This window comes from Dermacentor andersoni, chromosome 8 (assembly GCF_023375885.2).
Source record: "Dermacentor andersoni chromosome 8, qqDerAnde1_hic_scaffold, whole genome shotgun sequence".
NCBI classification, from domain to species: domain Eukaryota; kingdom Metazoa; phylum Arthropoda; class Arachnida; order Ixodida; family Ixodidae; genus Dermacentor; species Dermacentor andersoni.
The window spans coordinates 94,406,974-94,479,062 of NC_092821.1; the positions used below are offsets into that span (position 1 = coordinate 94,406,974).

A 72,089-nucleotide genomic window follows, 5' to 3' on the forward strand; every position below is an offset into this window, starting at 1 on the left:
GGGAAACACTTAACTAGTCTGGACTGCTCACGCATACTCCCGCAACAAAATTATCATTAGGTTTGAGGTAAGATGTCGTTCACTAAAGGAGGAAATGAGCGTAAAATTTTAATTTATTGAATAACGCTCCAGAAGCCCAGCGCTGGTACGTCAGTGGTACGTCACGTTTTCAATCTTTTTTTTTATATTTGGGGCATTGCGGCTGAGTAAAACTTCTGAAAACATGATATTTGCAGTATTCGGCTGCTTTGGAATCCAATGAAGTCGCTCTTCTCAGACAAAAAACAAAAATTCTAGGCTCAAGCAGACGCTGTAAGAATTCACGAAGTCATTGTAAACTGATCCGTGAACTTCATTGCGACCTGGAGACGCGCTTTTTGATGCTGCGTCTTTTCTGCCGTTTCACGCCTGCTCTCACAGTAACTGTTGCTTTAAAGATATTGAATACGCGTAATATGCTAATACCGCTGAAATTATTCTTCACTGCCCTTTTAACGATAGTGTGGGCAGTGGAATACTTATACATCTGTTGTGGGAAAAGTGTAGTGCACTTGATCAGGGAAGGGTAGGGGGAGGGAAGGTGGAGGAGGGAAGCGCGGGGCGCATACTAACAACGAAACGTGTGGAGGAGGCGCCTGCCCGGTGTGCCACACCCTGGCTGCGTCACATGGTGCGAGCGGCTACCGCGGCAATTGCAGGGATTAGTCATGTCGAGACACCTCGACAATTATTTGGAGAGACAGCAGTGCACAGTTAAATCGAAGACAAACTGATTTTGTGGAAGTAGAAACGCGTAAAAATGCAAATTATTACAGGGGGCATAGTGCACTGAAAATGAAGCTGTATAATGTGCCATTGGTGCATCTGTCGCACTGTCAGGTAGAGAATCCAATTTTCTCTGTCAGTGGCTGTGTACCTACGCACATGCAGCATTCTACATTAAGCAAACAAGGAATGCGGCAGGCCAGAGGACACGTTTGAAATACCCCTTTATTAGGGTCTAAGTAGGGAATGTATAATAAATACAATATGTTCCGAAGGCCTACAGCATTTTTTGTGTCAAGGTAGGATCTGAACTTTCTTTAAACAGACATGGTCGAAGACACGTGTTTGTCCTGCCTCGTTTACTTCTTTAATTACCTTCTGAAATATACCCGAGCACTGCTCAGACACACAATCGCCTTTCAGGTATGTTCTTATTACTTTTCTGGTATGCTACGCGTGTGAAAATACATTTTTTAAATACCTCATTTAGTCTGAAAACAGCATCTACCACGTACACCGACAACGTAAGCTCGTGTCATAATAAAAACCACTTTAATTTGCCGAAAACCCTGGGCTGAAGCTGGAACATTGTGTATTTTCATGTTCCTCGAAGTACTCAAAACTCACTTCGCGTGATTTCGTCGCGCGTGATAACATACGTTTCTAGGCTCAACCAGGCCAAATATGTTTAAGTGTCAACTGCAAGAATGTGATTAGGACACTCATGCACACTTCTTCGTACATCTAACATCACAACCGCCTTATGTATATTACGCAATCGTTTCGTTATGTATTTACTAAACGCACAAATTCGATGAACTTGATTGCGCACGAGGCACCTCGGAAAGGTGAAATCACTGGACATGTTTCGTGAGGCTTACCATCCTTTCGGTCCAGTAGGAAAGAAAAATGATGACCATCAGGAAGCAAGCGATGAGGACGAAGGATGCAAGCACAGCGTACCATTGTGACCGAGTCCGGGCTCGAATCTTACGCCGCACTTGTCGGTAACCCTGGGGGTCGATTGAACTGCTGAAAGTGAGATGAAGTAGTCACGTCACGTGGCAGAGGTAGGCTTTGCCATATCATGCTGATTTTCGATCGGTACCCAGAAAAGCCTCCTTATTTAAGAGGAAGCGAAGGGAGCCAGTAGACGGCTCCTAAATGTCATTTCAGCCCTTAGAACAAACCCACCGCCGAAACCCGGAGGCGGGGGTTCACGGACAGCGTGATCCCACTAGAAAGTACGTGAAGGATGGTCAGGCTGGCCAGCATGCTTTGTCTAGCTAGCAAGGTTACACGACTTTGCTTTCATAAGAGGAGAGAGGGAGAGATAGAGAGAGAAACATTTATTTCATTGCGGCCCCTCTCCGGAGTTACTGCACGACATCTGAGACATGGAGTCTTAATGGAATGACTTTCCTTCTGTCATATGGCACGAGAAGAGCACGTGTATCTAATCACTTTTCACATTTGCTCTTACAGCGACTGGAATGTTGCAAACATCTAAAACAAACTTTTTGTTTGTTTCCACAGTTCCACAGTTGTATGCCAAAAGCAGCATCTGCATGTCCGTGGACAAAGTAAGCGTCTGCTGATAATTGTTAACGTAAAAACAGTATTTCTTTGCCTAGATACAGAGCTGAACTTCTATAAATGTGTGGTTGGATGCAATGCTGATGCTTAATTTTGGATCAAAATGTCATATCACGGTATTCCAAATGCACTTCACGACTGCATTTTATTGTCTGTGATGGCAGAGTGGTCTAGAGCAAATAAGTGTGTGTCTTGCTGACAGTTCACGGCACGAATTAGATCAGCTCACTTTCATACAGTTCTAAATGCATAAGAATTTGTACCTGGGGTGTATATATTACGTATTTGTTTGACAGTCTTTTAGAGGAAAGGTAGAAGGCAATATGTGATATAATGTACTAGGAGTCTCAAGCGGATATACCCTGGAACCATCCTTGAGGTCCAACTTGTTTCACATCGCAAATCACAACAAATGAGTGATAGACTTTCCTACCAAAATTACCAAAGTAAACTGTGGTGCTGTTATTATTGACCAGTCACGATAATGATGCGTACTGCATGAACATGTAATATGTTGGAGTTAGTGGCTTCTTTCGCTCTTACTGCTTTATTTAGAAGTCTTTACTGTCATTTCATATTTAACCTCAAGGCCCTCATGAACATTACATAGAGCCGAGGAGGGTGCAGGTACAGATCAAGTAAAAAAAACAATTAAGTAGAAAAATACTAATAGTTACAAGGTAGGTAAACGATTTAGATACCCGTATTAGAAGGGCACAAATTAAGGAGATAAAATCAAAGTAGATACATTAAATTGAGTAGTGTGTACATAGTGTGAATTAACGGGCAGTGTGAGGCACATCATCGTGAAAGTACACTAAATATTCACCACTAGTCTTTTGTACATATTTGTCGGTCACCTAATTATTTTCGCATAATTTAGGTCTCCAGTAACGTTTTCATTGTTAGGAACGCAGATATTTCTGCATTGAAATCTACTGCAGTCGTGAATCGCCATACGCTAAAAAAAAAGAAGACTCTCAGGACGTCCCTGCCTGAATAGTCTTTTAAGTGGGGAATCGTTTGCTTAAGAGTGACGCACGCCTTGGGAATTTTTTTTTAATTTTGTTTTAAACAAGGAAATAGTTTTTTTTTACAAATCTTTGGTACTCCACAACTACTTGCAGTTATTTGACAGTGGTCTTACGCTTGTTTTCATTTAGAAGCTTGTTTTTGTGTGCAAGGCTTTGAAACACGGTGCCGCCGCGCTGGGCAACATCGCAGTCTATTCTTTGACTTCCTTTGAAACGAAACCGAAATTCTTGTTGCTCCATTTTTGCGCCGTTCTTCGGAATTCGCAGGTGTAGTGACTCGCTCTGCAGAAGTTGCTCTCGTCTTCACTCTCCCCGCTTAAGCTGTCGGTGTCACTGCGGAGCTCCAACTCACAGTCATTGTCAGAGTCGTCACTCGCCTCTATACAAGCAACGCCAGTATACAGACTGTCAATCTCGTTCGCCTTTTCGAGAAATTCACGCTCGGAAGTACGGCGCAATTTTCGTCAAAATAAGATGTTCCCGCGCCCTGAAATGGCGCATGTCTGGAGGTGCGCTCCCCACTACGTGCTCCCCATTTTTCTCTCTACAAATGCAAGGGGACACCATCTCCAAAGCAAGCATGTCACCACCACTCGCGACAGTACATATTTTGCTTGATGAGGCCACACGTTTCCTCTTAATCGGGTTTTTCTACACGGCCAGGGACTCGTGGCATCTATGGTTAACTCTATCGTTAACTGCATCCAAGTGGCGCTATCTACAAAACAAGCTTGTCATCACGGTAAATAATTTTCAGCACTCAATAAAGCACAGGAAGTCACGTACAGGCAGCTTCAGACGGGAACCTACCCATGCCCGGCCTTCTTGCACAAAATCTTTTCGGACGCGCAACCTCACAATGCGTGTCGCTACTGTCAGGATATAGGTAGCCTTGCTAGATGGATGGATGGATGGACGTTATGAGCGTCCCCTTTGGAACGGGGTGGTGGGTTGCGCCACCAAGCTCTTGCTATTATACTGCCTAATGTCCTGCCTAGGTTAAACAATAAAAAAACACTATGAACTCCCACAGCCAAATTTTCTGATACCCTATTACGAACTGTGCTTTTGCACGTCTCCGTTTTTTGTCGCTGTCCTACTTTTCTTCTACCAATCCTCCATTAGCCTCATACTGATCACTATTGCGGACATGTTTACTTTTCCACTGCTCTCGCTGAACCCAAGGGCTTCAAGGAGGCCAGTGATGCCCAAATCGACAGCTGGGTAGACGTCTTCACATTTTAATAAAACATGCTCCATAGTTTCCTTAGTTTACCGCAGCAAGCACATGCTTCTTCTTCCTTCTTATACCTCGCTTTATAGGTGCGTGTTCTAAGGCATACCGATCTCGCTTCAAAAAGCGATGAGCTTCCCTTTGAGCTATCATAAATTGTTTCTTTCCTGATTTCGTTTTTTCTTCTTAAGTAGTTGCTCATGGCAGGTTTCTTTTCCATTGCCGCCACCCATGAGATTATCTCAGCCTCTCTGACTTTCCACTTGACTTTCTTTGTAGCTGTGTTGCCCACTCTACAGGCCGCATACTTGCTGGTAAGCTTCCTATAGTTCTTTTCCTCCGCGGTGAATCAATGTTTTTCCTGTATAGATAACTCAACACTCTCACAGCCCATTTACCTTCCATATTCCTCAGTCGTTCTTCATGCTCGATTTTACTGTGAGCTTCCCTCACTTCAAAACTAGTCCAGCCCATATCACCCTGCACAGCTTCCTTCATTTGTAGTCTTCCCGTGAGCGCCCACTGCGAGGCGACCCACTGACCTTTGGTTCCCCTCGAGTCCTGATTGTACCCCTGATTTAAAGCAAACAACCGCATTTCCAAAAGTAAGTCCTGGAACCATTACACATTTCCACCTACCTCGGAGCACCTGGTACCTATTGTATCCCCATAGCGCTCTGTGCTTCATTATGGCTGCATTTCTCTTCCCTTTCACTGTTATTGTTTTTTCCTGTGTCTCCATATATCTATTCCCTTCGTTTATCCATAAACCAAGGTATTTATATTCTGTTGCCCGAGGTATTTCCTGGCCCTGTATCGCCACTGTCTGTTCACTGTTTTCATTGAGTACAATAATATCTGATTTTCTAACACTGAATTCTAAACCTAAATTGTTGCCTTCCTGTCCACAAATATTAGGCAGACGTTGCAAATCAATTTGCTTGTTAGCTAGCAACACAATGCCGTCCGCATAAAATAAACCTGGAAGCTGCTGCTCTACTACTGTACCCGCCTGTTTTATGAGAGATTAAAGCCGATATTACTTCCTTCTAGCCCCCTTTCCATCTTAACCATGTACATCACAAACAGCCGTGGTGATAAAGGGCACCCCTGCCTCAGTCCCTTGTTGATATGAACTTTCTCCTCGTTCCTCATTTCTAGGTAACATTTTCTAGGTAAATCTCTCTCAAAAGCTGTAGACAATCATCACCCAAGCCTGCCCCTTCCAGAATATACCACAAAATGTTGCGGTCTACGTTGTCATAGGCTCCTGTAATGTCTAAAAAGGCCACATATAACGGTCCGCTTTCTACTTTTGATATTTCAATACACTGAGAAACAACAAATAAGCCATCAGCTAAACACCTACCTATTCTGAAGTCATCCTGAAGTTCACCCAAAATGCCATTATTCACTGCCCATGCTTGAAGCTTTAATTTGATTGCCTGCATTGCTAGCCTGTATATTACCGATGTAATGATCAACGGTCTATATGAGTGAATTCTGTCTTTCTTCCCCTTACCTTTATCAATTAAATTCATTCTACTGTTCACATGCTCTGGGGTTGCCCCCCTGGCGTCGGCAGCCAGGACCCTCAAGGAAGAGTGGGACCGAGCTCTACGCAGCTCGGACCTTGAGGCACAGCTCTGGGCTGTCCATCGGGCCCGCGATGCATGGGAGGGGCATGGCCTCTCTGTCCCGATGTGGGAGCGGCCCGCTGCGCACTAATCGCGTACCCCGACGGACCTCAAGAAAGTTATTCATCGATCCATCCATCCATCCATCCCGAGAGATGCTAGCACATATCCTCCTTCAATAAAAAAAATGCTACCGAAATTCTGAGAATTGTCTACTAACGCGTAAGAATTCTTTGGCTCGGTTGCTATGTACCTAATAACAGGTCGTCTATAGGGTGTAGCTAAGAATTCTGTGTCCAATAACGCTAAACTGGAAGGATCAAAAACCGATAATCCGCTGCTATCTTCTGATGTTCGTATCTGTACCTGCAGTTTGTTTCGAAGCTTCCATGTCGTGCAGCTCCTGGACTGCCCAACCCCACCAAAATATTTGATAATACTTTCGCTAGTCATAAGTGGCCAGAATTGCCACACCGATCCTTTACTTGCAATTTGCTTTTATATCAGAGTAGTATAGCAGTCTGGCATGATTAATATGGCTATATAAAACAAGGATAGCCCTGCAACATACTAAATGTTCTCACATACAAACAAATAATGTAATATGACGGTTGTTTATGCCGCCCAGATTGTAACACCTTACAGAACACAGAACATCTCATGGCTATTCTTTTGCGGTGATTTCGCGTAGGAAGTTGGCTCCTTATACGAAAATATTTGGTATCAAGGGTTTCCTTCGAGACTTGGCACTCATGTGGATGTTCGAAGTAAGACCGCTAAATGAATCTCAAAATAGACGCTGCGTTCGCACATTAAGCGAACTAACAACTGGCTACTACATGCCGTCCCGCAAAGGAGGTTAGCTTACTGATTGACTTATCAATGGGGCCGTAACAACAGGCGACCGGAAAATAGTGTCCCAACGCAAGCTGTGAAGGGCGTTTCTCTTCTAAGTCTGTGTATAGGCACTAGGGGCCATGTTATGAGTCGATAATTTACGGGAATATCACTTTTACAAGACGCTAATTGGTTACGTCAGCAGGCAGAAGAAGAATCACTCGAATGAGGCGTCGCACGCGACACTGTTTCACGCAAAACCAAACGCGTTCTCCAAATTTATCGATGGGGAACGCGACGACCAGTTGCACAAGGAAGGGCGTTTAAAAGAACTGTGAATCATGTTGCATGGCGGAAACAAGATCACTCAAGACTTACCTAATAGAAATCAAAGATGCCGAACGATAGGGGCCACTGCAAATGAATGAAATGAAATTCTTTAGGCCGTCAGTAATGCCAATAAAGGCTATTTATGATACTAGTTGAGGAGTGGCATGGCACTTTCTGATGTAGAAGTCTGACTACTCTACAAGATCGATATTTTAATTGCTCATGTTGAGCGGTATCGTCGCCCTCTCTAGAAAAATATGGTGCAGAAATTTGAGTGCTTCAGAAGTTTAACATTTGAATCATTCATGAGTGTCTCGTTTAATGGTACATGTTGCCCAAACAAAAAAGAAACCTTCTGTTTTTATCAACAATGATATTATCATGAAATTTACACTGCAATAAGAAGACACAAAAAAGGCTGTTTAGCCGGAGACGGGCGTTTGCTGGCCGTGGCTGCATGTTTTCATTATCAATATAATTTTACGTATGTGTTCAGGCTAAATGTCTATAATAGAAAGCAAGGTGTTAACTTGACCTGGTTATTGCAATAATGATGTTTTCATTATCAATATACTTTTTAGGTATGTGTTCAGGCTAAATGTCTATGATGGAAAGCAAGGTGTTAACTTGACCTGGTTATTGCAATAATGCTGAGAAAACAGCGAAGGAAATACGAAAATCATGCACCTGCCTGTGTTTTCCACAGATTCCTTATTCGTGTTCATTTATCTTGCGCTTTTTCCTTGCCAGCTTTTTATAGCAGGCTCCTCATGGTATCGCTTATTGATGAGAAAAATGGTTTGCAAGGAATGTTTATGGGGACTATGTATGTGTTTCATGATGCGAGAAGTGTAATGTATACAACACAGTAGACATGATGCTTACCGGATGTTCATTTTATTAAGAGGGGAATGAAATCTCCTGTGAAAAGAAAAAGATAGGAAGAACAATTGTAAAAACAAAACGCGCAAGTGAGCAGGTCTAACGAAATCAAATTCCTCGTGCAACTGTTTTATATACCACAAAAGCAATGGCGCCAAACACCAGGAAAATTCACCCTCGTAACAGTACATGTAGTGCATGATCCCATGGCAGTATACTTATTGTACTGTGTAGCAAAAGGGAGAAGCGAAGAAATATATGCGTTCTTTAGTACCAAGTATTGAAGAGTGTATCAGCTAATGAGAAACGACCTGACGCTTTCATTTTACAACAAAAAAAAACTCCGTTCCTTCTCCGGAGCGATACATTTATATGTCTGATAAACATGTCAGAGACTTCAACAGTGTGAGGTAGCAACGTGAGAACTTTGTAAATGTAGCAAATCTACGTCCTTGCAGGATGACTGTATGCTCATATTAAATATTCGAAAAAGTTTTACGGATGTTCGAAAAAGTTTAAGTAATTTTATGGAATATGGCACTTGAATGCAATAGATCACAAAGAGCGTTTTGTATATCATTCCCCAGATAATCATGTTAACCGAGTACTGGCATCAGCATATTAGAGTGCAGACCGCTGTTTCGTCAGGTAATAACTTCTGTCCCGTAATTTTAACTTTCAAACCAGGTTTCCTTAGTGTCCATGCTTGGATACAGGAGGACCACTTGTAAGGCTGTAGTTTGCTGCGCACTCTAGTGCATATTGACTGCTTTGGTTGGCATAAAATTATACAGGCACGACATTGGATTTCCTGGCGTATATGGTATCCCTACAACCGCGATCACTTTCTCGAGGCAACGAAATAGGTCCGGACCGGGGTCCCAGTTCCTTTGGGACTAATACATTTGTTTCTTCCTGCTTTCCCTGTCAGCCTTGCCTCAAGCACCACGCAGTACCCTTTTTCCAGCAAGCGAAGTTACATTAACACGATATGGTGAGAACAACGACACACAGAAATAGCACTCTTAGGTAAACGCTATAATCGTTGCAACACCGCTAACACTTTAGAAAAACTGCGCACCGACGCTCGAAAGGCGAACTTATAGAAAGAAATTGGCGTCAACGGCTCTGATCCTATTATTGCGAAGTGTACCAACAAAAAATACCTGTTCGTTGAACCTTCAAAGGACGCACGGTGGGAGAAATAAAGTCGGTGCGTCGATGCTAATATGTTATTATTCAGCATTATCTGTAAACCAATAACGTGAAAAAATAGACTCGTAAGAAACTGCAAAGAGTTTGGTGAACTTATTGGTGAACTTAGTGGAATGACAGCCCACCGGTGTCTCGCCGATTTGATCGTCGAACCTGCGAGGAGCCGTAATTTTCGATGTTCTGTTTTATTATTTGTGCTCATCGCCCATCGCCACTGGCTCAGACATGAGTCGTGATCGCTAGGATCGGGAACTTCGTGCGTCAAGAGACGAAAACCGAAAAATAGGACCATCAAACGAATATGACAAAAGATAGGTCTCGAAGCGCTCGCGAAGACCAGGCACAAAGCTGAACTTGTCGCTCAAGTCTGTGATTACGTTTAGAGGCACCAGAGAGGGGCGGGAGGGTCGTAATCGAGGGTCGTATTCGAAACCATTGACATGAACTCGCATCTGGCGGGTCGATATGCTGGCGACAGCCTGCGTCGAGGGCGGAGACAGGTCTGGTTAATTGCCGCTGGCTACAAACTACCGGTCCGAGCCGCCTATTATATGAGCGCCTTATATGGGTCAGGTTGGCTAAATGTACCGGGTACAGCCGAGCTGGCTCAGCCGGTAGCGTTTAAATGAGCGCGACAGGCAACTCTCAGCCCGACAAGTAGACTAGAGGTATTTTTGTGTACGCTGTACATGTGCATGCCTAGAAACTCGTACGATGGACGCATCTTGCTGGAAAGAATGACAACGTTCAAGGTTATTCCGTTACCCAATACTACGAGCTCGTTCTCGCGTGACAACACATACGTGATTACGAAGCCGTGCCGTTAAAGCGAACGACCGAAACTGTAGATGATGTTCGCGCAGGAACATAAATACAGACAATGCATGTCAAATATTTCAAGGCCTTGGAGCACATCCACTTGTGTGACTATCTTCGCATAACCTAAATAAAAAAATAAAGAGGCAAATCGTATTGACTGCATGGCAGATTTTTCTGGAGCCTCAAGAAGCCTAAAACATTTCCCCATTGCCTATAATTATGGATCGAGACTGTAGGCTCACCTTATTGATAAGATGAATGGCGACCTGTAACGACTTACCCACGCAGGACAGATACTGGATGAAAGAGGCTGCGAGCTGAAGATGCCAAAATGGTGACAAGCAAAGCTGTTGTAGGCTGCCGAGGCCTTTGGTGTGTTACTAGAGTTAATTGTTTCCAGTTGTATTGGCACAACCCACTACAAGCGAATAGGCAAAAAATCGGACGGTAGTAGGGGGCACAGATAAAACTTCATTTTTATAAGGATAAAAAAATTATCGTATTATTAAATTGATCGATAAATAAACACGAGGTAGGAACCTGGATAGTCAGACTTTTGCATTGTGAATACTAAAAAAATGTAAGGTAAATGATAAGAATTGTTTGCACCACTCCTAGAGGAGAGTGCCAAAAAGTTAACGTTGAAGTATTTTTTATCTCACAAAAACATTAAGTATGATGCACATATGGAGTAAAAGAAAGAAGGCGAAAAATCACATACATGAAAATAAAGCTCGAGAACAGTGCTCTACTTCTAACAGTTTTATTTACATTTCAGTTGGAGAAGGAGCACTATAAAATTATGACAATCGGTGTGTATGCTTATAAATGCAAACTTTTTCGAAATAAGATGGCTGGATTAAAAACGCTTTGGCGTCAGCCCCGGCTCTGTGTCCACAATGCTTATTTTTTCCCGTTTTCACAATGCGGTACTAGCAACGCCGAGCATACGTTCTCATGCATGTACGTTCCGAGGTTGTAACGAAATGTCGATGTGAAAATCATCGCCCAGGTGTCCTGGTTGTGATCTTTCGTATCATGGCTGGCACATTTCATTGAAACTTGCCCGAGAATCAGGTGGATGACGATAATGATGAAGATTATGAAGATGAAGAAGATTATTCGAACAATTCCGTAAACTCGCAACAATAACTCACTCCTGAAGATAGGCCAACGAACGGTTGGTAATATGCGGATACAAGGACAAACATATGCTCCAACATACGTAGGAAACCATTCATAACTGAAATCGTGGCTCGTTGTGTTGGCTAGAAGTAGCTCAGACTTATCGGCCGTAGTATTTAGGTAGCGGTAACAACTAGGTTGATATATGGTCGAATTATTGGGATGATATCTTGACAGAATCTTGATCGGAATTCAATAACCTAATCAAGCAGTAATCCAAGAGCGGCCTAACTCGCCGACTAGTACATGGTGTGGCAAAAAGTAAACGCCACTCCAAGGCAGCAAAACGGCAATGTTTAGCACCTGATGTTTCGCCTTGTTAGTGTTATCAATAATCTGTAGAAGTACCTGATTAGCCGAAGCAGGCTAGGTGACTATTGTGATAGCCGTGTTCCACAGGTGATGGTAATATGTCGTCATCACTTGGTGATCACGCTGTGTAGCGCTTCTCTCGCTCTCTCTGTATATATACATGACGCTTCGGCCAAGGAGCCAACCTTCGTCAGGGTGGTCCGGTGAAGGCTGGTTTCGCGGAGACAACGTCAAAAAAGTTCCATTGTCTTTTTGTCTTTCTCCAATGTGCTTCTGAACTTTTCTCGCTCTTTGTTCTCTCTCTCTTCTTGTTATATGACTAATAAAAATTGGGCCCCTTAGTTTCTTTTATTACTCGGTAATTACATAGCGAGATTCTCGAATCTAGCAAGCTTTGGTGCGTTCTGATCGCATGTGTAAGTTTATTAACCAGTTGCCTTTAACCAAAACGTTCGCGTAGATATGACACCTGCGGCAGAAAGGAAGTTCCATATACGCCGCTAAGGCCGCCAGTGTTGGCGCTGGCTGACACTCCCAGGGCTAGTTCTAGCAGATAAACATAAATACTTTATCACTTCTTCAATTCAATGAGCAAGTACAAGCGATTTCTCTTATGCTATGCTATGCTTGCAGTCGCACTCTTGAAGAAGGGTGAACCCCGGCCGAAACGTCAGCACAGTCCTGTTACTTTTTCTACATGCTTTAATTCCTTGAACCATTTCTGTGCCGGATCCTGTAATTCTATGCTTCGCTGATTAACACACACACACACATATATATAATGTTAATGAGTAAGTGCTTGCGTTCGAAGTTGCCATACAGGAAAACAAATAATAGGTAGGCGGAAAAAGCAGACTTTAGCGCAGACTTGCCATTCGCGAATTTAATGTACTGTTAGCAGATTCATCAGAGAAAAAGCAGACAAAATTTACTCTTCATCCGGCCATTCCGGCCATTCACATTTGTTGACATGTATACACGTCCAATTCTAATGATTTTTTATTCGTAATGAAACATTTTCATCACAATTTCTATATGTAGCACGCTTCACAATTTCAAAGGATACACTTTTCACTTACATACAATAACCTATCAAGTAACAGAAATCACATATAGATAACAAGTATCGGTGGACACTAGCTCCATGTTCTGACCACGTTCAGGTTTCCTTGAAACACACTTGAGAAACACAGAAGAGAGCAAGTCTGTTCACAGGAAGTTCACTGGATTGGAAAACAACTCGGCGAGGCTATTTTAGGATCCCCCTATGGGATTCCGTCAAGCTCGCGGGCCTGTCGTCGCCATGGCAACCACCAAGGACGAAGTGCTGTGCAGACCCTCTTTGGCCTCACATTCCCCGCTGATGTCGTCTAGCTGCGAATCGAACAAGGCCACGGCAGTGTCTCCCATAGCGTCGTCGAAAGCCCGCTGCATGCGCAGCTGCATTTGGCGGGGCGAGGTGTACGTCGCCAACTGCGCAGCCGTCCGAATTACATTGCGTTTTATGCACTCGTCACCTCTGCGCACATTCTATACGAGCTTGAACAGTTCCACATGTTTTCCGCACAATGTTTATAGAAATCTTGCGGAATTAATATAGAATCGCTATCGATTCTCTTAAACTTATACACAGATAATACAAAATTGTTACGAAATCACATTTCGTTGAGGAGTGATGCAGAACCTTGCACGTATTGTGAGCGTCACGCTAGGGAACCTGCATCGTGACTTTTCTGTGGGGGCTTTCTTAAACAACTTGTCCCTAGAACCGTTCTTTATTGTGAACTACAATAAGTGAAGCTGAGCAGAAGTGCAGCACACATTTCATATTATCAATACGTGTTGTGTCTTTCTATCGTATGACCTATAAAGTAGCGTTTGGCATCGTTTTTCGTCACGTTATAAAGATAGCTATAGAAACTTACTCTCCGATCCTCCATCTATATCATCATCTTTCGACCACCGCCATAAAGGGTGCTTATATGAACGTAAGTTTTTGTAATACCTAATAATAAATAAAACACAACAAAGCTATAAAATGAGCCTTCCTACTTGCAGAAATCAGTGTTGTGATGAGCACGGCGAATAGCAAGCTTATGCAGTAAAATTGCAACTCAACCGACAATCGTTATTCGACATTGTGCGATAGTGTTTCACAGCAGAGGCCTATAGAAAAGCCGTTAGAACACAAGATAATAAGTGTAGTACATTCATAATTGAAATTACTTATCGCAGCGCTAGTTCTAGCATATGTGTAGGCATGTATAGAGCCTTGAGCACATTCATCATTACACCGTTAAATCCTTCCGTGCTACCCCATCATTCATAGATAACTGAAAATAAAATCACTGCTGCAAGCAATCAATTGAGAATTTTCGCAAGGATTTCGTTAGCCATTGAACTTTTGAAAATATTTTGCCTTTCTTCAGTAATTCAAACGTGAGTGGTTAAATGTTTAAGAAAATCCCTAAGAAATGTAATGTTGTTTCTTCTTATCAGTTCAAGTTCAGAGAGGAATACTCAACTGACATAGCCCTAGTTTCTTTAACTGAGTATGTTGAGAAAATGAGGGTAATTTTAGCGGCTGAGTATTTCTCGATCTTTCTAAAGTATTTGACCCAATTGATCATTTCATATTCTCTAAAAAGCTTGAATAGTTCGGAATTTCTGGTCCTCCTTTCCTAATTTTAAAGTGTTACTTAAGTAACTCAATTGAAATTGTAAGCACTGTCAGCAACTTGTCAAAGCTACTGATTTAGGTGCACCTCATGGGCCTACTGATGGCCCTCTTTAATTTATAAAAAAATTATGGGGTTTTACGTGCCAAAACCACTTTCTGATTATGTGGCACGCCGTAGTGGAGGACTCCGGAAATTTCGACCACCTGGGGTTCTTTAACGTGCACCTAAATCTAAGTACATGGGTGTTTTCGCATTTCGCCTCCATCGAAATGCGGCCGCCGCGGCCGGGATTCCCTAATTTCTATAAATAATATACGTGACTGTCTTAAATGCTCTCAATCTTCGCTATATACCGATAACTCGATGGTACTAAAGTTATCTATTTGCATTTCAGCACTGGTAATATAAATGAACTATGATATTGCAAGGGTTCATGAGTGACGCAATAAGATTAAACTGCAAATGTTACTCATAAAATCAAAATCTGTGATTTTCAGCTTTGGCCAACGTCTCACAAATAGTACATCTCCTGTGTAAATTGAGCAGCATCAAATTACCGCGAGTGGCTATGCTTACTTAAAAGTTAAATTAGACCGCAATCCTCAATCTCCATCATCATGTTGCATGAGGTAAAAACAAAATAGCTTACTGCAGGTGAGGCCTCATCAGTGCACATTCACATTTCAACCCTTACACATTACTGTCGCCATATTAGGCAACTATTTATTACCATATAAAGTTTGCTGTAGCGTTATGGTGAAACACATATAATACCCATATCAGCTCATGCCAAGTCAACAAAAATCAAGCCATCATGGAACTAACTTAGAACTCTTTCAGTTCTAACGCAAGAAAACTGCTTCATAGCAATAACGTCCTCACCGCATCTCAATTAAACAAGCACAGTTTTGGCAGCTTGTATTGTAAGCTAATAACCAATCAGCTCGCAGTAAAGCCAATTTCAGCATCATCTTTAATTAATCCTAAAATTACGATATTTGTATCTAAAAATTTATATTTTGACCAAAGAGCGCACTAATGTGGTAAATGGACGTTTAATTTTGCTTAGAATTATTTAAGGAACTGTTTGCCTTTATTACAAAGGAGTGTTAGACCACATATAGATTTAATCAATAATATTAAAATGGTTTTAATAATTTGTTCGCGCACCAAGTATATTGTTTGTGAGACTTTTCTTCTAAGTTGGTACCCTGGCTTATTTTCACACACACACACACACACACACACACACACACACACACACACACACACACACACATATATATATATATATATATATATATATATATATATATATATATATATACATATTATTTTTAGATTAATGTGCCTTTGTATACGAATACCTCTATGTGCTTTTTCTCGTTATGCTTGTTGTTTGCGTGTAGTTAACGTTCGATACACAGCTGTACATATTCGCACCTTTGTCTTTGCTTTACTTGTTACTTTTTCTCATCCCATTTGTGTATTTCCGCTCAACTTATTCTCTGCAATTTGCTCGTTTCTTACCTGTATGGTAGCGTCATGGTATTGCTTTATTTTGTTGCCATATAGACATTCCTCTCACCACCTCACCTTGATCGGAGGTCTCCATACAGTCCGACTATGGGGCCACATTTTGTATTTCCTATCTGTCAGAGTTTTGAAGGAATAAACTTGTGTACTTGTAAACTTATCTGCATATTCCTTAAACGACGTGGCTTACGGTTACTTGGCAAACTTCCGCAATAAACACGTAGTTGTTCGTTTTCCTCTTGGTGGTGTATCTTATGCGTGTGCGCTCATTTTAGAAATTTTCTTATTCCCTTTGCATTGTTTCATAATTAGTGAAATCAAACATCCTCTCGTATATTAGACACGATGCGCAATGTGCAAGTTTTTATAATGAGCGTGTGCTGAGCAGTGTTTAGAATCTTAAATGCACCGTTCGTTGTTCAATACCCTGAGTGTGGCGCTGGCCCTAAAACCACCAAGAATCAGCTTGATCATCGATTCGGAGCATGCGCAATGAAATAGGACACCCTTTCTCACCATTTCAAAAGTACATTCTGAAATAGAATGCATCGGCAAGTTGCTGATCCAGCACAGCCAGCCAGTGCATAAGGACTACCAAGCCGAAAGATTGGACACGGACTATGCTTTTGCCTTTTAGTCCTTGTGTGCCCTTGTGCATTGACTGTCTATGATGTAAAGGTGAAAGGGCGGTGGTGCCAAGTGACATACTCTGTGCCATGTGACACCGTGAGAATCTTCTACGTCGTTCAAGACTGCCAATGTGCACTCGTCGTCCTTGCTCTTGTGCACTTTCTTCGCACGGCACACATCGGTGTGGCCCAGGTACTCCAGGGACTTGTTCCATAAAGGGGCGCCGAATTCCGGTGGTGTCGCGTAGCTTGTGGAACCCGAGGCGACCTTAGCCAAATAGGTGTCCACTCGAGCCTACGGCGATAGGGTGAGACGTGCAGTGGTTGTTGAGCCAGCGCGTTTCGGCAGCCATTTTGACGTCAGAAAAGAGAGAGCATTCAAAGGACATGGGCTGTGGTATCTAAGCACACTAAAGAGGAAAAAGAGTTGAGCTGTATGGTATATTACCTTCTCTACAATAGCAATAACCCACTCCTACCATGAGGTGAGGCTTCATAAGCAAGAGAAAGTGTAAAAATAAAACACACATGGCAACGCCAGCTGGAATTCGTTGCAGCAGCTCACCATGACGTCATAGATTTTGACAGTGTGCTAAGGCCTATAGGTAATATGTAATAATGACAAGGGGAGTAAATTTCATTCTAAGCGCGAGCTAAATATTGAACTAAGTGTTTCTAGAACTTGCCATGCTCCGTAAGCCTATAACGGTACGAATACTTTTGGAAACTGCTGACTCCACACTACCGTACGAAGGCTGAATTTCCGGCGATAAATTAAAAAGAAAGCTATCGCTTTGCTTTGCTAGTTAACCTTTTAAGGAAGAATCAACGAAAATATTGCTTTTAAAAAAATGTGTATAGTTTATCAATATAATCTGACTTATTTTTCCTGTTAGTGCCCCTATATCACTTCGCGTGAACGTAGTTGCTCATGTAAAACTAAAAATATTGCACCTGCTGTGTCCACGCGGCGAAAACGTTAATGCGATTTGCTGGTGGCGTGAAGTAAAGAGTGATTTCATATAATAAGTTAGGGCGATATTCACAGCCTACGTTTCAGATCAGAAAAGATTCCTCATAGCTAGAGAACTGATGGTCAGTGAGAGAGGAAGAGAGAGAGAGGAGGTGCGATAGAACTGTAGTCATGGCGTTCTCTTGCTGAGCGCCAGAGGGCGAGTTCAGTTTCTATAGCAGTGGGAGAAAACTAGAACGCTTGTGTACTGCGGTCAGAATTTAGTCTAAGGAACTCCAGGTTATCTAAATTTCTTCACCGCTTTGTCAGCGTATTCATTATGAGCCGGTTGTCACACGAAATTAGAAGAAGCGATTCAGATACAGTGGAGACACAAAAGTGATGAAGTGGTATGTCTCGACTGACTATCTTTGTTGTCGTGGCCCCGCTTGCTCTCTCCGTGCAAATCATGTAAACAAATTCCATGTCTGAATACTTCTCCTCAACAATATTATGATTTAAGGCCTAGATTCCCGGATGCAAGAGAGAGTCGCCGGCGCCCAAAAAGACGACGTAGACCTCGAGACGCTAAATCCTTGAAGGAACCAAATAACGTTTCTCTCTCTCTCTCTCTCTCTTTCTCTCTCTCTCATAACACCATAAACAGAGCGTCCCACTACGGCCTCCAATAAAGCCCGTGAGGTTACTATGAACATTACTCCGAGTGGATTCAATTTCCGTTAAATTGACCCACGAAGGAGGTCATGTTTTTGTTGAGTCAGCGAAAGGGTCACTTTATGCCGCAGCAGTTTAATTAATGGACTCAGGCCTTCTTTCATAGCTTGGAGTAGCATGTAGTCGTCGCCAGACAAACAAGATATGACAGTTCTGCGCGTCGTCGTTGGTAAGTGGTTCACAGACGTCAATGCTATCGCCTTCGCTGACAAAAGTCTCAAAACCGATATCGGCCAGGGCACGGCGCAAGTCGTCACTGCAGAACAGGTTGCTGCCGTCGCTGTCGATGCCCAGGGAAGCGGCAGAGCTTTCACCACTTTCAAGCTTTTAGTTACCGCTGAGAGTATGGAAGGGGGTGGCTGGAGTGAGGGAGGTCGATGGGGGTCTAATAACCCAAAGCGGCATACATTCGCGTTCGACCTAACCGAGTCTTGTGCGTATATATATGTATGTTTTTTTTCTGGGGCTTTCCAGTGGGCTCATTATTAAGAATAAAGCCGACTTTCGGCGCTAGAAATTACGAGACTCCACGCTAACTTAATTTGATTTGCTCGCTTTTTGCAATCACGAATGCATATGTGAAGGCAGGTGATAAACAAAAACTGCTCAAGCATTAAAATCAGCGGTGTCTGTTAAGAGATAGTGCCGAAAACACTCACGGATATACTGTAGGCGAATTTCTGTCTGTGCCTGTCGTCGTAGTCCGTCCGCACCCGAAGGAATGCGCTCGACGCAAACTGGCGGAGCCCGCTGCAGGAAACTCTGCCATCGCAGGGTTGCAGCTTATGCGTCGTCACCAACACGTACGACAGGTTGTCGAGCAGTGAGTCTGTCAGCCTGTAGTGGCGCACAAGAGCCCTGACAGGAGGCACCGTCAGCATGACACCCATATTTCTGCTCTTAAGACGCCGCAGGAACAAATGCAACGCCTTTATGCTCGTTACGCTCTTTGTGTCGCAACTGTCGCGTGGATAGTTCCAGTAGACGTTGACTCCCTGCAAGGTGCACAGACCGTTCAATATAGCCGATGGGCGAAGAAAGATCCGTTTGATAGATGCAAATATAGGAGATAAAAATGTTTGCACTAATACATTTCTGCCATTCATGATTGTTGGTATGCACAGTTTAGGGCAGCGGAATCCTTATGAAATCCAGCATAGGTAAAATACTAAATTGCTAATGTTGAATTAAAGCTAATTCCAGTAATTAGGATGACAACAGCATGAGAACGAGAGGAGCTTCAACTTAGAGCTAACGGATGGTTCAGCTACAAAAACAACAACCAATATAAAGTTTACCTCTCCCTTCCAACCTTCTAGCATAATCTTTTAGGCGTACAGGGACCTAGGACTACTATAGTGAAGAACTGCATCGTAAGGTGGTACTCCTCACGATTGTTCAGAGGTAAGATCTTCCCGATTTAGTTTACATACGCCGCGGATAGCACCACGCCAGCAGACATATAGAGCTGAAGAACTTTTCAATAACTAATTATGGCCAGTGAGATGCATGAAATGGTTACGGAGCTCATTAGATTATCTCTACTGTGGCTCATAACAACGTGGCTCATAATCAGATCGTGGTTCTGGCACGCAAAACCACATAATTGCAGAAAAATATCCTAGTTACGGTTTCTTTCCATAATTACCGCTATTTTAACTTTTTGTTCCTGTTCTAAAGCTGCATTTTAATCGGCAAGCTATGGCGATTTGGAGTATGCAGAGCGCTTGAAGTCAATACACCGCAGAAGAAGTGTGGTGACGGAACCATGCAGCTGCTTTCGAAGAAAGCATTGCTAGGGCCCCTTCAGAGTAAGGAAGGTCAAAGGGGTTCACAAATGGTGATGCTTACGTGGAGGATGCCGTTGAATCGACGGAGCGAAACCACGACCGACACTTGCCAGCGTTCGCTATGGAGCATGCTCACGTACGCCGGGCTGTCGGAGCGCTGGCCGCCGAGGGTCACATATATGGGCAGGCTGCCGTTCCCCGCTGTTCGGAACTGCTTCGTGTGGTCCACCAGCAGGTCGAACCTCTCGTTGTCGAGTGCGAGTGTGCCTCGTCGGCCCAGCTTATGGTCTTTGGGCGTGCCAAGAGACAGGCTCTCCCACAGAAGAACGGTGCAGTAGGTTATCGTGATATCGGTCACCACGTATCGCTCCCAGAGCTCCTGTGTCCTTCATAACAATATCGCAAGAAACGTCATGTGCTTAAGGCAACTAGCAGTGATAAACAGAGTTACCTAATTATAAGGGCAACTTTCCTTACTAGCTGGGAATTGGGCTGTGAAGCACTGACGAATTGATGGCTTGGAGCTAGATTTGTCCGTGTGGGTTTCTTCTCTTTGCACACGCAGCGTGGTACCAAAGCCCACTTTGTCTAGTCAGAATTCGCGCACGCAGCCGGGGATCCGAGCCCGCAATTTGTTGCTCCGAAACAAAACCAAGCAGTGGTGTTTCACTGGTGTCACCGCACACATTCGCTACAGAAAGCACATAAAGGAGCCATGTGAAAAAATAGTTTCCAGAAGAGAGCAAATGGTTGGCTGCTTGAATCGTTGCCTAACAGCCTGTAAGCGGTGGCATCCGATTCAGCGGTGTCATCGTGTGTGCGTTTATTTGATATTTTGTGTATCTGCTTTTGTGGCAATTATACCGCTCAGCAAGACCCAAATGAGCCAAGGGCAAGTTATAATAAATACAGAAACAGTTTACAGAATCCACCTTCTTAGTAAGGCAAAAATAAAAAAATAAAAAGAGCTTGCGACAGCTCTGATGCAAGCCATTACGACAATCTCGCAAGTAGCATTTCAACCGAGAAGTAAATTCCGTTACTTTTGTCGGAGTCACCTCCTGGTGCTCCCAGCTGCTTCATCAGCCCGCTGCTGAAAATCTTCGGTTGCTTGGATCGAGCCCAAAGAGCATGCAGTATCGCAGGCAACACCAACACCTTCAAACTTACTAAACAGGTGCTCCACACGGCTTCAATTTTGGACTACATTTATTTTCAGTTTGTGTAGATTTGTTCGAATGCATTTTCCTCTGTGCCCAACACATCATTTACTCTCTGATAACAGGAAAATCTTTACGTCAAGTCAGGTATTCAAATTCAAATTGTTTGTTAATAGGCTTAACGAATATCGAAATATACATGCTTTGGCGCTAAAAAAAATCTTAATTATTTCCGGACGTTCAGATGAAAATTGCGGCCCGTATTTCGGCATGATCAGACAAAATTGCATCTACGCGCTAAGCAAGTTGGTCTAAAAAGTGTCCCCTACCTTAGTACAACTGCTTTATCTTCACTTTACTTCCACAGGCCAAAACTATTGTTGCGGCAATATGACATGAGGTGTCACAAACCATTCACTCCAAGTGCCACAACAAAACATTCAACATCAAGCTGTACGTACTATTACTTATAGTTCAATGCACCGGTCAATCCTATTACAGACTCAGAACATTTGCCATTTACGGAGCCTGTTGTTTCCAACCTAGGCATTGTGACTTACTTGAAAATTCACAATTCCTAAATTTCGCGCGTCGTACAGTTTTTTTTTTAGTTACTTTGTTCCGGTACTGCAAAACAACCAAAAACACCTGCTTTCCAGGGTTCGTGGAATTCCTAAAAAGCAGGCAGGTTAATCCTAAGTGATCAAAATACGGAATGTGTCATCACCTTACGTTGAGGCCGCGATATGTTTAACAGCTTAGAACGACAGGAAGGTAGACAATTCGGCCGAGAGTGATGGCGCGCAAAAGTACAGGCGTGCCGGGAACGAACACCAGAAGATCACGAGGGCCACGTGTGTCCTTTCCTTTGTGACTATGTTTTCCATGTCTACATTTCAGTACCAAGTAGCTAATGGTTAATAAATGGTTAAGGAATCAACATGTCGCAAAATGAAATTTCAAATTTTTCCATTCAGGTCAATTTGTCCATTATTCTCCCATTCTTTGCTGCCCGTATTTTGCCCACTGCATATTTTTTCTCGTTCGCGCATGAAATAAGATTCTTGCACGATTCTGGATCCAACCAAGTCATTCCGTTGTAGGCGCAACTATATTTTGCAACGCATTATAATAGGAAGTCCAATGAGAATTTTAATGTGAGTGTTGTCTGATCGCACAATACGCGAATCTTAAAACAGGTAAATAGTTATATTTAAAAATCGTATTCGTTGCGCAGGTCATGTAAATCAGAGCTCCTAGAATAACAAAGCTTTGCTGGAGATCTTTTACACGAAATAACTGTGTAAATTACGAAAAAAATATTTTGACTCATCCGTAATGTGTTTCAGAAGAATTAATTGAGTACGTGAAGGAACGGGTTACAGTTCAGTTGCAATACTTACGCTACTTTCTAAAATTCGGTTTGGTTGAATTCCGTTTTATCAGTGTTGGGGTATATTGAAAGTGGCGCTCAAAGAACCTCACCCGAGGTTTAGCACGCAGATAACCGGCCGGACGAGGGTGGCCGGTTTCCGGTGAGCGTCTATCGGATCACGTGGCGGCAAGGGCGCGCTGTCATTCGACGGCTGCCAGGCCTCATCTTCAAAGCTCAGCACCGTTCTCGGGTACTCGTTGCACATAACTGTGTCATTCGCATCTTCAACACAAGCCTGTTCGAAAAAGTAAGAATGAAATACTGTGGTTTCGCTAAATGTTCGAAGGAGTGAGCGCAGTAATTATCCTAGCACGACGGTTGGTAAAAATCACAGTGTGTTATACCCTACGTCTGTGTACTGCTAAATTGTCGTGCAGTGCCAAATCGAATGGCGCTCCGCCAATGAGCGAGAAGACGTGATCAGCCATTGCCATAAAAAAAGTGTTTGACCTTATCTGATCTGCCTGAAAGAACGGACGCTCATTAAAAACACTAATCGCAGCGATTGCTTGCAGCACGCGCCGTTTAGTGTTTCCCTCAAAGAGTGGGGTTTTATGGTTAGTTTTGATGTCCATAGGTGACATAATAGTTCACCAGAGATTGCGTCTGGTGTTTGGTGCAGTGGTGAGTTCTAACGACAGGTGAGGTTAGCCTTGCGATCGAGGCTGGCAACTTCTGCCAGTCTCAGCATATAGTGCCTCTGAATATCTTCACAACTGCTTTGATTGAAGCACGTATTGCAGTGTGTCATTCATAATGGCACGGTCGTAAAGCACATGGCGAAAACAGCCTTACGTCTTCCTACATAACAATATTGTACTCATTCCATTGACTTTTTCGTGCACAGCTTTTGGTACTTTAGACCTGCTCATTCCAAAGGTAATGTTAAAGTGGAGCGGGGAAACTTTCGTGTCACGGAAGCCAACAGTTTGCAGATGCATATGTGAACCCATTACGGTTCACGTAAACGCGTGAAGGTCGACCGTTTCCTGACAGATGCAGTTTCAGACAACAATGGTTCTTAATTCTATGCCAATGAAGCCTTATCCAGAATGCGTTACTATGCAATTATGTGTGATACAAGAGTGTTTTCACTCACCATTGGGGCTGTCACGTTGACCTTTAGACGAGAAGCGACGAAATCAGAGCGCCTGTGCGATAGTATCAGTATCGCCGCAGGCACGACCAACAGCATGAACAGCGCCGTGCTTAGCACCCAGGCATAGTATAGCAAGCCGTGCTTTCCAATATGAGTGCTCTGTTCAACACTTTCGTCGTCTTCATCCTTGTCGATTATTTTGCAATTAAAAAGAAATCCATTTGCATTGAGTACCGCACTTGCTCACGAATGTTTACGCATGTGCTTACGTGATACGATTGTAGTCTAGAGTGAGGTAAGCTATTTTGAGGCTTTTCTTTTTCTCCTACGCAGAGGTGAGCAGAGGTGAAATTCTTTATAAGCGAGGACTTAATCAGTAAGTTGCAGGTAACTAAGCTGCGTTAACTTGCTGCCGTGATATTATCAGAATAAAATATAAGATGATTTTTATAAGCCTTGAAGATTCGGAAACCTTTAGTGACGTTTGACGTGGGACGCGCGCACACACACACACACACACGCACACGCACACACACACACACACACACACACACACACACACACACACACACACACACACACACTGCTTAGCATGGACAGTAGCACAAATTTGTTGTCATCTGTAACGTTTTATTTGTTTCCTAGATGTGATGTCATTCGCCTCAAGCTATTTATCTGATTCCAGAATGGTTCTCATGAAAGATTGCAGCCAAATGTGTTGAAACATGCCAGATAAGGGATTGTGAATAAACAAAAAATCCGCTTACTTCGCCGGCGCTTTCAATGACAGGGCTACGAAGCGGGGCTATCCGATATGGCGGAGATTCATCGCCCTCTTCGCCGGCTGGTGCTACCTGGCCGTTTAAAGAGACATAATAAATATAGAGTCATGGATTATTAAATATAGCTCTTCGTTATTGCTGTTAGTGACCGAAAACATGGTCTGGCGCACCGATAACGGCCAAATGAGGCGTCTCCTAATAAGTGACGTAAATGTTCTCGGAATAATATATAGCTTTTATTTTGTTTTCGCGAGTCCGTCAGCAAACGATTACACGGTTACATTTTATTATTAGGTGCAACAGCCACTGTTAAGCAGTGAAAGAAAAAAAGTGGAATGAGATATGCAAAAAAAAGTTTAACAGGATGGAATGTGACATAGAGCCGAGTATAGTGCATCTGAGGTCTTCAAGCCAACTCGGCTTCTTCCTCACAGGATAACGAGGCAGATGACGCTACTCCACTTGAAATTTGATCAAAATCACACTTTATTCTCCTCCGAGTTGGGAGGGACGCCACGCAAGAATCTACAGTGGGTAGCTTGACTGGGTCTGCGCTCCGGGTTATACGGCATATGAGTTAAATAGAAGACAGGAATAAGAACTATACAGAAGTGCACTAAAGATCGAAATGAAATGTTCAGACACGAGTGGAATGTAACGCATTAGGTAGTATTTCCTTGCGTTCAAGCTCTGCAAAGGAAATGTGAACCCACATGTACAATATTTGGAATTAAAGAAAAATCACAAAATATACAGAGTGCCCACATGAAACCCTCCTGACTTCAGAATGAAAAAAAAAAACTGATACCGCGAAACCTGCGGTTTGTTGCATCATGCAAAGTAAGTGAAATTAAAAAAAATTTTCGAAGCGATTGTTCTTGTTTTTTGTAAGGTGCTGAATAAATTCCAAATGTGATACCTAAAGAGATAGCCTAAGGTGTGGTGTGGTATACGGAAACGAAGTCACCTATGGCTGTACAATAACAATTTGTGCGTGAATTTCTACGCAAACCACCAGACTTTTTGAGTTCATTATTATGATGCCACAAACTTCAGGTAACACTATATCATAGTTTTTTACTTAATCTTTAAATCAGGAAAGTTTCATGTGGGCACCCTGTAGAAACAAAGAGCTAAATACCCCTCATACAAAAAAGAAAAAAAAAGAAATATGGTCGTATGAGAACTCACCTAATTAAAAAGTGCATTCGTTAGATTATAATGAAAGAAAAAGAAACCCAAAGAATAATAATTAATGAAATAAAGAATAGAATTTGCAATAGTAGCACATTGGTAATGGGACGTCATTGTGTATTTTTGCTTTTTCATATAATGGAGCTGCACGCTCATAGGGTTCCCTCTTTTGATTCCATGGTTACTATGCAGGAAGGCCCGAGTTTCACGAAGTTCGGAATCTCCGCGAGCTCTCGTGCCGCCCTCGGATGAATGAGCAACACCGAGACAAAGTTCAACCCTCCAGTGTCATTGGCTTCTCTAGATTGACTCATTGTTTATCATTACCTGGGCTTTATTACCTCATGGGGAACCGAAAACGGATACACGTTGCCAAAGCATCGTTCCCGTCTTTCATTTGTTTATCGTTTGTTTATCCCGAAGTGCAGTTACAGAAAAAAAAAATAATTTAACGTATTCGAAAGAAAGAAAATGTTGACGTGGGAATGCACCGCGTATGCACCATTCGCATCCGACGGTGGATAGACAGATAATGCCCGATAGAGGAGATACGCCCCAGAAAGATACGCCCCAGAAAGCTTGAACCGAATGTTTAGATAGATAGCTGGACAGTCGTGGTATTGCGATATTTTATTGGTAACAACTAAGGGCCACATGCACATAGCATTGCCCCGTTTTCAATGTTTGAAACAAGAAAGCGGCGTGCGCAGGCTGCACTCGTGTTGATATACGTGGTTTTATCTTTACATATCATTGTCTGCAGCTTTCGCGCGTTCCGAACTATCTTTATTCGCCGACTGCCGTCGAACAAAGCCAAGCGAGCGAAAACGTTCAGACATCCTGCATAGGACCCCCGATCGCTCAAGAGTCCTGGTAGGCAATTTTAACTGCTTGTGCACCCGCGACCCTTGTTTTTAAATACGGTTTCCAGTACGCTACATTTCTTTCTTTAGCACGAGGTCAGAATGGGAGCGAGGAGAATGAAAGATATATGGCTATTACAGTAAGGCCATGGCTGTTTTTCTTGTCTAGCGATTCTTGGGCGGCATTGTCAATGGGAGCACCAGCAATACGTAACGACACAATCATCACCCGTCTTTTCTTCAGTTGTTTCTTCACGCAGAGCTGTGCTTCCTGCCTACTTCTTCACCCAGCAGTCTGTTCTGCTTCCATACTACTGGGCAGAGTGTTGATTTCAAAGATTAGAAACGCTGTTTAGGAATTACAGAGGCCAAATCGGCGATGCTTATCTGCAAGAACGGTCTATCGTTAGCCAGTAAAGTGTGTAAGCAATTGTTGGTTGGCTTGGCCAGCGCTTCTTCTCTTATGAAGCGTCTTAGCGCGCGAATTAAGTGTGGATGTGGACCCAGACCCCAGAAAATGAAGTCATTTCGAAGGAGCACGGAGATTGCCTTTCCGACTTTTTCTTTCATTTTTTTTGCGTTGAATGAAGGTCTTATAGGCATTCAAACCCTTGAATAAATACTGACCAGCCTCGAAACACTCATAGTAATTTAAATTTCAGCGAGCCTGTATTGGTTTCATCTGCCGGTAGGCGTAGATGTCATGTCGTCGTGGCACAGATGGTGGTCATGTTGGACGTACATAGCGACGTTCTGACACGCGTTCTAGCTTGCCTAGTCTGCTTGCTTTCTTTGCAACATCTGCAACATCTCCTTCCGTATTCTCGCAGCCATTGTCGTCCGCCATATCCCTAACATGTTCGGGTGAAGTGCTCGTTAGGCCGCTTTTGGTCGTTCACGGACAAAAAAAAAATGTTGGGACGATCGTCTGGAATAACAACAGCATTGTGCTTTTGAACCCCTAAGGACCACTTTTTCGGCTAACGGTGGTCAGCGAACGACATGGTTCGCATCCACCGCAAGCACCATGTTGAGCCATTACCAGCACGTTGTATTGCTCGAAAACCGTGGTGCTGGTGTTTCTGCACGTTCCGGGCAGCCCATGAATTTGAGTTTGCATTTGAAAACGTGTTTACTTTAGAATGTACACCTTTCTTTTTAATGATAATGGTAAGCTACCAGTCCGGATCTGACAATGTCTGCCGAATGCGCTCCAACCCATTTTTATTCTGTAAATTTCCTTCTCATGATCAGGGTTCCCTGTGAGTAATTGACCTAGGTAAACCTACCCCTTCATAGACGCTAGAGGCTGAATGGCGATACTGAACTCTTGTTTCCTTGCTTTTGTGTTTGTCTTCTGCATGTTAATCTTCGACCTTACTCTTACTTTCTCACTGTTAAGATCCTTAATCATCTGTAGTAGCTCGTGTGCAGTGTTGCAGAACAGGACAATATCATCTGAAAACCGAAAGTTGCTGAGATATTCGCCGTCGATCCTTACTTCTAAGACTTCCCAGCTTAATAGCTTGAATACTTCTTCCAAGCCCGCAGCGAATAGCATCGGATAGATTGTGTCTGCTTGTCTGACCCCTTTCTTTATTGGTGTCTTCATATGTTTACTGTGGAGGATTAGGGTAGCTGTGGAATCTTTTCTTCATATTTCCTAAAATATTGATGTACGCCTCTGTACTCGTTGAATATATAATGCCTATATCAATGCTGGTATCTATACTGAATCAAATGCCTTCTGGTAATCTGTGGAAGCCATATAGAGAGGCTGATTTTACTCTGCGGATTTCTACCGGTTCTGGCATATGGGGCAGAAACTTGAAGACTGACAAAGAAGCTCGAAAACAAATTAAGGACCGCGCAAAGAGCGGTAGAACGAAGAATGTTAGGCGTAACGTTAAGAGGCAGGAAGAGAGCGATGTGGATAAGAGAGCAAACAGCGATAGCCGATATTCTAATTTACATTAGGAGAAAGAAATGGAGCAGCGCAGGTCATGTAACGCGTACGTTAGGTATCCGATGGACCATTATGGTTACAGAATGGGACCCAAAAGAAGGGAAGCGCAGTCGAGGACGGCAACTAGGTGGGGAATTGAAATTAAGAAATTTGCAAGCGCTACTTCGAATCAGCTGCCGCAGGACAAAGGTAATTGGAGATCGCAGGGAGAGGCCTTCATGCTGCGATGGACAAAAAATAGCCTGTTGATGATGATGTTAATTTTGAAAATCAACATAATTTGCCCAAAACATAAACAGTGAAATAGATCGGTGGGAAATGAAAGCTGCTAAGTAGACCAGGCATGTTTTTATCAACACCATCGGCCCATGGTAGGAAGATATGATGAACGGAAACTGTTCCCAGTTGGAAGCCCAGCGCCGATGAATAGGACGTCGGAATTCTATCCATTGTTGTACTTAAGTTCGGTAGTCTGCTACGATGCTACTAGGGTGCGGAAGAGCGTAGCAGCTTATGAGGCAAGAGTGCCAAAACGTTATGATGCTATGCTCGTACCTCACCGCCTTGGGCGTGATGACATCACTACACACAGCTGGCAAACTAAACAAATACGGTCTCTTAGAAAAGCAATCATGGTCAATTAGTTAGGGTGCTCTGATGCATGTTAGCACTTTTTATTCTTTGTAGACCTAGGACTTCTACTTTACACTAACCATTTAAAAGTCCTAAATAGCGTGACAGTCCATCTTTGAAATGGATGATGTCCGGCTTACGTTTGCGATTAGAAAAATTTTTAAATTTTAAATTCTGCTGCGATTGTTTCTAATCAGAGAAGTATTTCTGAGTGTGCGGAACCAAAATTCTAAACACAATCGAAATACGGTAAAAGCGAATCATTGTTATGAAGCAGTGAAATAGATAGTGGGTTGTCATACCCGCGGTGGTATCGTGGCTTCATTTAGTTGTGACTTGACTGTCTAGTGTCCGGAGTGGGAAGTGGTTCTTTTCTGTGTGGCCCCTTTTTTAAGCAGCACTTAAAGAATGTGCAGTGTCCAGAATCACAGGACCAACACATATTTTAAATTAAGTAATTGAGAATGACGAGATTTGATTGGGGAAAGAATAGCGTGATTATCGCTGTGGTGAAGTCTCGAATCACGGCCAAATAGTGCTTGGATCAATACAACTAGCAAAGCAGTTCGTTGGAAGACACAATATATGACAGGGCGCGTTAAAGGGGCAGCTCGCGCCATTTACATTTACAGACGGTTGTTTTCTTTTTCCTATGCAGAAAAAACTGCAGACGTCAATGGACGGTATTGTTCAACTCGAGAAGTGCATAGCCAATGGCAGTTGCTGTGGTTGAGACCTAGGCGACTGCAAAAGTCATTGTTAGAACATAAGTCAAGTTATCGTTTTCATGCTGGTGCAGCGCGCGCACTATAGTGTTTAGTGCAACGTTAGACCTCGAAAGAAATAGAAGACAGTACACAAATTGAGCGCACCTACACAATGTACTTTCCAGTTTGTTCTATGCTATTGGAATGAAACACCATATCATGAAAGAATCTGCTTCCAGTGTAAATGATCTCTCATGTTTACCTTCTCATTCTCGTGGTAATATTACTTAATATATGTCGAATTTGCATCAATCCTCTGAAAAGACATTGAGCGCACGAATACTTTCGCCATATGCAGAAAATTTTTCAGTAACACACGAATTAGTTTCACCAACATTGGTTCATTTCACTTCATCTTCTAAAAAAATTCCAACTCTCCCTCAAATATTTTGACACAGACCAAGCTGTGTGAATTTCAACGTATAGATCTTTTGTAAAAACAACAGAATACCTGAGGCGGCCTGAGGGAGTTCCTTGCATAATGAATATTTTATTGCTGTGAATAACTGACGCAAACGGTGAGAGTCAAGTGGAAGCGATGCACAACAGCAGCAACGTGGCTGTGACCGCTAGTCATTTGGGTGGCCTGCTCATGACGGGTGCACCACTGCCAACTATGATTCAAAACTGGCTGACAGTGAATGGTACCCGTGAAACGATCCCCTTGATAGAGTAGTTGCAACGAATATTACAGAGAAAAGCAACAAGCAAGTAAAACGTGAGTTTTCTCAAAACCTGTTTTCCGAGTGGATTCGGGCTGGTTGGAGGCGCCACGACGTTTGAAATTTTCCTGGCGGTACGGTGCAACAAACGCGACGGCGTGTTGTCGTAAAAGAATATGCCAGGATCATTTTCTCCTGGCCCATCAGGATACAAGGCTGGAATGTTGGCCATTTCCTGCATAGACAGAAGGACGCGGAACCCCTGGTTGATATCTGCATCACTTACAAGTCTGTGCAACCGTGCCTTTGTGCCAACAAGTAAAGACCGAAAAGGTAAGGGTAATGAGGACAGGACAAGAATTGTACAGGGTAATAGCACGAAAAAGGATGCTTTCATTTCGGAATGATAACTGTGGCAATTAAAGGAATTCTTGTGCGATCAGTTGAAATGAGCATCCAGTACCATACTAGACGCAGTCTATTGGCCAATGCATGAGTAACTTGCGCGAACATCACTTGTAGCGCTATAAAACGGAACATTGTCCCTGGCGTTTCACGCATGTTTGGACATAAACGTATTTTCCCAGATGGCATAATATTGTTCATATGTACGCGAAATTTTTCTTGCGGGCTTATTAGATAGGCCAACTTGCTACAATATACTTCTCAAAACATTTTAAGTCGGTTTCCTAGCATGACTCAACTAAATGTTATCACGAACATACGTGAGTTCCGATAACAGTAATAAAACCTGAATACTGCTATTATGTTCGTTTTATACCCTAAACATCACATCATAAAACACTCCCCTACTCACTCTACCACGGAATAGCCCTCACGTGCTGGCATGATGTCACGTTCATTCAGCTTCCCCAACTGCGGCATCAACTTTAGAGAGCGCTCCCCCATTGCCACGAGCTCCACCGTGCTGCCTTGTTTTCCAAATGCTATGAAAATTTCTCTAGTTTGAGAATTTGCGGGTTCTTTGAAAACGTTCGGGTAGAGCTTCAAACATCTTGTAACTCAGCAATTAGGAAACATAAAGGCGTCTTGTTATCACTCTCTTGTCCAATATCCAAACCAACCTGCACGTTTACTAGTTTCCCTGAATTCACTCGTGCGGACGACAATTCTATTACTAATCTCTTAGCTCATTAGCTCATAATTTCATTATGTTATCTTTGTCAGATAGAGAGGATGTAAATTGTCGTGTTAATTACTTTCAGGATGTTTTCCTTTATCCAACTATTTGTGCCCATTAAAATTAACAAAAATAATGCTAACCTTCCCTGGATGACTCGTGAGATCTTGCATTTATCTCGTCATGTCCTTAGGCTTAGGCGTTTTCAACGAACCAACGATCCTAAACCTGGACAGATCTCACAGGGCAAAAAAATGAATTTATAAATGCAAACGCGCAAAGATCCTTTTTACGCGTTTACCTGCCTGATCTGTAAAGAACTAACCCTCGTAAATATTGGTCTTCTAGTCTGCCTCGCTATGCATCACCCACTTCACTCAAAATTGCTGATGACGTTATCAGCGAGCCGTCTGCAATATGAGATGCTTTCGAAAAGTGTTTTCCGTCCGTATTTGTACCATTTGTACCCGATAACAACTTCATTCCTTCACTTACCAATATAGTTCGTTGTGAAGCAATCTGTGAGATTACCATAAGCAATGAAGACATTCTTAACCTCGCATTAACCCGCTGTGGTTGCTCAGTGGCTATGGTGTTGGGCTGCTGAGCACGAGGTCGCGGGATCGAATCCCGGCCATGGCGGCCGCATTTCGGTGGGGGCGAAATGCGAAAACACCCGTGTACTTAGATTTAGGTGCACGTTAAAGATCCCCATGTGGTCGAAATTTCCTGAGTCCTCCACTACGGCGTGCCTCATAATCAGAAAGTGGTTTTGGTACGTAAAACCCCATAATTAATTAACCTCGCATTAAATCAAGAAATGCACCGCTCCGCGCGGGATACACAATGCATTCTTGGTTCGCTGTTCCTTGTGGCCATCCAGATATCTGATGGTCATAGTCAACAAATCTTTATCATCTACCACCACTGTTCCTTCCTCATGGAAGATAGCTAAAGTGCTTCCACTTTATAAATCCGGTGATAAGCGGTTTGTCGTTCTACAGACCGATTTCAATAACTTCAGAATCATGAAAAATATTAGAACATATCATTCATAAACACATAATACTTTTTCTGGAATCACATAATCTGCCATATAAAATATAGCATGGGTGCAGGTGTGGTTATAGTACAACGCAGTTGAGTTTACGCATGACATTTTCCTTAACCTTGATGTTGACAACCAGGTTGACACTATCTTTATAGACTTCTGAATATGACTTCTGAATGCTGAAAAATTTAAGCGTCAAGTGTATATTACAATTTCACGTGTGCTATGTATACGTGTACTAGTGTATGCAGCCAACATAGTGGCACACTATTTTAATGGCTTCAAGCAGACTTGAGTTTCGCGCTGAGTTTCGTAATTTTCGCTCAACCTGCATATCGCAAACGTTGAATCTTGCCTGTTCTTATGCCGAACTACCTGTGTGTTAAATATGTCTTGCAATACTGGGGCACATTTTTTACACACTATCTGCACACGTTACACTTATGTCATTATTTATGTAACTCACGAATGTGAAATACTGTTACCTTGTTTTTATAAAACTACAGTGCTCCGTACGCTTCTAGGCCGTTTGCATCGTTCGGAGTGGATCTAACTGTAATTGCAACCTGTTTGTAAAACTGTGAGTAGATGCAGCGTAAAAGTACAGGGAGTATACTGGCTTCTGTTATAGCGCTACAACAGCTCGACATTGTTTTTTGTTCCGGCAAAATTTAGTGCGATATTTAGGAAAGGTAGGCGAAACATGGTTTCGTATAAAATTACTAAAGAGAACGCTATAACTAGTAGGAGCGGTTCAGCATGGTGGCTCAGCCAGTTTGTTAGTGACATGACTGATTTGGCTAAACTTCGCCCTTCTGGCTTAAAATGGCTCTGCGACTTGCAAGTGATCGTTTTCAACAAAACCTTGCCTCAGTGGTGAAACAATTGAGAAGTATTTGGCACATGGCCCGGCTGCAGAAAGCTACATTTTCTTGCCTTGTTAGAAAAAAATAGTTAGCTTGAAATTTTAAACTGGACAGTAAAACAGCAACCATGAAAGTTAGGAGCCAAAATCACAAATATTGGACAAATGCATCTACTATATCCATCTAGTCTACGTTAGCTGAATGATCACAGTTCATTCTAGTAAATGTTTAATTAAGTTTAACAGGGAAGACCTCAAGCAAACCCAGGGCTTTCTTTATTTTTGTAAATTTGGGAAGAGATTACAGCTGAGCAGACCAGCTGGAGATTGTAGGAAAAACCACGCAGCCTGACGCATGGGGAGCTATGACGTAAAGGTATTCCATTGTAATTTTATTCCAATCTCATGACGTCAAATTTGCGCAATCACCCAAGTAAGCGTAGGCGGGAACCTACAACGTTTTCTGACGAGGCCCAGTCGGTCCAGTTTCTTCGGTTTTCAAACGAAATTTGCCTGAGGGGTCAGGTTTGCCTTATCTCCCTCGCTGGCGAGAGGCGATGAGTGCTCATTAGTGGAAAGGATGTAAGCCGGACCAAGCTAGTGGCCAAGCAAGGAGGGTTTTACCGGGGTCTCCGAGAGGTTAGAGCGGTGCTGGCACCAGCCCGGCGTCACATAACATAGGCAGGGCGGAGGGCAGTGGATACGGAACCTCCGATTAGTCTCAGTTATCTTGCTTAGCTTGCTTCCTCGGCGATCACGGCGGTGTGCAACGAGGCGATGAAAATGCCGCCAAAATTGATCCTCAGAATAGTCGGCACAGCGACGTCGTCCACGCAACAAAAGGTCTCGGTAACATTATACTACGAAGAGGGGGTGGGAAATGGCAGCAACAACTGGATCAGAAGAGAAAGTTCAGCCTTCAGCACTGTGAAACGACACGTCAGCAACCATATCTAACTGCTGTGCTAATATTTACTCCGAGAGGTACTCTTTTATTGTGGTGTGCGCGATTGGCTGTCGGTTCAGTGAGACAGTCAGTATTGATAACCTAGTAAGATATAAACTGGCAGTGTTTATTGCTCCATCGAAAGCTTCGCATTTAATGACCGAAACTTTATACAACGAATACATGCATTATCATCAAAATACCATTATTGCCTTGACAAGCATGTATTCAGAGGCTTGCTAGTAGATATCTTGCATTTGAACGAAACACGGGCAATTCAGCGACGTAACAAAGCTATTCGCTTACTTAGATAATCATCTTCGGTAGCTACTGCACGATTTTTTTTTCTTAGAAGCGCCTTATCGCAACTTCATTTTCGGCATAAACAGATGAAGTGTGCGCTATACTGAAATCAGAATTGTTTTGTAACCCTTCCACGTAAAAGCGGTTGGATTGCATTTGGAATTAAATTAAGTACTTCGATTTCTAAAGCCGTAGTGACATAACTATTGATTACAATTCAAATTTATGTAGCTCAGCTTGCATAAGATGGCAGCCGTTGTCCAAAACTGTGATGAGCACTACGAGTTGCGTTACCGTTACTTGCGCATATACAGCTGTGCGAGATGAACTGAGGTATCGGACTGAAGTGTAAATTCGACAGAGGAGTATTGCATTTTCCGGGATGAAGCGAGAATCTGGGAATTGGGATATATAACGAGGTGAGCAAACAAATTTTTACGCAACTTACGCAACTTACGCAACTTCCATTGAGCGTTAACGGGAAGTATTTAGCTTCACTTTATTTCGCTCAGAATACACACTGATCGTCGCTTGACATGCCGGTTCGAATTTCATTTTATCATACCCAAGTAAATACATTCTCGCCAACAGCCAGAGCCACAGCGATCGTCAACCACCGATCTTCTATTCCACTCTAAATGGAGCAGTCTCCGGCAATTGAAGAAATACATGCACTTTTGTTCGCATAATAATGCATGTTTAGTCCGTAGACGTCCCTTGCCCGCACTGAGGTGTGGCCGTTTTGTCATGTAATGTCACAGAACGGCAAGAACAGATGAAATAGGCACGTATGGAAAGTTTTGTCCAATAGGGGAGGCACAACGGTGAGAAATGCGTATTTCAGATTTTTTCACACGTTCACCTAAGATAGGGAGCTTTCGTGGTTTTCGTGATGTGTGACAGACAGGCGATGTGGGCGCAGCATCAATACTTTCTTTCACCAGTCACGGAGGGCTAATGGCGCAATAGAAACAGAAACGGATTTGAATAGCTTTAGGTTATAGGGCGCCTTATCCCCAACACGGTCTGGGATAGGGCTACGTGGTGTTCCACAGAACTACGTGCACATCAGATAGCGCAACCAGACAAGGACTAGAAGGAATGACGAAGAGTGATTATCTTGTCACCATCAGCGCGCGCCGTCTCAACTTCTTGTCCAGGATCCCGTTGACTGCTGCGTTGTGCAATATCTTGTATAATCTCATAAGGACTGTTCATGTTTACTGTTGAACACGTGCGTGGTGCTACCATGAAGTTGGTACTCATCCCCGCCTTCTTTCGATGTGTTTGTCTTGCGTGGAATAGTGTCCCAGTCTCTTATTGCTTGTCAAAAAAAGTTAGTGAAATGTTCAGTGAGTTTGGTTGCGGCTCTGGCAGCATAATAGTAATTAATAGGACCAAGTGGTCGTTAAAAGCAGCACCTTTCGGGAGAAAGCTTCCAGATTCGACCCAGGTGTCACATGAATGGAGCCCATGTGTTTGCTTCGGGGGACTGAAGCCAAGCCTTGGCTGCCTTGAACCGGCATACTTCGTCGCTCTTTCGGCGCGTCAGGAAGAGTGGCTCGTATGCTGGTAGCGTCCTGCTCCGAGAGGAGGGAGAGGAAATAAAGCGTGGCTCGAGATAAGGGCAACCAACAAAAAGTCTACGAAACACGAAGCCAGCCAGAAAAAAAAAAAAGACGAAACAACCGCAGTCGCTATACAATAATTCATTTAGCAAGATTTGGGAAGTGGTTATTTGTAGCACTATGTGAGATTAATGTTTACGGGTGGCGCGCCCCATTCTACTGTGTTTTATCGATACGTGGGAGCCAAGCAGTTAAGTCAAGCTCAAGTCCCAGTTCGCAACCCGGTGCAGTAAAGTAACTAAGACCAACTCTGCTTGGCGCAGCATCTTGAATGATGGCGCCTGTTTCTTTCTTTTCAACCACAAGTGTAGCATCTCAAGGACGCCGCCACAAAACGCTAGCTGTCACGTGGGGAGGTGTTTTATAGCGGCCCCCTTACAACCATACCACCATGCAGTCCCACAAGGTGGCACTCTAACACCGGTTCTAACACAGGCACCCGTCATATGACTGTATGGTGATACTCTACTATGGGTGGTACTAGCACCTGTGGTACGGTACCGTCAGTACCGCCGGCCTTACCGCACGCACGTACCGTAGCACCGTGCGGTTTTTACAGCTACTTTTGAGCGCGCTGTCTGCGAGATCGGTCAGACACTATTAGACATGAAAAATCATGGTCAGTTCACAAAGGAACATATAGGCACCAATAGTGGCCATTTCCAATGATAGAAAAAAAAACGAACGTAAAGAAAAGAAAGTACTAAGAATGCATAGGACTAAAGCCTTCCAATATTTCATATATAGTCGAAGGAATTTCCTAGACAAAACTCAATGCACCGACGCAGAACATCTTCAAAAATTTTGCACCACACCACAAATACCAGAAGCACAACCCTGCCGTGCATTGTAGCCTGACCCTACACTAACCGCCTTTTTTTTTTTTTTCATATTGCTCACCTAAAAGAAAGCACAAATTTCGTGATCGCGTGAGCATAGTTAGGCTTTATTACGCGCAATATTGTCACTAGGAGTAGCCATGCTGCGCTGCCTATTCCTAAACATTGCGCTTCCACAGACAAGGTTGTTTTAATCAGATAACCATATATAAGCAGTAAGGCTTACTATAAATGCCATAATTATGCCAATATAGATTCGCAAGTTGGCTAATGTTGGCTATGGTGAATGGGCAAGCTATTTTGAGGTTCGACTCGTTATATAGGAACACATGCACGCACATAACCCCTCCCCTCCCCCCAACACACACACTCAAGTACTTGCTCTGCAGCCAATTTTATTCTGAACTCAAGACACTCACCAACAAACTTCGCCACAGAGATTGATCGCCACGTTCTCCTCGTTGTTCAGTCTCGGGAATATCCAAATGTGCCTTCCTTTCCGGAGAATATGAGGACGTTGGAGCCGTTATATAATTTGATGTGATGCCTTTGCTGCTCACATCACTAAATACTTCATTATCTTGTACCGTTCGCGTCTCGTCATCGACAACGTCATAACTCCCGCTGCTGTGAGATTCATCAGAGGGTTGCGCTGGAGAGCTTCGTTTTGTATTTCCTAGTCGCACTTCGGGTACTGTAGTAGCGCGCTGCCCTCCCAGTCCATATGGAGTCGGACCTGCATCTATGCCATAATTCCCGCTGTCCGGAGGGCCATCGGCGTTTTGCGCTTCAGAGCTTAGTTCTGCATTTGATTCCTTTCGCGGGACGGCTGTAGCTGTGTGTAATCCCTCTTCATGTTCTGTAAAAGGGGCATCTACGTCGTAACTCCCGCTGCTCCGAGGACGGTCCACGTATGGTGCTGCAGAGCTCCGTTCTGTGCCGGACCGTTGCTTTCGCAGGAGTGCAGCAGCAGGCTGTCCTCTTTGTCCATATTTGGTCAAACGGGCACCTGGTTGCGATGTCCTGCAAAAAATAAATATTCGACAGGTGCCAATGATTTAACCTCACCGCCACTTGATTATTGTGGAACCAAGTAAATTTGTTTGCACGCATGCACAGTGTGTGTTGCAGATAAAGCAGACATTAAACTAGGGAGAGTTTGCAGACGCCGAACCACTCGCGCGTGCACAATAGAGGTGAGACGATGAAGCATATTAACACGCAGAGGATGTTAACCTTGATTAGCACAAGGGCGATTGCATTTGAAGCCATTTCTGCGTATCCGGGAAATTGAAGAAAATTGACGCAGCTGTTCTTGGTCACCACGCATACTGGATATTCTGTTGGGCCTAGAATGAATGACCTAAGGTAAGTCTTGTGGGAGCTAGATGAGTATGATTACGTGTTCTCAAATTTCCACAGAAAAAGCACTGCCACTGCTTGGAGAAGCTCCCTGTAAAATAAATACTCGTTAGTCACGACCCTGCGACCAAGCTTGTTTCTGTTCACCATCGGCGTAAACTCAGTTCGCCACTCCATGCTTTTGTGAACATCTTGTGGACATTTAGAGAATAATGTTGGGCTAGGTTGTCGGAATTCCAGAATTCAGATATACTTAACTAGCACCAAGAAAGACGTAGGACATGAAAGACTGCAAAATCGGACACGCGCCAGTGTCGAGGACACAAGGATATTGACGATGCGCCGTGCCATTGCTGGCAATATAGCACCACACTGCTAGCAGAAAATTCATGACCTTGCTGCCACCACACTCATTTGCTGTGGGCAGAAACAATCAAAACATTTCTCAGGGCCTGGGGCTGAAATGTGGATTCAGTCAGAGCCAGCCAGGCAGCGCTTTTTTGCTTACTAGTCAGGGTTGACTCTACTCCTTTACTTATGCCATCAGTCAGAGACTGACGTGCCACTTTCCCATGGTTTCCCATAAGCACCATTAATAGTGGGCCCTTCATACAGCAGGATTGACGTCTTCTGTTTCATTCAACTATTCATCAACGAGGAGGCACAGATTTCGGTATCAGAGATCACTGACCACGTATAAAAGTAGAATGCGCTTACCAGGTGCTCGGTTTGTAGACTTTCATAGGCAGATTCTCGTTACCGTCTGCCTCGTCATCAGGGGAGATTATTGTGTTTTCGTCACTTCTAGCCATTCCGCAACGCTCACAACGCGGCAAAGGTTAGGTCGTCTTCTTCTTTAGCTTCTACCCTCAGAACTCCGAACCCGTATCTTGGCCAGCATGTGAAATGCATGTGAAGCCTAATTATAAACAATCAACTCTTCACAATCAACCTTATTATTAGTAACAAACATCCTTCATAAACCGTAAGTGTTTAGTTAGCGCTTCAGTTGTCGCCTTCTTGGGGCCCTATAACGTAAAACTGTTCCAATATGTTTTTATTCCAAACTCCTGACGTCAAATTTGCGTAACCGCCGATCCAAGGATCGGGCAGTCACCAACAGGGTTGTCTGAACAGACTAATCAAACGCTCTGCTCGTTCATAGGAGGTCACTTTTGTTTGCTTGAAAACTAATAACGTTGCCTACACTGAGCGGCTTGTCTTATCTAATTGGCTGACAAGAGGCGAGGAGCACGCTCAAGTGGAGAGGGATTCATGGGGCAGAGAGCGACTGCACTGAAAGTCGATAACCGGATGAAGAAGGCGGTGCCGGCGTCTGTGGTTGGTCCGCTTTGCCTTACTTAGCTTGCGGTGGCTCGTCGAAAATGGCGGCGGCATGCAACGGAAGCTTAAGAACGACGCTGAAACAGATCCTCAGCAAAGAAGATTTGACAGAACAAGGTTGTAAACGGGCCGAAAGTGCTCGAAAACGTTACATGGCCACGCAAGAAATTTTATTATACGCAAACAAACTCATGCTCTCTGGCAGGTGTGAGTCACCAGTGCCTGAGCGATCGATGGCAGCCATCTTTTATTCCTTTTGGAACGGGGCAGCCTGCGGCTATTCAGAAGAAAATTCAGTTTTGTTCTGCATATTAATGCATCTTTATCGCGTACATGTCACTTTGACGCGTGAGTTTTTGTGGTTTTCTGACATCGCGTGGCAGGCAGGTGAAGTGGGTGCAGCTCGAAAACTTTTGACCAATAGCCGAGGACTAATGGCGAAAAGGGGTCGAATCATAAATAACCATTTTTCTTTTGTTCGATCAAACCATGCTTAATCAATGCGGACATGTCATATCATGTGGGGACCTATCCCGGGTTTCGTGACGTCGCGTGACAGACAGGTTAAGTGCGGATGGTCCAAAGAAGTTTTGAGCAATCGTGGAGGGCTGATTGCAGAGTTGGAATAGAAAATTTTGAAATAGTTTTACGTTATAGCTCCCTTGGTCTTATGTTTCGACACTGGCGCTCCTTTATATTTAATGAAATACCACTTCCCCCAGCAGTCTATCATTCTTAAAGGGGCTCAGGACCCCTTTTTTATCGAAGTGGAGAAAGGCATTTGAAGTGAAAATTCGCTATTTAAGAAATAGTTCGCCGCAAAAAAGTACATCTATGCGTTCAGCGGAAGCGCAGTTAATTGCAGTCAAGCACGACATCTGCTGTGCTTCCGTTTCTTCAATGCCTCGCAGTGCGAAGGCTGCGGCGCAGTGGGGCGTACCCACAACGCTCCGCCTTCTAAATTTCACCATGGCGCGCAGTTCAAATTTCGTTTTGGATGTTAACGTAGACGTCACGACTTCCGCTTTTAGTGCTCAGCTTTTGTGGACGCGGCTGCATACGCGGGAAACAAAGCTTTCGCAGTGGCGGTTGTGGACGGCCGCGGATCCACAAGACATGCTGCCACGGTAATCGCAAGGAAGCCTGAACAGGCCGAACAGGTTGCGCTCACCGACGACGATCTTTGCCATATCTACAGTGACTCCATAGCCGCTATCAGAGCTTTCCAAAAGGACACGGTCTGCGCAAAGGCTCTCAGAATTGTTACAAAGAAAAAGATTAAGAAACACGTCATACACTGGTTTCTGGCACACTTAGGACCAAAGATCGGCGACGTCCCCAACCTTAACGAGGCGGCACACGAGGCTGCGCGCGCGCTTACAGACCGCGCTGCTTCACCCGACCACTCGGAGAATAAGGACGCCCCCACTACATACAATGAAATCACTAAACACTACTACCTACAACGTAGAGAGTATAGCACGCCACACCGCACGCTCACTCGAGCTCAAGCGGTTACACTGAGAATGCTACAAACAGACACATACCCCACGCAAAACAGACTACACCATTACATGCCTGAGCTCTACGACAAGTCTTATTGCACCAATTGCAATAGATCCCTTAACGTATATCATTTACTCTGGCCGTGCTCGCAAGCTCACGTAAACTACGAACAGGACAAGCGCAAGTTTGAAGAAGCAATCCGGAGCGAAGAACTCGCTCCCAAACTCTGGGCCGTCCAGCAGGTCCACGACGCCGCCAGGAAACTCAACCTCCCGGTTCCGTCGTGGGAGACGCCCACTCCATGAAAGCCCAAAGCTCTCGTGGCCTGCAGGATCTCTAATAAAGTTGATTTCCTCCTCCTAGTGCCTACGACGCGCTAAACATTAGACAAGCGTTGTAGTCGTCAGCGATCTGCAGTGCGCTTTGTCAGTGGACTCGTAGCGGCACTTCGCGGCAGCCGCGGTATCTATGGCATGTACCCGACCGGAGCTTGATGTCAGCTATCGACGAATAGCAGTAGTCCAAGGGAATGACGAAATAGTGCGTCCGTTGACGAAATAGTGAGTCTGCAAGAGAATGAGGACAGGTCTTCCGTTGACAAGAGAGCGTTTTAAATAAAAGTGACTTCGCGATCCGCTTGCGAGCTCCATGCCCGGTGTACGACAAACCATGGTTGAGATATTCACAGCAGCGTTTGCTACCCGCGGACTATGTTATTTCACCAAGCCCGAGGGTAAGTCAGCCCTTCTTATGCATACTCCTAAAGGATGACAACAAAAAGTGTCAGTATTAAACTATATATTCTGTCATGAGCGGACGACAAGTACGCAAAAAATAACAGTATTAGTCCTAAATATATGGTACCTTTCTTATTTGCTGATATTATTCATCCTACAATAATTTTTATACTGCCTGCTCTTTTTGTCCATACCCAGTAGAAAGTAATGGTTTTACATTGTTAACAAGTGCAAGAGATATTGACGAGGTATAATGAGAGATTGCATTTCAGTTCCTAATGAAGAGTTATTTTTATCATAACATGACAATCCCGGAGAGAAGGAAAATTTGTGTTTTCGGTTCGTGGGGGGCATAAACCACCATTGAAATCGAGGTCTATATTTATTTATTTATATTTATTTATTATGAGCTCCTAAACTAACGCAGTAACACCATCACGCTGTCCTATCAGCTGAAATGTCTAATCTGCTCTGGGTGGATAAACATTGGCAGTTTACCCTTACAAAAATTTTTATAGAAAGTCCATAGACAGTCTATAGACATTTGTCTATGAAATCTATAGACCGTCTATAGACATTTCCTTAGACTAGTCTATAGACTAATGGCCATACACTTTTTATAGACTAGTCTATAAAAAGTCTTAGTCTATAGACTGTCTATACACTGTCTATAGACAGTCTATAGACTTATGGCCATACTTTTTATAGACTAGTCTATAAAACGTCTGAGTCTATAGATTGTCTATAGACTGTCTATAGATTGTCTATAGATTGTCTATAGACTTATGGCCATACACTTTTTATAGACTAGTCTATAAGAAGTCTGAGTCTATAGACGGTCTATAGACTTATGGCCATACACTTTTTATAGACTAGTCTATAAAACGTCTGAGTCTATAGACTGTCTATAGACTGTCTATAGACTTATATCCATACACATTTTATGGACTAGTCTATAAAAAGTCCGAGTCTATGGAGTGTCTATGGATTAATTAAAATTCATGTTTGTAGACAGTTGTCTGCAGAATCTCTGTGGACAAGTGTATAGGCTTACAGTTCTACTTTTGTTGACTGAAGTCTATAGAATGTCTATAGATGACATTTGTCTGTAGACATTTTATACACTTCAGTCAACAAAAGTAGAACAGTTCTACTTTTGTAGACTGAAGTCTATGGAATGTCTATAGAAAAATGTATATAGATAGTCTATAGACATTCTATAGACTTCAGTCTACACAAACAGAACTTTATAATCCGATACACTTTTTTCTATAACATCCTGCAGACATTTGTCAACAAACATGAATTTTCATTAATCTATAGACACTCTAAGACAGACATTTTATAGACAAGTCTACAAAGAGTGTATAAGGCCATAACTCCATAGCGGCTATCTACAAGTTAGTTTACATTTTTCTTTACATGCGGTAGCAAAACGTTTTGAACGTATTTATGCATGTGCACCTGTTCCTTTTCTTCTGCACTTAGGCATTACCGTTAGTAGATTAATAATGCTCCTGAACCAGCTGTACTTTCATATATGTTGCACAAACAGAAAAAATTTATATAGTGCTGAATCATGCAGAGCAAAAAACAAAACAAATGCACCGGCAATGCGTTAACAGTTTTTATTGCTCGATATAATAGATGAATTCCTTAAATTCATGTCTTATGCTATTGTGGAAACAGATTAAATATTTACACTACTCCTTGGCAAGCATGGTCGCCAGGCTGGCCTTGACCTTTGTGTCATTAGACCCAAAGGTGCTGCAGGTGTATGCTGCAAATAAGTAGATGCAGCAAAATGAGGCAAAAATAACAAGTGTGTATTTTTGTATGTTCATTAGGCAGCTTAATATATTTGCTCAAACCATCTAAGTCAATACTTAATGCGGTTTAACTATGACTAATGGCTGCTTGTCAATACAAATCAGTACTTTTATACAATGTTTTATTGCATGGTATGGTGAACAATTAAACAGTCACAACTGCTGCTCGTGCCAGCAACAGTATGTTCCCTTTTATGAAAAGTTCATATATGATGCATTAATCTACTTATCCCAAATGGTCTCTATATTTATTGCTGAAACGTTACCCAGTTGGGCTGTCTGTACATTTTTTTGGGCTGGTAGTTAAGTATGCCCGTGCAGAGGGATATTTTCAGAAGACGTGACTGGAATATTCACAGTATCATGCCTAAGATTGTAATTTATTTTGCTTAATACACATTGAAATGCCTTTCTAATACTTTTAAATGAATGGGTCATTGGCCATACCTTCCAACAGAAGGCAGATGGGTTGACTGTATTGATATTGTCACTTAATTTCTTACAGGTAATGAGGCCTCTTGGGCATGCTACCAGGTTTCCAAGTTAGGTATACCACATGAGCACCCGAAATACCACACGAGCACTTTGTGTCATGGCACGAAAGATATGCACCTCCTAGGAAACAGAACTGATAGTATAGTTCAAATGAATTCTATGACAGTAAATTATTTAATGTGCTTTGAAAGATGAAAATTTTTTCTCGGATATCGAGGTTCAGGACGTTTAGGTAACGCAAAAAAAAACATATTGAGTAAGAAATGCCTTGTCAATATGCTTGACTTTTTTTTTTTTCAATAAATAGAACCAATTCCCCTCAATTTTTATGAAGTGAAACGTTTTAAAAGTATATTTAACACAGAGATTCTCTGGAAACTTTGTATGACATATAACGAGACAGCATACCTAGGTGGCCATTTTAAAATTTCCCGATCTTTTTCCAAGCCTTCCCTGGCTGTTTTCATGAAAATTTTCTGGCAATCTATGACGCCTGCAGCTTAAGTGCAATAAAAAACATATTGTGGTTTAATGCTTGCCAAGTACTGCCAGTCCATAATATTTTGATAAAACGAATAACATGTCAGTCACTTGACATGTATTAGATGCAACTGACATGAATCCCTTGTTTAATAAAGCTGACAAGGGCTTCGGCAAGTTCGTAATTGATGGCCACACGAGTACAGCACGGAAGACACAGAGCCACACGCAAAACAAATGCAACAATGTGAGGGAAAACTATACAATGAGTTATTTTTACGGTTCAATAGTAGTTTTCTATATAATATGCTCTCATCACTTATGCCTCTAGTTAACTTTGTTTACCTCTGACTAAAGAATACATGGCAATATTAATCAGTACCATTATGATGTTTCGTTATATTACAGTATGATAAGCAGTTAGACAACCGTAATGGTCGCCGGTGCCAGCAACGGTACGTTTCGTTTCAAGACAGGTTCACGTGACACACAGTGTACTTATAAAAATAAAAGAAATGCGAGAATCCCAAACCATTCCTATACTAATATTTGTTGAAACAAAGATACCCGGCTGGACTGTGCACATTTTTCAGGTGTTAATGCAATATGCCCGTGCCGAACGAACATGCTCAGCATACTGACTGCAGTTTTGAACAATCACGTTAACATTTGCAATTTATTTCCGCTTAGAACAGTCTGCAATGTCTCTTTTCTCATACTTCGAGATGAATACATTTGCCACACTTTCAGCAGAATGCACAACCGGATGCGCGCGCCTGTCAATGGTGATGACTGGGCGGCGCGCACTATATCTTCACTTATGCTTGGGCCACACGCTCCGCTGTTCAACTTTCATTTGACGCCGATAGTACGACTGGCACAATGCGAATCTGCGCCAGCAGCTGCCTAGTGATTAAGAGCACGTAAACTGCATAACGCCGAAGCATCGAAAGGCGCTTAACGCTTTTCATATAGCTCGAAAGACAGCTTCTGCTGCTAAACTGTTTAAAAAAGAGACAAAAAACAAATCTTCCAACTACCGTCAAACGCAATGCCTCCAGTTTGAAACGTGTAAAGGTGCTTCCCGGAGCGACTAATTTATTGTTCTCCAATTTTTTCGGCTAAGTTACGAAGCTGCGAGTGACTGTGCTTATCGCAGGTTTCATGCTCCAAAGGCGCTTGTGGTTGCATATAAATAGATTGGGTGAATCTAGAGATTTCTGCTTGATATTTCTTCAAGTGTCGTGTTTTGCTGGCGGTAACTTCCCAAAATTATTTAGGTTGGTTGCCAGGAACCTTAAAGATACTGCTACTTTTAAACAATGCGAAAACGGCAGCGCACACACTGCTGATGCATGCCCCGCAAACACGGCCTTTCATCCGAGTACGTTAGCAGTTATTCAACTATACGTGTCTGAACATTCTTGATGCCAACACAATTTCGAGATATATACGCAAAGCGTGTCACGAGAATTTCACTACCCATGCGGCGCAGCATTCATCGCGGCGGGATCAAGCGCCACGAAATGAGATCTACCACACTGGCTGCCCAACATACACAATCCGCCTAGTGGTAGCTCAGTATCAAGTTAAAACATGGTGTACTTCCTTCTTTACGCACCTAAACTATAACGCTAAAATCAACGGCGATTTGACGGCGATCGCCCGCCGTAAAACATTCCGTATAGTAGAAGCAAGAACAAGAGCGCGTTATCAAACCATGTCAACGACAAACCGACACTATACCCGAGTCGCCTGCGCTACATGCAGCCGCTTCGTGCTACGAAATGCGCTCACATAATCATGAACTATTGACGCAAAACACATTTGCTAAGGCTTACCGTTCAGTGTAGTTGACGTGTGATGCAACAAAGAAGACACGCATACACCGACACCAACGTTCAGGCAGAAACCGCATAGCGGTACAACCGTTTACGTGCCTGGCGCACTCGTTGAGAGGACGCACCGCCGCGCATGCGCAAGAGCTCCGAGCATGCGCAGGAGCTCCGCGCGCGAGGGCGTGCGCGCTCGGAGGAGTGTGAGCACCTTTTCCTCTTTCATTTTTTTTTTCTCTTCCTCTCTCTCTCTCTGCGCGCCATGCGCGCCGGAACGGGTGGCTTATTCATCTTTATCACCATTATTCATCTTTTTTCATGGACGAAGGAAATGCGCTGGCAGGTTGCATGACAAACGCTGTGGGCTATCGTATGACACTGGAACGCTAACATGAATGCGCTGTTTGTAAAAGCCGTTACAGGGCCCTTCAGACGTTTCAGACCCGTTATTGAGAGCGTCGATTAGTAATACAGCGTACTTGTAGCATATCTTCCAGCGTACCGCCAAATGTGATGCCCGCACGTATGTTAGTGCTAATTTTCTGTTCCCATGATAGGTCAAAGCAATCAGTACAGCATTGAGGTACTCATATGCGAGGCTGCGCAGGCATACCGCCGGCGAAATACTGGGTAGGCTCAGAGAATTTCGCACCTATCTTAAGTGATTGAGAAATTTTGATGGGTTTATAGTGCAGGATATCAGTCAACAAAAAACCACCGGATGTTAGTGACGCAGCCGAGATATGAAGAGAATGTGAAAAGTATCCGAGAATCGGACGACACACAATGCGAACACCACACGCACGACATCGGTTCATCGCACATTCACAAAGTCCGCGTTGTCAGCTACAAACATTACGAGTGTCTTTGCTGTTAGCTTGATGCCTCTTTGTAATCCAGTTGTAGCTGAAGCTGGCGTTCATAACATCTATTATAACAATTGGATCGGCGTTTTGCTTTCTTTATTCTACTGCAGCAAAAGTGGTGCGACAACTGTGAAGACTGTCTTGGGATTGCCGAGAGCGACTACGTGGATCATATCATGTGGTCAACAAATGCGGAGGTATACACTATGTGTATACTAATGTCTACAAATAGGCTCTACAGCAATCTCAGCAGTACACAACTTCAGTGGCTTATATCAAACGCAGCTACGTATTATCCACCGGTACCTGCGCTTGGTTACAGCGTACACGGGTTGGGCCCAGATTAACGATGTTTGTCTATTGTTAATCTATAGACATGCAAGACCACGACAACTCAGAGGCAGACCAGGTGGTGAATTCACCGCCTGGTCTGCAGGCTTTCGCCACTTATTCACCACCTTTGCCACATCATCACCATCTGACCTTCACCACCTGGTCTTCGCCAAGTGTACGTCCGGGAAGCACCCAGGTTTAGGGCCTTCGCGTGCCTGGAAGACATTGGTGACTCGGATGGTGCCTGCTCCGCCGCAATCCTCGTTCGGGGCAGCTGCACCGAACGCAGACTAGCAGTCTGCACGGTTTTGCCGCCGCGCCGGGGTTGCGGTGCCGTCGTGCATGAACCAGTGCCATATCATCGCGTTCGCAGAGGGCGGGGGGTATGGGAACTCGGAATTACATATTATCGACTTTCTTCTACAGACATTCAATACACCAGGAGTAGAGAAAAAGAAATAGAAACCTTGTCGACTATTGCCCATAATATCGAGTGTCTATGGACAAAGTATGGACAAAAATAAATAGAAACTGTATCGCCTTCCGTCTACAGGTAGTCCATATAGAGGGGAAATAGACAAAGAAGAAACAAACACCTTATCAAATTTTTTCTATAGACCGTCTATAGACTGCGAGTAGACAAAAAGAAATTGAAATCTTATTGACTTTCGTCTATAGAAAGTCTATATACAAAGTATATGGACAAAAATAAATAGACACTGTATCGGCTTTCGTCAGAATTTCGAAATTTAAGTGCTGTCGGAAACGCTGTAGTCGGAAGCAACCAAATAAGGCGTGGCCACCATTTCTACCATTCCTGCCATTTCAACCACATCAATATGCAATCGAACAAACCAGGAATTGAAAACACGACTACCTCATGCTGTGTAGTACAACAGCGTAGCAAGTGAGATATCGCAGCGGCTGCAAAATTTATATCTTGTTTTCCCTTGATAGACCAGATTCCTGGATAATTTCTGATTTGTATGCCGCAACCATGCGTTGAAAACAAAGTGCAATCATCTATTGCTTCTGAAGCGTGAATACTTGCACTGAAGTTGTGATTCCGCCCGATAGCAAATTCACTTGCGAACAGCCTTTGCGGCGTTAATGACTTCCTTAATGACTGGAGTCGGCACAGGTTCGTCTATAAAATTAGGAGGGCCCTGAGACAGAGAATGAGAGCGAACGTAGTTTTAATTGTAGAAAGGTGGACAGGTTAGCCTCTACCAGCTTTTGCACCTGCTTCTGCACATTCGAGGAACAAATTTGGGGGCAGAACAGAGAATGTGTAGGAAGATGAAAAAGCAAGAAATAGGGCGAATATTTTGTGCAAGTGTAAGTGCAAGTGTACACTTCACAATCAATATAGCTTGGCGACGAGGAGATTAGGGTGCTGAAGCGTAGCTCGGATACCGTTTATAACGTCGAAAAATGGGCCGAGCTGTTTCTTTTATTTCCTCTTGTTTGCCGTAAAGCCCTTCGAACATTACATAAGCGAGGGGATAGAGTTTAGTACAATGGACGCTGAAAATTTCATGGGCGCAACAAATATTGCAGCTACGCTAAACTAATTTCTAGAGTATTCCTATAAAACGTCATAAAGAAACGCTTGCATAAAGGCGTACAGTTCCTGACATAGAAAGGTGGAAAATATACGAAGGCACGTTTGCATTGGAACATACAATGTACCAATATAGAAAAGCAAATACAGAAGTATAATATAATTACTTGAAAGCAGAATAAGAAAATATGTCATTTAGGGGTCGGAGAAAAGCGCCACAATGAGGGATGAAGCGGTTGTAGAAATTCACGAGGCCAAGAAATTCACGGACACAAGAAAGACGACCGGACAAGGCACTTGTCCTGTCGTCTTTCTTGCGTCCGTTCTTTTGCGTTAAACAAAGTAATTATAGATTCCCAATTAGGGGCGCACTTTCACTGCTTCGCTGGTCATCCTTCTTCCTAAAGCGGAAGGGCACTGAATATATTGTGACCCATTTCTCGGAGCACTTTGCGCAAGAAGAACGAGATGACGCGTTCGGTGGTGCGTAGCATGCTGCCTCATCGAAAACGTATGAATGCGCAACCACTACTGTTCCTGCGCTTCGATTGTGCGATCAGCGGCGGGAAATGGAACTGGGTGTTCGCTAACGCACTCTGCTCCATTCATGCAGCAAAACGTGGAACGATAGAGGGAAGACGTGTGCGATCGTTGGCTGCAAAAAGAAAAGAAAGAAAGAAATCCGAGGACATTTAAGCATATCTTACGAATGGTGAATGCGAAAGCATGAATTTCCGATTGAACGCCGCTGAGCGATCCTTCGAGTTATCAACTCCTCGGGGGCACGCGATCGCGTTGACACGTTTGACGCACTTTGATTTGGCATTAGCGAGGCGCAGTTAGATCGCAAGCACGAGCTTGCACACCCAAGGAGTGCGCGGATTAGCCAGGCTTCTTAGAGCGAGAGCGAGGGTGACGTGGCGTCGCGGCCATTCCCTCTCCCCTCGCGCAATACCACAGCAGCAGCTCTTCCATTTCGCTCGCTCTGCTGCGTCGAGGCCCGAGCCAGCAAGCACAAGGCAACGTCACGAGCGCGCCTCGGCGCTGGTTTCCGTTTGCGTGGCTGCGCTTACGAGACCAAATGGGAATTTCGCTGATACAGGCGCGGCCGGCTTTTTTTCACTTAGTGGATCACGTGACACTTTCTCATCAATAGTAACTGGCATATCAAGGTTGCCGAAGTACATCGCCCCCCCTCCACCCTAACTCCCCCCTACCCGGTTCCTTGAGCGCATCGGAAGACGACGCGCTTCGGCCCCGCTTTCCGCCTTTGCGCATCCAGACGGAGCCCCGATCGTCGGCTCACCATCTTTTCGAGTGTTTGTAATGGCAATGTTTTTCAGCAAAATGCGCCTTGTTTTTTTTTTCTCGGAAACATGGTGGCAACTTCTTGACTGACCGCTAATTTACGGCAACAAAAAGTTAGTCTATGGTCATTGCAACAAGAGTAAAGCGCATTAGTCTAGTTTATTTCGAACGTTCTGTACTGGCAAACACGAGAGTCGGCAAATGAAAGAAAGAGAGAGAGAGAGGTTTTACTCATAGGAAAGACAGAGAAGTCGGCCTGAGCTAGTGCACTCTAGTCTGCTGCTCTGTTCTTGTGAAGAGGGAAGGTCAGTGAACGTTCTGGGCCGGAAGATGACGATTATACGCGTTCAGTGGTGATTTACATCAGACGGTGGCCCTACTGGAGCTGCTCGTCCAGTTCCGTGCCGTGCAGAAACAATAACAACGCTTTAGTTCATCGCATTGATGTGTCAGTGCCAGGACATGGGCCGAGGGTAGCCTCCTCAACAGCGGTTGCCTGCGAGCGCTGGCTACTAAATTGCCCAATGTCCTTCACTGCAGCACATATGGTGTGCAATCGCATAATATGTGTTCCAGCATTTCAGGCGTCAGACAGCGTTCGCAATCAGGGCTGTTCGACTGGGTGATGGGGTCTGCGTAGCGGCGGGTGAAAGCAAAGCCTATAGCCGAATCCTGCGTAGCAACAACGCTTTGTTCCGCGTAAGCTTCGGGCGCAAGCAATGACGCCAGGGACCGCTGGTGTCGCAGCGCACGGGTTCGTAATCATGCGATTCATTTCATGTTTCGAGCATTTTCTTTATAACGCTGCAAAAAAAAAATTATTACGCGAGACACTTCACACTGAAAACCACTGAATTGGGTGCTTGAAAACAAAGATTTTACTTTTCTGTCAATATTCACACCCTCATTCAGTAAATAAAAGGTTTGTTAATTATCTAACCTAATCACCTATAGTTTAATTACGAAACAATTCCTACTGTGGTACGCACTGTTGACAGAATATCATTGGTTGCACCCTCGTATATTCTGTATTTTATTTTAAGACCTTGACTGACGTTAGCTGGGACACCCTCTATATGGCACAATGAGGCTGGCCACATTGACCTTAATAAACGGATTTACGTAGTCAAAAGAAGAGCACAGCAACACTTTAAGAACAAGGCTACAATGACGCGCAATTTCGAGCGACTTCGCGAATGTCTTTACGCAATCGCTGAAGTTTAAACGTCAGTGTTCACGCAGAACCGAAGATATACCGGCTCACGCGAAGATAGACCGGCACTAATATGTACATTGGTGATAAACGATTCTGCTCAAGTGCAACAAAAGTTCAATAATAGCCTAACGATCGACGTACCTATCACACAGTAAAGTTAGTAAAGGAGCACTCACTTTAAATACAACGATAATATTATCTAAGAAACAAGTGTATGGTAAAAAAAATACAGTGAATGGGACAGAAGGAAATGAACAAAGGGTAGCAACACAATAATATAAAGATGATTGCAGTATAACTGTAGGGTACAGTATGCACCACAAATTGCAGTATACGGTAAGGCAGAAGGATTTATGCCGTCGCCACGGTCTGCAGCGAACGTCAACCGTTGCTAGGAGACACGTTCGCAGTTCGCCTGGTGGGTGTACTTGTCCATGAAGTCCGTCAGCTTGCGGAGCCGCTTCAGCCGATTGTACTGACCACTGTATCCGACTTCCGTGCAACTGTTCGAGGAAACGTCGGCATCGATGTCGTAGACGGCGATTCCGAATTTTAAATTCTTGACTCCCTCCTTGAAGGCACATATCTGCGTGAGGGTGTAAAGAATACAATTCCCGTAGCTATCATATGGAAAATATAGGTGCCTTCTGCGATAGGCAACTATCCTCGGCCCTTGTAGAAAAATGAATTTTTTGTTTTTTTTTGCATACATAACCATGCTGCTGATAATGTACACTGCTTAATGTGTCGTGTTCTTATCTTCATCTAGCTCTTTAGAAGGAATCTGGCGTAGATGTCTGTTTGCGGATTGTTTGCTAATGCGTATGTGTGAGCCATTATTTTATTCATCAAAACTTCTCCAGTAAACGTATAGTTGCTGGTCAGCTCTCGTCAGGATTGTTTTACGTTCTCTGTGCTGAGTCATTCTCGCTTTTTGTCACCTATAACTGATACCAACTCACGCAGTTTTCACTTTTACTGATAATTATTACACGATGCAATATGGTCTACCGTCGAAAAATGTATCTGCCTTGTCGTGCACATGTCAGCGCTGTTATCTCGAATTCCTAGTTCAATTCACGTTAAAGTTGGAAGGTAAATTTCAGTCGCCGCGAGAAATCTTGTAACAAATTGCTTTATTAATTTCTATGTTTATTTCTTTTAAAAATCATGAGGCTTGACGTGCCAAAAGCACTTTGTGATTATGAGGCACGCTGTAGTAGGGGACTTCGGAAATTTAGACTTCCTGGGGTTCTTTGACGTGCACCTGAATTGAAGTACACGGGTGTTTTCGCTCGCATCGAAATGCAGCCGCCGTGGCTGGAATTCAATGCCGCGACCTCGTGCTAAGCAGCCCAACACTATAGCCACTAAGCAACCACGGTGAGTGCTTAATTACTTTGTCAAGCAGTCAAGGCATATCACACCTAATTGCAGTGATGATCGGGTTCGTTACGAGGCAAGCAGTCCACATGTGACATCTGACATCGTTGTTCCTAGAAAAGAAATTTGGCCAGGCAAGGCCCTTGCGCTATTACAAAACACCACATATATTCTTGTCCTATTAAACCAATTATCTATCAGACTGCGATTTCAGTTGCGCGTCACTGCAATGATTTGTTCACATAATGAGATGGCGCGCCAATTACTTCGAGACATGTCCGGCAAAATTTTTCTGCAAACGCTGTTCTACATTATTGTTAAAGTCAGCGGTAGCTTTTTGCGTGATCTTGCTTTCTATCTCAGAGACATTCCGTGTCTCACTACAAACTTTACGCGCGCAACTGTATTAGGTGAGACTATTCCGACGCGCCAGTATAGATAGCCGACACGATTGAACAAATCTTGATACCGTAGGCGCAGGTTGCGCCGAACGACAACTAGGTCAGAGTCATAATACGGCGAATTCACGTATACCCAACAGCCACAGTCACGACATCCATTGATTCCCATAGCGCGCACCCGATGAGACGCGGGCGTCACGTCATTTCGCTGACGTCACGTCGTGTGCTCGTGCGGTGCAATGCGATACTCGTTGAAACACGGCGCGCTGTGCTGTGGCACGAACATGATAAAGAAAGGCTCGTATGAGGTTTAACTCACCTTAGCTCGCAACGTATGTTCCGTATCGAATGTAAAGGCCCGAGCATGGTCGTCAAGAAAGCCAGATTTAAGGCTTTAAATTATGGGGTTTTACGTGCCAAAACCACTTTCTGATTATGAGGCACGCCGTAGTGGAGGACTCCGGAAATTTCGACCACCTGGGGTTCTTTAGCGTGCACCTAAATCTAAGTACACGGGTGTTTTCGCGTTTCGCCCCATCAAAATGCGGCCGCCGGGGCCGGGATTCGATCCCGCGACCTTGTGCTCAGCAGCCTAACACCATAGCCACTGATCAACCGCGGCGGGTCCTTAAGGCTTTGAAAATATCCGTAGGAGCCTTGAATGTTGGAATCGCAGACCTTTCATGCGGGGGAGAAATTAGCGAAGTTACGAACTTGAGAATTAATGTTCTGCCGCCTAATGCTGTGCGATAACGAGGACGTTGTTACTTCGTAACGCGGAATGTAAGGGGTCCAGGGCGAGCACATAGTTTGGCACTAAAGTTCTGTGGTGTTCGAACACATTTTAATCAAACGTTACAACTCGACATAACACACAAAGTAACAAATGGAACCTAAATAGGCGAGCGCCACGAAACAGAAACCGATCAATAAAGAAGAAGACTTAGCGAAAACTATAAAGAGCTGTGGCGACACACTCCGCGCATATTTTTGCGCACCCTCCGTCTTCTTATCATCTGGCCCAGCATAACACAGCTGCACGCTGGACTGCATGGTCGATAAAACATAGCGCCACCACCACGTCACCCGAGGTATGCGTCACCGATGGCAGCGGACGGGCATACCAACGCTACGTTCGTCCCAGTAGCGGAAGGTAGAAGGCGGTCTTTCTCAGCCAGGTCATCATCATCATCATCATCAGCCTGGTTACGCCCACTGCAGGGCAAAGGCCTCTCCCATACTTCTCCAACAACCCCGGTCATGTACTAATTGCGGCCATGCCGTCCCTGCAAACTTCTTAATCTCATCCGCCCACCTAACTTTCTGCCGCCCCCTGCTACGCTTCCCTTCCCTTGGGATCCAGTCCGTAACCCTTAATGACCATCGGTTATCTTCCCTCCTCATTACATGTCCTGCCCATGCCCATTTCTTTTTCTTGATTTCAACTAAGATGTCATTAACTCGCGTTTGTTCCCTCACCCAATCTGCTCTTTTCTTATCCCTTAACGTTACACCTATCATTCTTCTTTCCATAGCTCGTTGCGTCGTCCTCAATTTGAGTAGAACCCTTTTCGTAAGCCTCCAGGTTTCTGCCCCGTAGGTGAGTACTGGTAAGACACAGCTATTATACACTTTTCTCTTGAGGGATAATGGCAACCTGCTGTTCATGATCTGAGAATGCCTGCCAAACGCACCCCAGCCCATTCTTATTCTTCTGATTATTTCCGTCTCATGATCCGGATCCGCCGTCACTACCTGCCCTAAGTAGATGTATTCCCTTACGACTTCCAGTGCCTCGCTGCCTATTGTAAATTGCTGTTCTCTTCCGAGACTGTTAAACATTACTTTAGTTTTCTGCAGATTAATTTTTAGACCCACTCTTCTGCTTTGCCTCTCCAGGTCAGTGAGCATGCATTGCAATTGGTCCCCTGAGTTACTAAGCAAGGCAATATCATCAGCGAATCGCAAGTTACTAAGGTATTCTCCATTAATTTTTATCCCCAATTCTTCCCAATCCAGGTCTCTGAATACCTCCTGTAAACACGCTGTGAATAGCATTGGAGAGATCGTATCTCCCTGCCTGACGCCTTTCTTTATTGGGATTTTGTTGCTTTCTTTATGGAGGACTACGGTGGCTGTGGAGCCGCTATAGATATTTTTCAGTATTTTTACATACGGCTCGTCTACACCCTGATTCCTTAATGCCTCCATGACTGCTGAGGTTTCGACAGAATCAAACGCTTTCTCATAATCAATGAAAGCTATATATAAGGGTTGGTTATATTCCGCACATTTCTCTATCACCTGATTGATAGTGTGAATATGATCTATTGTTGAGTAGCCTTTACGGAATCCTGCCTGGTCCTTTGCTTGACAGAAGTCTAAGGTGTTCCTGATTCTATTTGCGATTACCTTAGTAAATATTTTGTAGGCAACGGACAGTAAGCTGATCGGTCTATAATTTTTCAAGTCTTTGGCGTCCCCTTTCTTATGGATTAGGATTAGGTTAGCGTTCTTCCAAGATTCCGGTACGCTCGACGTCATGAGGCATTGCGTATACAGGGTGGCCAGTTTCTCTAGAACAATCTGCCCACCATCCTTCAACAAATCTGCTGTTACCTGATCTTCCCCAGCTGCCTTCCCCCTTTGCATTTCTCCCAAGGCTTTCTTTACTTCTTCCGGCGTTACCTTTGGGACTTCGAATTCCTCTAGACTATTTTCTCTTCCATTATCGTCGTGGGTGCCACTGGTACTGTATAAATCTCTATAGAACTCCTCAGCCACTTGAACTATCTCATCCATATTGGTAATGATATTGCCGGCTTTGTCTCTTAACGCATACATCTGATTCTTGCCAATTCCTAGTTTCTTCTTCACTGTTTTTAGGCTTCCGCCGTTCCTGAGAGCATGTTCAATTCTATCCATATTATACTTCCTTATGTCAGCTGTCTTACGCTTGTTGATTAACTTCGAAAGTTCTGCCAGTTCTATTCTAGCTGTAGGGTTAGAGGCTTTCATACATTGGCGTTTCTTGATCAGATCTTTCGTCGCCTGCGATAGTTTACTGGTATCCTGCCTAATCGAGTTACCACCGACTTCCATTGCACACTTCTTAATGATGCCCACAAGATTGTCGTTCATTGCTTCAACACTAAGGTCCTCTTCCTGAGTTAAGGCCGAATACCTGTTCTGTAGCTTGATCTGGAATTCCTCTATTTTCCCTCTTACCGCTAACTCATTGATCGGCTTCTTATGTACCAGTTTCTTCCGTTCCCTCCTCAGGTCTAGGCTAATTCGAGTTCTTACCATCCTGTGGTCACTGCAGCGCACCTTGCCGAGCACGTCCACATCTTGTATGATGCCAGGGTTAGCGCAGAGTATGAAGTCTATTTCATTTCTAGTCTCGCCGTTGGGGCTCCTCCACGTCCACTTTCGGCTATCCCGCTTGCGGAAGAAAGTATTCATTATCCTCATATTATTCTGTTCCGCAAACTCGACTAATAACTCCCCCCTGCTATTCCTAGTGCCTATGCCATATTCCCCCACTGCCTTGTCTCCAGCCTGCTTCTTGCCTACCTTGGCATTAAAGTCGCCCATTAGTATAGTGTATTTGGTTTTCACTCTACCCATCGCCGATTCCACGTCTTCATAGAAGCATTCGACTTCCTGGTCATCATGACTGGATGTAGGGGCGTAGACCTGTACAATCTTCATTTTGTACCTCTTATTAAGTTTAACAACAAGACCTGCCACCCTCTCGTTAATGCTATAGAATTCCTGTATGTTACCAGCTATATTCTTATTAATCAGGAATCCGACTCCTAGTTCTCTTCTTTCCTCTAGGCCGCGGTAACACAGGACGTCCCCGCTTTTTAGCACTGTATATGCTTCTTTTGGCCTCCTAACTTCACTGAGCCCTATTATATCCCATTTACTGCCCTCTAATTCCTCCAATAGCACTGCTAGACTCGCCTCACTAGATAACGTTCTAGCGTTAAACGTTGCCAGGTTCATATTCCAATGGCGGCCTGTCCGGAGCCAGGTAGCCAGGTAGCCTGTTTTTATAGCCACCGTCGGTCATGGTCTGCATGGTCGATAAAACAGCGCCACCGCCACGTCACCCGAGGTATGCGTCACCAGATGATAAGAAGACGGAGGGTGCACAGAAATATGCGCGGAGTGTGTCACCACAGAGCGATGAAAACCATAATTTCACGCACGCTTGCGGGTGAAATCGTACTCTACACTCACCAGCGTGATATTGAGAGCCACTGGCTAACGCTCCCGGGGCCAGATCTTGTGCATATAGACTTATATCACAGAGGGCGGATGAAAGAATGGCCGTCACCGCCGCTGACTTGTTAAAGCTTAGAGCACGCGTGATACCTAAGATATCCAGCGAAGAATTTGACCCCGGTACTGTCAACCCAGGTGGCTGAGTAACGCGACACAGCGCCGACACCGAGCGCTGCATCGAAATCTTCGGACGCCACGAAGTTCTCTCACGCTAAACGAGTGCGCCTCAATGCGCCAGTGTATGTTAGCAAAAGTATGCGTGCTATTGAAGCAAAAAGAGTAAAAAAAATTATTCGCTTAATTAAAGTCATTGTACTTGAAGGCGTGTATTGGTTGCAGTGACAACATTCAGGTTGAATAAGCTGTTTTATTGCTCAGTTCTCTAGCGAACAGAGCCACACACATCTGAAGATGTAATAGAGATGGCTGTACAAGCGGGTTCAGCCCAAGAGTGCTGTCCTATGTGCCCTAAAGGACAGCAGCCACTAGCAGCCACAGTAAGCGAAGTCCAGAGACTTCTCCAAAAATACTTGGCATTGGCTTGGAAGGTTTCGAAATTAAAACTTCGCGTGAATGGAAACCCGACGCTTTATCTCTGCTACAAACCATCGATGTCTAGTGCATGCAAGAGAGACGGCGATTATTTTATCGAAACGAGATAAAAACACAAATTAAAGGCAGTACGTGAGTAGAATTAGGAGTACTCAAAAGCTTAATCGCAGTCAGGTGAGTACCGCACCAATCTACGAGACACAAAAGCCAAAGATCCAGTTTTGGATTTGGAAGGTATCACCTTGGGAGCAAAGCACACCACTTACCGAATACGGTGGTGCGTCCTCGAATTCGTCGAATTTCACTCACTTCTGGTAAAAATCCAGGTTTCTGGTTACGGGCGCAATGGGCGTGAACCAGCGCCCCTATAGCGTCACCGACACAGCTACCGGAACCTTCTCGGACGCCTTCCGAAGGTGTCTAAGGAAGCCCGAGGAGTCCTCCTTCGGGAGAATGGAAAGAGTGTCACGTGGTAGTGACCGTAAAAAATACAGTAGCAATACTGTGAAAGATGAAATTAATTTTTATTGGGCGAACCTGTGCCCACAAATACAGGCTACACTTAAAGCACAACGATTGCACCGAACACAGTCGGTGATCGTCGAAATCTGATCTGCGGGTCAAGCGCGTCGGCTTTTATACATCAGTCATCGAAGGTTCCAGAGTGATCGCGTCTGCCCACGCGTCTTCCAGAAAGTTCTACACAATTCGCGTCGCGTGATGAAATGAGATCACACAAGGTTCGGTGACAACAGACAGCGGATGGAACCATGGATAAATTTCGAGAAACATGCGGATACATACAGGCGCGTCCCGCGCTGTGCGATAACATTTGTTAGGCGGTTAAACGTGGTCACCCGATAAACAACCACACGCGTCAATAGACACGAAGAGAAAGTATTCCGTGCGCACACAGGGGGGCGCTCATGCATTTTCACTGGACAAGTGGGGAACCGCGAGGGTGCGTCTCCTGATCTCAGCTCCTATTTTATAACCTTTTTTTTTATGCTGACCTTCCTGCATTTTTATTTCCGAGGACCACCGGGGTACCTTATTATACAGAATGTGCTATGTAGCTATGTAAAAAAAATATATATATATGCGAGTGCCACGTAGCAGGACAAAACGAAGCTAATGTTATTTTCTGTCGCTTGGGGCAAGTCAGGATACTTTTTATTTCGCCTAATTACATAATTAGCTATGAATAATTTATTGAGTTTCAGGATAGTACAAACAAACAAAATTGTAAAAGAGAAAATGGTTGGGGCATCAGTTATAGTCGGCGTAGTTCTTAAGATCTTATTCTATTAAGAAGCATTGCCTAACATTACGCAGAGAGCCAAATGCCGTTAAGCTTGGATATGTGCCCGTTGCCCTTCAGTGGTGCCGAATAACCATTACAAAGTGCAAAATGTCGCTAGTTTCACTCAATTTCCTATTCATAGTAAAATATTTAGTGCGTACAATTGACAAGGACACAGTGAAGGGGGACACACGAGCGCTTACTCATAACTATTTTACTTTCGGAAAGATACAGAACATATATACCCCAGCTATCAGCGCTAAGCATGTGCAACAAGAGTGGTCAGTAAAACAGAAACAGATTAAAAACAGATTAAGCAGGTTCATCCAGTATTTAAAAAAGCAAATTCATTTTCTGTGATTACAACCGATGCCTGGCTTATGCATTTTTTCACGCACTTTTTCATGTGAAATGCTTCTGTGATTTCACGTGTTAGTTCATTTTTATCTGAAAACAAAATGTCAGTGTTAAAAAATACCAGATCACAATGACATAGATTACAGTGGTTCGACAAGTGCGAACGGTTTTCTTTACCGAGAGAACGTTCATGTTCTTTTAGATGGGTGTTAATGCACAGACCGGTTTGTCCTATGTACATGTTGCCACAGGTCAACGGAAGCAGGTACACAACACCTGTTCTGCATTTTGTGAATTTTTGATCGTCTGTTAGGCCGCAGCTGCATATTTTACCCTATTCTCTAACTTATTGGAAGTAGTCCTACTCGGGGTAGGACAAGTATCATTCCTTATATTCGAACCATCTTACATAATCTTAAGAAAATCGCCAAGCGAGCGAATATTCGTGTAGTGTTTTCTGCCCCTAACAAGCTTATGAGGATTTACAAGCTCACTAATCCGAATAAGGAGGCTTCTATTAGCTTTGATAAGAATGACAAAAAAAAGTTCGTTAATTGCACACATTGTGTTGTTTATTGTTTTAACTCAAGTGGGGAAAACGTTACGTTGGTCAAACTGGCGGATGTCTCAATAACAGGCTGCGCGAACATGGTTACAATGCTAAGAATTGTATTACGGCTGGGGGGTTTCTTGCGCAGCATTGCAAAACATGTGGTTGGGAACCTGTCTTAGAGGACTGCGTCATTCTAGGTCGCAGTTGTAATCAGCTCACAAGAGAAATCATCGAAGCAAAAGCTATCATAGGTCTGGGCCATGCATGTGTAAGCTCCCCTTCATTGTCACTATCAAGCAATAAATTGGCGTATCTCCGACTGCAGCCACAGGCTGTCTGAATATGTTTTCCATTGGTTACTATCAGTTTTGTTTCTTGGTTTTGTCCAATCTCTTGATGTCACATGGTTCGCCGACTGTATAAGTAGCCTTCTGTGTCACGAAATAAACCATCAGTTGGAAGTTAGCGCACACTCTGTTCTCCGTTCCCTTTCATCACCCCTTCCACCATCCTTTTTGCTCTTTCTGAGCTGCGCTACAAGCCTAAAAAGGTCATGACATACCAACTCGGCCAAACTGCCACGCTTTTGACTCAGGCGTGAGTTTATCATGAAGATATATTGATATTGACGGAGGAAAAGAGTTTTTGGGGCGAAGGAAAAGAACGTCTTATTTAGGAGCTTAGCAAATGAGGCCGATGCTCCGCGCATGTTTTCGGTCCGGTTTGCGGCTCTTTGAAGAGAGCATTCGATTGTGCCCCTGTTGCCCTTGGTGATCAAGAAAGTAATGCAATCGGCGTGCAGAGAGTGGTGGGGGCCGGTTTGACTGATAATTTATGCGCAATAGGCATCAGAGTTGTATTAAAAATAAAAGGGACAAAATGGCCCCTTCCAATGTGCCCTTGCTGCACAAGGGGAAAATCAGGAATACAGATAATTTTACCTAAAAAATTATTTAAACAAATTACCGCTTGTCCGATGTCCTGCCTTTCATCATTTCAGTTTTTGCTGGAATAAACAGAGGTGTCCTCGGCAGTCCGAAGGTGCATACACCAGATTACGCCTTCGCATCCAATTGAATTTTGTTTACATACAGATGGCCTGATGATGTCCCCTCAGTGGCCTAATTGTAAGGAAATTATATCAATAGGTCACTGCTACGTATCCTGCCGAACGTATATTCACACCCGAGAAAGATATTACTCGAAGCTCCACTCTGCAAGACTGTGCTAGGTTAAGTATATCAGTTATAATGTCATTTAAGGCCTCACACTAGACTGCAGTGATGTTTGCTGCACAGTATTTGATTTTTAAGTGAAACAATATATTTACCCCGCTAGTATTTTTTAGCTTTATCCTGCCTCTCCGTTGACTGTTCAGCTTACTGAAAATTTTTCTCCAAGTTCTGTACTATGGGGGAGAAATGTGGTGCTATCCCTACAGACCAACGAGACAGATCTGCTACATCTGCTGTCAGCAGGGACACCGGTCAGACGTCTGCCCAACTCCCGGGATCAAGACCTGCAGGCAGTGTGGCCAAAAGGATCCAGAGGAACACCATCAATGCACACCCAAGTGCCTGCTGTGTGGGGAGCCCCACGCAGCCGGCACAAAGGACTGCAAGCAACGTTTAAAGACAACAAGCGAACTACGATGGGGACCCCAGGGTCAGCAACGACGCGGCCGCAGCCGAAGCAGAGGTGGAGCGCGGCGCCCACGCTGGTTCCGGAACGAAGACCAGGAGAAGCGAGGCGACTACCGGAGCGAGTCGAGGAGCCGCAGCCGGGGCCGCAGTGGCAGCCGAGACCAGGACCAGAGCCGGGAGCGGGACGAGTCCTACCCACCCCTGGGCGGTCAGCAGATCTGGGCGAAGCCGAAGCAACTACAGAAGAAGAGCGGCGGAGTTAAGGTGAGCTGGGGAGCCGGCCCTCCCAAGACGCTTTTTGCTCCGCACAACAGTAACAACACAAACACACAAACAGAAAACGAAAAAAGGCTTACTGCTGAAATTAATAATCTTAAGAGGGAACAGGAACAGACCCGTGAGGAAAACAGGCAACTCAAAAAACAAATAAGTGAACTAATAGCAGAAATACAAGAGACGCGAAAAGCAGGTTTTCCGCCTGTTAGGCCATCCTCACTCCCGCAGCAGAGCGTAGGAAGCTTACAGACTAACGAAGGGGGAACCTCCCCAATAGACGATTTGAAAACAATGATACAGCAAATGCAACAGCAAATGCAGCAGCTAAATCAAAAGATAGCCATGCAAGATCAGAGCTTTCGAAATTATGTAAAGAATCAAAACACACAGAAAACTGTAAACGACGCCAGAGACCGGCTCTACAATGAGCGCAGGTTCGGATCAGAATCCCAGGGAACGAACGCAAACTCTAATACATCAACATGGCAGGACAAAACCAACTAGAGATATGGCAATGGAACTGCAGGAGCTACAAGCGCAAACAAGGGCTCCTACAGCAGTTCATTAACACTAGAGGAACCCCACCAGATCTAATACTTTTACAAGAGACAAACTGTGTTCCAGCCCTGAGAGGATATACTTGCCAGGAGAACGGACGAACAGCTACTCTAATTAGCAACAAAATCACCACCATTGCACACAAAGAATTGGAGAATACACAGCTTGAACACATAGTAACCGAGATAATCCCCAAGAGGAAGCGGAAAGCTAAAAGTACCTTCATAGTTAATCTATACAGCCCACCTAAAAATAGGGGAGACTTCATTAAACTCTTTACAGAAGCAAAAAAGCTAGCGGGACAGAACACCCTGATAATAGCCGGGGATTTTAACGCAAAAAGCCCGCAATGGGGCAGCAGAATTGAAGATAAAAAGGGACGCAGCATCTGTGCAGCAGCAGAAAACATAGGCTGCGAACTACTCACAGATGAGGGCCAACCTACTAGACAGGGGAATAGCGTCAGTGTGGACACATGTCCCGACCTAACTTTTGTCAGGGGCGCCAAGCAAGCGACATGGGAAAACTTGCAAGAAAATCTGGGAAGCGATCACTACATCATTAGGATCAGCACGGAAGCAGAAAGCATCAAGAGGAAAATTGGTAAGGCAACCCTAACAGACTGGGACGCCTTCCGAATCCACTGCAAACAGCTAAAAGGGGATATAACTTCAGTAGAAGAATGGAGCCAACAACTCCAGCAAATCAGGGACCTCTACACCAAAGAGGTAGATCGAACAGAACAAGCGCCGGAAGTGGACAAGCGACTCCTCAGACTAAGGGAGGCACGACGGGGCCTAACCAAGCGCTGGAAGCGCCAAAAACTAAATCGGAAACTAAAGAAGAAAATTGCTGAAATAACACAGCAAGCGGAGGAATATGCAAAGCAGCTAGCGAGACAGGGGTGGCAACAGTTTAGTACCTCCCTGAATGGCACCCTCGGCACAGCTAGAACGTGGCAGATCCTCAGAACACTAATGGACCCAAGCAAAAGCAAAACAGAAAGCAGCAAATCTATTCAGAGACTAATTCACCAATATGAAGGGACCGAAGACCAGCTACTCCAAGCAGTACGAGAAAAATGCTATGGGAAAGACTCGGTGGAATGCTATCAAGGCGACTACCAAGGAGAGGAGAACTCCACAACAGGCCGGCCCATCACAAGGGAAGAAGTTGTCGAAGCCATACGAGCAACTACGAAGAACACGGCGGCAGGGGCGGACAAGATTCGCAACTCGCTAATGTGAAACCTAAGTGAAGAAGCAGTAGACCAACTCACCATCTACCTCAACAAATTATGGGAAGACGGAACAGTCCCAGCGGAGTGGAAACACGCCGTGGTGGTCATGATTCCCAAGCCCGGCAAGAAACTACAAATTGAAAACCTCAGACCAATCTCGCTCACATCGTGCCTCGGCAAGCTGTTTGAAAAAATTGTGACCCGACGAATCCAAACGCACCTAGAAGACGGAGGGTGGTACCCCAACACCATGTTCGGCTTCCGGGCAAACCTATCCACCCAAGACATCCTGCTACAACTAAAATAAGAGGTACTCGAACCAATGCCGAAAAACGGGGAGAACGTCGTCATGGCCATTGATATCAAAGGGGCCTTTGATAACGTATCCCATGCCGCCATTATGGAAGGACTCAACACTACCAACTGCGGGAAGAAAGTACACGCCTATGTCAGAAGCTTCCTCACAGATAGAACAGCGACTGTAGGCCTCGGAGGCCTGCGGAGCGGCACCTTTCAAACGCCATGCAAGGGCACTCCGCAGGGCTCGGTAATTTCACCGATACCTTTTAACATCGCCATGGTCAACCTTGCGAAGAAGCTCAACGAAGTCCAGGGCATCAGTCATGCCATATATGCAGACGACATAACCATCTGGACCACCGAAGGATCACTAGGGAACAAGCAAGAAGCGCTACAGAAAGCCGCCGCTTGCATCGAGGAATATACGCAGCAAAGAGGCCTCAGATGCTCCACGGAGAAGTCTGAGCTCCTCAGAGTGGGAAGGCACCCAACAGATGCCCCAATCGAAGTAAAAATCGAAGGCCAGAACATTCCGGAACAGAAAATGATCAGGATCCTCGGCATGTGGCTGCAGGGTAGCCGGAGGTGCAGCCACACCCTCTGCCTGCTGAGTAGAGCAGCTGGACAAGTGGGCCGCATGATCAGCAGAGTTGCGCACAAGAGATACGGCATGAGAGAGGAAGATACCCTCAGGCTGGTCAACAGCCTGGTGGTCAGCCGGGTCACATACTCCCTGCCGTACCATGTAACCATCAAAGCCGAAAGAGAACAAGCCGAAGCAATCCTTCGGAAGGCATACAAAACAGCCCTTCATCTCCCAAGAAACACATCCAATGACAAGCTGATGCAACTGGGAATCAGCAATACGTTTGAAGAACTAAAAGAATGCCAGCTCAAGGCACAAGCGCGAAGGCTCAGTAACACAACAACAGGAAGGGCGCTCCTGACAAAGTTGGGTTGGGAAATAGAAAAACCGCAAAGTAGTAGGGCAATAATACCGGACCTGCTAAGGAAGAAACTACGTATACAACCTGTCCCCCGCAATATGGACCCCAATCTCCATACCAGCAGGCGACAGGCTAGGGCAGAATTCTACGAAAGAACGATGGGGCAGAGAGACAACACATTCTACACAGATGCTTCCCTCTATCCAAAAGAACACAGGAAACACGCAGTAGCGGTAGTAGCTAATAATAAAAGCAAACTAATCACGAGTCTCACGGCAGCGGTATCAGACATAACCGAAGCAGAGGAAATAGCTGTTGCACTGGCAGCAGAGGAAGGATACAGGATAGGAAAATCCCTCAACATCCTAACAGACTCACAAGAGGCGTGCCGAAACTATATCAGGGGTAGAATAAGCAGCACGGCACTCAAGATCCTTAGTAGAGCACCGCTCTATGAAGGACAACCTACACACAACATAATCTGGCTACCAAGCCACGCAGGGATTCAGGGCAATGAAGGGGCGGACAGCTTAGCTCGAGGCTTCACCATCCGAGCGGGCACCTCAGTCCCTCCAGGAGAGCCTCAGATTACTTGCGGGGACAGTTATTCAGAGCTGCTAAACCTATATAGGGGGCGAAGATTCCAATACCCCCACCACACAAAGCGTTGACGAAGGAGGAAGCCGCAGGATGGCGTAGACTGCAGACGGGTTCCTTTCCAAATCTTTACGTACTAAGCAGGATGTTTCCCACACAATATTGCGGCGTATGCCCGTGGTGCGGAGCAAGGCCAACACTATATCACATCACATGAGAATGCGAGAGAAACAAGACATTCCACAAACATACAACACCAAGTGCGGAGCAATGGGAGAGCCGGCTCACCAGCTGCGAGCTAGGGGTCCAAAGGGCCCTCATAGCACACGCAAGCGAGGTGGCCCGACTCAGTGGTGCCCTGGACTAGGGGCCCACCCAAGGCTGAAGAGGACCCAAAGTTTTCAAGAATGAAGACTTCGTCCTCAACTCGCTAATATCTTAAAGAACGAATAAAGTTTTCCATTCCATTCCATTCCAAGTTTTTTAGTAAAAAATTGTCTTTGTTTTCTCCTTGGTAATAACTTCTTATAAAATTGTGCTTCAGTTAGTCTGACTGCTCTCTCGCGTATTGTTCTAGCTGTTCTACCATTTCTTTCCTTTTAGTTTGCATTTTTCCTCTGCAAATAAGCAATCTCGGGAGTTACCTGCTACCGCCCGATTCTTGGTCTGTCGCCCTCAGTGGGTACGCGCCATAAAAGAGGAACCCCATCACTATCATCATCTTGGCCAATCTTTCAAAGTAGGCCTGCGCCCTCGGTTTACGCGGACGTTTCTGTTAGAACGCAGCCGCCATTCCTGAGCACAACGCCAACGCCGAAGGCCTTTGCCTGAGATTCTTCTCACGTGCTACACTTGCGGCTTGCTCTCGTCCTGCTGTCGTCAGCAGCGGCCAAGCATGCTTCCTTTCAGGTGGTACTCAAGGTCGCGCTCAGCATCGCTTTCATCATTGAGGTAAGCACAAGAGGTCGTCACGTTTAATGTCGGAACGATTCCTTCATCGCAACTTAATTTCGGATGCCCAGTGCCGGAAGACTGGAATCGAAACTGCACGCATCGCAGACACGGTAGCGAAGCCGCGGATTTTGGGAATTCGTATGGGAGTGTTTACAATATCATAGTGTACACCACCTTAAGAAATGGCTCTCTAGAGTTATTCTTGCAGAGCGCAGATTTCGTTCGCACAATATACACGATCTATAGCCTGCGCACAGAGCACGTTGTCCGTAGTATATTAAATTTGTGTGCCTTTGTCGACAGATATTGAACCTATATTCAATAGTTACACGACCATGCCAATATATCAACTGTAGTAAAAATGAATGTGTGAGTCGACAGAAGGCTTGGAAAATAGGTCACATACCTGGGAATATGTCGCTTTTTATTTAGCGTGTGATAGGCTCCCAGCAGGTTAAGAGGCGAACTTTTTTTTTGGCCAGATGCTTATGTGATGAATGCTTCCAATATAACTTGCAACTTGCAATATAAGTTAGCAGGTACAGTCTTCTTGGATTATCCGTTTGGAGGCATACATCGCTTACAGTGTTATTTTGAAGCAGATATTTCATCAACTGATGGTGACATAAACTAACATTTCCTCAATACGCACGTTGCTTATTAGAAACAGCAGTGTCGGTGGCCCTTAAAATTTGTAATGAAGAAGAGCGAATTGTGACTGACTAACAACGTCAATGTTTATTCGTATTAGAAGCATGGTGAATATATTCCCTACTAAAGCTGGTACAGTGCGTAATAGAAAAGAAGAAACAAGTCGAGCCGGCCATATGTTAGAACCGAGCGTTCATTCGTTCTCAAATGGCTCTGTTCTTTTATATGGCCAGCTCGGCTTGCTTCTTCCTTTCTATGTTGCACTGTACCAGTTTTACAATGCAAAACCAACTCGCCCAATGCTAAACCTTACTGAATATATCTCCATATTCATGGTACGAGCAAGAATTTTGGAGCGCAGCTTTTAGGCTCCCGTTCATCCAGCAAGCGTCGGCATCACCGTCCCTCGGCCTGCCTCGGCGTAACCGAGCGAACGAGCTCAGAAAATGATGATTGAGCAATGAGATGAAAGTGAGCGCGAGGAGAAAAGCGGAGGAGGAGGGTGCAGCGGAACCATGAGGCGGAAAGTGGAGGAGGAGGGTATGACGAAAGCGTGAGAAGAAATGCCGCACACGACGGGCTGTGCGGCGACGATGTGTACGGGATGACGCCACAGTAGCGTTCGCCGTGTTTACCCATGACGCTACCGATACCATACATGGAAACAAAGCGCTACATGAGCGGAGGCACGTCTGTGGTGGCTGCTGTGAATCTTGCCCACGCATGACCCACGCGCTGCCCGTCGGGATCTCCTGAATAGAGAGGCAGTCGCGCCACACTTTCGTCTATTTGCTACGTGCAGCACGATACACATTGTCCGCACCAGCCAATATATCGCGAAATTAATGAAAACATGTATAGAGTGCCCTAAAATTTTGCAGTGCGGAGCATCATAATCGTCGTGAAGTTTTTTGTATCTATAATGAAAATGAAGAACAAATGTATAATAATTCGTTTTACGCGAACAACTGTCGTGAATACCTGCAACGCATCCTTCACTTCAGGTGGTACTCAAGGATTACCCGTTGTATAAAGTCCGGGCCCGGCCCTGGCCCGTGATATTATGAATGGGCCCGGCCAAGCCTGACTGGGGTACTTAGTCGATATGCTTTAAAATTGTCGTTGCCTCGGCGGTGTAATTCAAACTATTACCACAAGACTTCATGGAATAACAATGAAACACTACGAACAACTTTTTTCTAGAAAGCACGTGTACAGCTACACTGACAGGGCCGAGAGAAGAAACAAAACCTGTCTTGAAGAAGTCCTGGGAAGTTATTTTAATGCGCAGAAGTGGAGAGGACCCTTTTGTACACTTTATGTTGTAAGCCCTAAGAACGATGCACACAATGGACATATGTGACATTTTCGCGAGAAGGCGAAGCATTGGTAGTGATATTCAGGTTTAGCGTTGAGGCTGTATGTTCTCACATGCTTTTCATAGCAAGAAGTAGGTGTCACATGGCGCTACAAAGCACGCGAGACTACTGAGGCAGCGCAGCATAAAAACTTTTGAAAACACTTAAGCTGCGACATTAAGAGTGGCACGTGATATCATTCAAAGACCCGTGACTGCTTTGCAAGGTTATTGGCAACTGAAGCTTATGACACCGTTACGTTTACCGGCAAACGCTGGCGGTGAACGCTAAGCACGAAGGCAAGCTTTCTGGTAGAAACGCGGCCTCTTGAGTGGGTCGGCCTCCCGTTATTGTTTGGCATGGTTAATATTTCAGTGTGAGAAGAGCTAATATAAAAGATATGCGCTGTCTGTGTTTTTTTTCCAACACATCTGTACGTGGGCTGCCATTCTCAAAATTCTGAGGAATAACTTGTAAAGAACTTAAGACAAGGTCTGGGCAACTTTGGTGGTAGGATAGTGTTGGCGTATGCGTGGTTCGGGATTTGGTTCGAGATGATTTTCGTCAAAGCGACGCGTCAGACCTACGACGTCGGACGACGACGTCGGTGTTTCTGCGACATGGGGCATGCTGTGGCGTTAATAGCGCCCTGACAGGTACCTGCCTTGTCAGTGCGCTGTATATGTGAGGAATGTTGGCTACGGCGTTACTGGCGTCGCGCCTCAATGGTGCACGAGATGAGACAGTTGGAAAACTGTTAAACCTTTTGGCGTTCGGTAGCGCCAAAAATTTAGTTTGGCCATTAAGGTTCATTCCTCTCAGACCAGTGTATGCACCATGGCTTGAAGAGTACGCAACTTCTCAGCAGTAAGGCTGTGTGAGCGCATCACGCTAATTGCAGCTGTATAATCCACAACGATGCCCTGGCTACAGCAGAGCCTATTAAGCAGGGAGCGAGGGTTCATTTTTCAACACGGTGTGGAAAGCAATAAAGCACTAGCTTGCCCGTTGTCATACCATCCGTGAAGGTGACTTGGCATCGACGCTGTAGTAGCTATATCCAACTCTCCATCCGCAGTCTAAGCATGCGCGTTGTTACCTTGACACCATAGCGGCGGTGGTGCGAGCGCCCCTTTGGGGTCCTTAGTGTGGTCACAACAAAAAAATTTAAATGTGGAAATTTGCACCTGGTAATAGTACTTAGAGCAAGCAAAAAATAAAATATGGAGCCGGTACTACAAGTTGGAATCTATATACAGCGAAGCTTTGAGTGCGTGCGTAAGGAGTTGAAACACGAATTTGGGTTTGTTGTAGGTCCGCACAAAGTGACACGGAAGGCTCTATTCAGTCAATGTTGAGAGGCTAATGCAATGCAGCCGCCGCTGCCACGTGTGCTCGAAGGCGACCTTCCGGGTTCATTTTTGTGCCTCGCACGGCCACCGCCGCGGATGGGCGGAGGCGAGCGCCATCTATTGGTGGTTCAAGGAACCCAGCGGCGATGTCGCGCGCGTCGTCCGCTGTGATTGGTTGGCCTATTCGGCTAGAGAACAGCAACGCAGCACACAACGCCACGAAAACCGGGCGACGTTTGCAAAGAAAACATTCGCTATTCAACTTCGGAAGTCTATCAGGTGCAAAAGCAGGTGATTGTTCAAGCAAGCTCATACTAACTTCGGGTAGCAAGAAATAGGGTGGGAAATGCACGAACTGAGCCAAGGTCTTGAAAAAACAGTTCTCATGCACAAAGTCAAGCATCATAAGTAACACTGCAAATACTCTTAATGCGCAGTCTACCTATGTGTGCTGCAGTGAACATAAAGCAATAGTCAATGTGGTGCAATAAGCAAAAAAAGCGAGAAATTGACGCAACTCGACCAAAATAATCGTATCGAGAGTAACGAAATAGTGCAATCGCAAAAAGCGGTAACAGTCGGGCCGCTTCAAAAACGTTTTGTAGGATAATTTCTTTATTTAGCGAGAAATAGCCTTATCTTTAGCTTTATCTTTATCAAAAACGTTTTGTAGGATAATTTCTTTATTTAGCGAGAAATAGCCTTATCTTTAGCAACAAAGCAACAAAATAATCAGGAAAATTTTTAATATATAGAAAGAACAAAAAAGACAATAATTCTGTTTTTTATTTGCTGTTGTAGTACGACAAAATTTGCTAATGGTGGACCAGCTAGTTTTTCCAACTTGTCGCTTGAGTGTTGCGCAGAATACCGCGGATCTATGCGGAGTACCCGCATGTGTTTGAAGATTCGAGCTAAAGGCTTGTCAGTAAACAGGCCCAGGCATAGCCCGGGTCCGCAACATCAAACGCAGCGCATACCCGAATGCTT

General features: G+C 44.4%; 1 protein-coding gene and 1 long non-coding RNA gene across 2 annotated transcripts; both read right to left on the minus strand.

The window, feature by feature from the left end:
• Nucleotides 1-12,812: 12,812 nt before the first annotated feature.
• LOC129384267 (uncharacterized) lies at nt 12,813-19,721 on the minus strand. Its single transcript, XR_011889906.1, has 3 exons — nt 19,039-19,721; nt 16,772-16,987; nt 12,813-13,319 (listed from the first exon to the last, which is right to left on the minus strand). It is a non-coding gene; the product is annotated as an uncharacterized lncRNA (long non-coding RNA).
• Nucleotides 19,722-20,200: 479 nt separating this feature from the next.
• Nucleotides 20,201-39,697, minus strand: LOC129384196 (uncharacterized). Its single transcript, XM_055069415.1, has 8 exons — nt 39,583-39,697; nt 37,923-38,526; nt 36,458-36,616; nt 30,804-30,965; nt 24,631-24,717; nt 23,864-24,049; nt 22,815-22,999; nt 20,201-20,555 (listed from the first exon to the last, which is right to left on the minus strand). Exons 1-8 carry the CDS (start codon nt 39,675-39,677, stop codon nt 20,201-20,203), a joined length of 1,833 nt encoding a protein of 610 aa, XP_054925390.1. The 5' UTR covers nt 39,678-39,697.
• Nucleotides 39,698-72,089: the final 32,392 nt, after the last annotated feature.

What these genes read in the sequence shown, in the direction of transcription:
- LOC129384196 (XM_055069415.1), bottom strand. Translation starts at nt 39,677, where the DNA reads ATGGCTAGAAGTGACGAAAACACAATAATCTCCCCTGATGACGAGGCA. An exon ending in CGAATCCACTCGGAAAACAG is followed by an intron (nt 24,718 to 30,803) that starts GTTTTGAGAAAA and finishes TTAAACGGCCAG; the next exon opens with GTAGCACCAGCCGGCGAAGA. An exon ending in TCAACGTGACAGCCCCAATG is followed by an intron (nt 23,000 to 23,863) that starts GTGAGTGAAAAC and finishes TTTTTCGAACAG; the next exon opens with GCTTGTGTTGAAGATGCGAA.